General features: G+C 40.4%; 1 protein-coding gene across 4 annotated transcripts; it reads right to left on the bottom strand.

Annotated features, from left to right (window-relative positions):
- Window positions 1-19,343: 19,343 nt before the first annotated feature.
- On the bottom strand, window positions 19,344-65,908 carry SLAIN1 (SLAIN motif family member 1). 4 transcript variants are annotated; one of them, XM_061995854.1, is made up of 7 exons: window positions 63,915-63,959; window positions 62,011-62,150; window positions 34,661-34,810; window positions 32,265-32,603; window positions 24,958-25,122; window positions 22,814-23,114; window positions 19,344-20,346 (listed from the first exon to the last, which is right to left on the bottom strand). In XM_061995854.1, exons 1-7 carry the CDS (start codon window positions 63,938-63,940, stop codon window positions 20,271-20,273), a joined length of 1,197 nt encoding a protein of 398 aa, XP_061851838.1. In that variant the 5' UTR covers window positions 63,941-63,959; the 3' UTR covers window positions 19,344-20,270. The 4 variants fall into 4 exon arrangements, 3 of the variants coding, with proteins under 3 accessions (XP_061851838.1, XP_061851858.1, XP_061851847.1); XR_009818691.1 differs by lacking the exons at window positions 19,344-20,346; window positions 22,814-23,114; window positions 63,915-63,959 and adding exons at window positions 25,931-27,651; window positions 65,379-65,908 and having other exon boundaries at window positions 25,042-25,122; XM_061995874.1 differs by lacking the exons at window positions 19,344-20,346; window positions 22,814-23,114; window positions 63,915-63,959 and adding exons at window positions 27,579-27,651; window positions 65,379-65,908 and having other exon boundaries at window positions 25,074-25,122.
- Between the last annotated feature and the right edge of the window lie 6,181 nt (window positions 65,909-72,089).

Here is a 72,089-nt window from a genome sequence, read left to right as displayed (position 1 = left end):
CCTGAGGCATCCTTTTTTTTTTTTTTTTTTTTCCCATTACAGTAATGAATTTACACACTGGTTTAGCACTTCCACTACAAAATTCATTTTCATAGCTTGGAATGCTGCCAGCACGTGATTAAGTAAACTGATCTCTGCAAAACAAAATTTGAGACTGCTAGAAAAATGCTTTACACTTACTTTTACTGCTGAAAAAGCTGTACACTAGTGTAACATGCATGCCAGAGATGGCTGCATATTTCTTGCACGTTGGTTTTTGATTTACATAAGAGGCTCACAGGTAGATCCCTTGTGATTGATGTGAATGCAGCTTTTCCAGAAGGCAGAGTACTTGGCACAAGAGTGAAAGTCATGAGACATGCATGAGATTTGGACATTACCATCTGTATCTCTGACCTCTTTTGTAAAATGGCAAGAACTGCTACTGTTCTCCTTTGAATGGCTGCTAAAAACCTTAACTAATCACTGTTGATAAAGGACACTGAGGTTGTCTCACAGCAAGAGTATTTGGTTGTCTGGGTGTTATGATTTAGCAAGGAGCTGTTTTTGCTTGGTAACGGGGAGTGGGTTGCAGTTGAAGACCCGTTAAAGACTCTTCCGGCCCCCCCCAATCTCCTGGGTTCAGACCCACCTCCAGCCCGGCTGGGCCAATCTGGCACCTCTGTGATCACTATTTAGGGATGGGAATTTGAAGTGCTGGCAGGAGGTGTAAGAGTGATACAAGATGGAGGCGACCACGCGGACCCTTCAGCCAGAGAAGGAGGAAGGAAGGAGAAGCAGTAGACCGGAGACCCTTCTGCAAGCCATGACGAGAATGCAGCTGTGCCCCTACAACCTATGGAGACCCATGGCAGGACCGAGAGTTACCAGCAGCTCCATGTGAGTGAGCCCGGACGGGCGAGGGACTGTGTGGGGAGACGGCCATGGCCCAGGCCGTGTTGGAGAGCCTGCACGTGGCAGAGCAGCCCCACACGAGAGGCAGAGAGGAGCTGCAGCCTTTGGAATAAGTGCGCGTCGGAGCAGCCCGTGCAGGGCTGCCATGCGTGTGAGTTACCCCACAGACTTGCAGGGAGGACTGGTGAGGAGCCCACCTGTCCTGAGGAGGGACAGACGGCAGAAGCTATCAGGAACAGACTGACTGAAACCCCCACTGCCTGCCCCCCCGAACCGTTCAGTGGGAGAGGAGTTAAAAACATCGGGATCAGGACTCTGAGCCTGGGAAGAGGGGAGGAGTGGGGAGAAGGTGGTCTTAAAGGGCTGGTCGGACCATCATTGTACCACTCTGTGTTGTATTATGTTGGTTATGCTTTGGGGTTTTATGGTTATGCTTTAGTTGGTGTTGCATTAAATTATTTTCTGTTTTCTTCCCCAAACCGAGTGGCCTGGTCTGTTTTGTCCTGAACCTTAAGCGGCAATTAAGCTCTCCCTGCCCTTTGGCAATCCTCAGGTCTTTGGTACTTCAGGCTATTCGGGGTCTTTTCTTCCCTGATGGACCTAAACCACCACACTAGGACAGAAAAAAAAAAAAAAAAGAAAAAGAAGTACCTTAATGCAGAATCTCAATTCCATCTTAGAAAGTGAAATTTTGTTTTAGGACTACTAAAACACTCCAAACACGGTCCTCTGAGCACCTGCCTCACTGAAGCCTGCTGAACTAACTGTGTGTGTCTCAGTGAAAGACAGTCCTCAGTTTGAAGAAGTAGCATTTTTTTAAACATTTGAGATCTGGAAGTTAACACACGAGCTCTTTGGCTCTTCAGATTCAGAACAATCCATCCAGAGATTGCAATTAAGTGCTTCTTAATTAAATATGCATTGTGATTAATGTTGGGCACTTATTTTCATGCTTTCCTGAATAGGAGCAATATCAGAGCTTTCTTAGTTAGTTATTATGGAAAGAATGAGATAGACAGGGCTGTTTCTGAGGCTTCAAAACAGAACTTCATGTCCTCTGCATGTAGTAAAACAATATCTATTCTATGTTAATTTCACAGAGTACAAGCTGTCTAAACTATTTTTGCAACTGTATTTTCACATCATTCATTTCCCTGGTACCTGGAGTGATTAAAGAGTCTTGCTCATCTACAGCAAAAGCAATAATGTTTCTGCCAATATGTAAGAATGAAAGCTGAAACAGCATTCAAAACACATCTTGAATAAATGTTCAAAAGGATATCCTAAGGGTAGTTTCCCATGTTACTGGCAAATCTAGTGTGTGCGTGTGTCTGATAAAATGGTTCGAACTATGGAAGTTTAATACTGCAAAGAATGTTTGATGATGTTAGGACATGCCATATGACAAACTCAGAGCAACTCACAATGCTCCTAGTCTACGAGTTCATGCCACTGAGAAAATGTAATCAAATGTATCAAGCTGGACACCCATTTTCTTCATCTTTCTAGTGACTGGCATTTACAGTCAATTTGCAGACTTTTGCCTCCTACTTTTAAGCCTGAGGATTTTATCTTTTCTTTATTACCAACAGGAGTTATAAAACTCCCTGAATTGTTTCTCCTAAAAGATCAAGATGACGGGCAATGACTTTTACATTACTGAAGTGAGAAACAGGCATGTATTTTCACCAGTAAGGAGGGCTATTAGCAAAAAAAAAAAGCAGAGAAGAATTTTTATATCTTGCTCTCTCTTGAGCACTTCAAATCCTGACTATATGACTTCTCGTAAATTCATCTAAACACAGGTGTCAATGGTGAGGTAAGAGGGTAAACTTGTAGTAAATGGGAAATATTTTAATCATAAGGGAGTCTTAAACCAAAGCAAATGAACCCAGTCAAATGAACTAGAGTAGTATTTCCACTTTAAATAAGTTTAAACCGATACTGAATACTATCAGAAGAACTGGAGGATTCTGCTCAGCAGACATGCTCTTGCACAACCACCTCTGTAATTGTCACTCCAGTGATGATGTGTGGTATATAAAGTCCTGTCTAGAAGAGACTGAGCTGCTTTTGAAAGGAAGCCAGACACCAGAGGCTCTAGGATAGTGGGCAAGGTAGGTACAGTTTCTATTTAATCCTAGTAGGAAGTCCCCAGAAATTGAGGAATGATTTTGCATAGCATAACATTTAAAGTTGCAACATTCATTCCATATTCTTCTACTTGTGAAACTTATACTTTTCAGAAACAGAGAGTCTCCTGAATTCCTAACAGTACCTGCTGCTGTTCATGTCAGAACCATGGAGAATAAAATGAAAACCTTTTCAGTTCCCCTATTCTTTCATCTGTTGAAACATTTAACCGGTATTTTACTGACACACTTCTCTGTTCAGAAGAGAGGATTGGGATCATGCTAAATGACAAATCAGTGATGAGCAATAGCTCAATTACATTAAGCCTGACTGGATCCAGAGGCGACTCTGCATCATTTCAGGTAGTAAAATGCCCCCTGATTTCTTCCATGACACAGAAACTGCAGACATTTGTTTGTTTGTTTGTTTTCTGGAAATTCTTCAAAACCACTGCACTCTGAAAGCATCTGAAAACTGAGCACAATCGTTTTAAAGAAGTAATCCATAAAACAGTTGCAAAATATTTGTGGATTAATGTATTTGTCCTTGGTTATTACACTCTAGTTTTTCATCTGTAGAGAAATAGAAAGGAACATGTTCATTTGGCATATGGCTTTTAGATGCAGAAACAAAGCACTGAGGCAATTAATATTAGGGTTTAAGACTGCTAATTTTCCCCTCCCTGGTCTTCCCTCTACTAGCCACATTTTGAAAGAATAATTACAACTCTTGTAAGCTATGTCCAGGAAAAAAAAAGACAGAAACCACAAGTTCTGTCTGCTGATTTTATTAACATCTGTGCTGAGTACATCTAACAGCTGCAGCTGCTTCAGGAAAGTAGCAATCTGAAAGGCTATTACAACAGATCCTTTTCAGATCCTCCTGCAGAACACGATCCTTTCTATGATAATATACACAGCCTGCATCTACATCTTGTACACATCTTGTACCAACATTTGTCATGACTGCTTCATAGCAGCATATTTGGTGATCTCTCCAAGCGTATATTCTTAGTAATAGAGCCAATAAAAGGAACTGTAGGCATTTAAACTACACAGCAATTGCTGTATTTAAGAATCATTTAATCTACAGCATGGAAATAGTGCCAGGAGATAACCAATCAAACAAAACCAAATCAATACAGTGTTTCTCTTAACCATGCGTATTCAAGGTTATGCAGCAACATATGTTCTCTCTCTGGCCTGAAGTTTGTGGTAGGTCTCTTTGCTTTCATAGGATAGGGTGAGGGAACCTTGTGGCAGTGGCACTCCTTCAGGACACAGAATCATAGAATCATAGAATGGTAGGGGTTGGAAGGGACCATCTATTCCAACCCCCCCTGCAGAAGCAGGTTCACCTAGATCAGGTCACATAGGAACATGTCCAGGCAGGTCTTGAAGACCTCCAAGGAAGGAGACTCCACAACCCCTCTGGGCAGCCTGTGCCACTGCTCCCTCACCCTCACAGTGAAATAGTTTTTTCTTATGTTTAAATGGAACTTTTTGTGTTCCAGCTTCATCCCATTACCCCTTGTCCTGTTACTATCTACTAGAGAAAAGAGGGATGTCCCAACCTCCTGACATCCATCCTTTAGATATTTATAAATGTTAATAAGATCTCCCCTCAGTCTCCTCTTCTCCAGACTAAACAGCCCCAGTTCCCACAGCCTTTCCTCGTATGAAAGATGTTCCATCTCTTGGTGGCCCTGCGCTGGACTCTCTCCAGCACTTCCCTGTCCCTCTTGAGCTGAGGAGCCCAGAACTGGACATAGGACTCCAGATGAGGCCTCACCAGGGCAGAGTAGAGGGGGAGAAGAACCTCCCTCGACCTGCTGGTCACACTCTTCTTGATGCATCCCAGGATGCCATTGGCCTTCTTGGCCACGAGGGCACATGAGTCGTGACATCCTAGAAACCAGGTCTACTGCTTCTTCAGGATACAACCATCAATAACTATATAAAGGGTTCTTCTCTTGGAGAGTGATAGTCCTGGCCAGCTCTTACAAGGCACATCTTTACAGCTAAACAAGAGAGCGAGGAATTTAAGTTAAGCAGCAAGCCCACCAGTCACTCATGGTATTTGAATGTTCATCCACACCCTGGTACCCTTTTGGACTGCTTCGCGATAAATTTCGTTCCAGAGGGAACTACCCCTCACCTGTGTAGCTGCGAGCCAATTTCTGTTATTTGGATTTCAGGTCAGGTATTGGCTCATGGCCCTTTTTAATTAGCAGCATAAACGTAGCTTCAAAGAACATATGTGGGTGTCAAACCTGATTAGAGGATTTGTGGTTGTGAAACCCAAGTGAGCAGAGTAATCCCTGTTGCAGATTTAATTCAAGTGCCTACAGTCTAGAAAAGGGAAGGATTTAGCTAGCATTTTTTTTTGCTGGTTAGCCCTAGTGGGAGCACTCCTCTGAGGAATTTCTGTCTCCTTCAGCGATTAGGACACTTCCTGATTTAACTCAAGAGGTTGGACTACCTCCTAGAGGGGCACGAATGTCCAAGGCACTGTACAGGCACCCATCTCAGCTATCAGATCTGCTCATATGCTCCTTCATGAAGAGTTTTTCTTTTATGGCAGTCTCAGCTGATGCAAATTTAGACAAAGAACAGAAGCTTCCTGGTTGGAAGCGCTTAGAAGTGGTTAGGAGCCAGGCAGGACAGAAACTCTTATACTACGGAAAAAAAGCACATCGCAAGATTTTAAAAGATCAAATAACAGCATCATATTCCTTTTTCTTTGCTGTTTTTCAGGTCATTGTAAACACTATGGCTCTTGCTGTCTCTCTCCCCTTTTAAAGGGTCAACTCCAGCTCAGGGACGACCACCATCATGTGTTTGCTGACTCTCACAGTCCTTGTTCTCAGAGCTAATACTTAAAATTACCAGAGACATTTCCCTTTGAAATACATGCAGTCAAAACCATATCTGGACTGCTCTACAGAAGTACACATACTCTATTGTATGTGTACTTGTATATATTATGTATATACTTGTATATATTGTTTTGTTTGGTATGATGTTGTTTTTTTCCTTGTTTTTCAGACTCTTAAGTTCTTCAAGGAATTGACTTCTTCTTGATTTGATCCAGTTGTACCTCCTTACAACTGCCATGTGCACAGCAGCTGAACAACAGGCCTGATTCTGCATTAACACTGCACTGAAGATAATGGCAATTTTGTTTACAGTCACTGGAAGACCACACACAAAAATAGTAGCTTTTGGTTTGTGATGGAAAGTGTGTGTATAAACAATATATATACCATCAGAACATTTAAGTGTCCCAGTCCACATGCTCTGGCTTACTATTACACTTGTGAACCACGTTAATATAAGGTAGTATAATAATAAATACAGATGGACCACAATTGCCTCAATTTCCTATCATCCTCTCTACTTCCCTCAGTCTTGACAGCTGGCTTAGCAGCTGGCACATGTAAGAGTGGACACTAAAGGACACTAAGTTTTTTTCTCTTTAAGCCAAAAATTTCCTGCTACCTGAATTCTGGTCATACCTATTATCATATGGTCTCTGGAATATCCCAAGAAAGTCCACTGTCCTTCAGGTTGAGAATCAGCATTTGTGAGATAAGGATGAGATATACAGTACCATTTATAGCCCTTTTAAGGTCTCTGGAGATCTTTAAAGATAGCTCTCTCTTTAAAGCTCAAAGGAAGCAGCATAGGGCCAATAAAATGGCTCATAGCTTTTCTATTAGATTATAAAATAACAAAATGAAAAAGCTAAGCCAGCCAGAAATATGGCTTGTGAGGTAAAAATTGTATCAAGTTCCTGCCCCATCTATACTGGTTCTCACTGTTCAGGGAATAGTGATAGGAAAAAGTTTGGCTTCTCTCTCTATACAAAACTACTTTGAAAGCTATGAGATATGGAACATCAAAAGGGCATTTCTTCTCAGAAACATGCACTTATCCCAACAACACCAAACCATTAAATGCCTGGAAAGTGAGAGAACAAACATGGGGACTTCCCTGAACACCCTTTCTTGTGCTGAGATTTGAAGCTAGTGAAGAACATGTAGACTGTTGGTGCACAAGACAGATTAATATCTGCTATGGAAACCTTCTTGTCTTCAAACAAGTACTATTCCCATCAATTAGCATTATCTCTGATTCTCTTTCTCCCCTTTTCTTCCACTTGTTTTTGTCCTGTTTTGTTTAATGACAAGTAACCTTCATCAGACTATAGAATAAAGAATAAACCAAGCAGTATATCATTATTTCCTTACAGACACATAAACTTGCTGCAGAGCCTTTCCTCGTTAACTAAATGCATCGATAACACAAAATAATCTCATCTCCACAGTATGCAACTGTACAGGAATGTGTTTTCAACTTTGAACTAGAAAGTTTCATTATTCCACTGCTTTTCTTCATTGCTAAATAGTTACCCATGGCCAACAGCATCAGAAATTATTATTTGCTTCACTGTAGTTCCTGTAAAACCTAAAGAATAACTCCATTATGCTAAGCTCTATTGAATATGTGGTAAATTCACTAAAGTAAGTACTGCCTAAACAGAGACTCAATCAGGAAAGAACACAAAGATGATCAGACCTATATAAAATGTCTGGAGAAGACAACCTCAGTTGCCGATTTCCAATTTACTGTCCTGACTGTTTGGTCCTCTCTCAGAACCAGTTCTGCAGTTGTCTTGCAGCTGGAAAACATTCTTGCAACAAGGTGCACAAACAGAGCTCAGGCAATGCCCTCACTCAGACTGACAGCTGCTTCAGACAAGACGTTTTGATTTTATGGCATAAAGCCCAACTTCCTTCCAGCCCACAGGCACAACCACAGCACAAACATTTAATCTTGTTACACAAGTGTGGGCATGTCAGGCAGGTCCTATAGTAGTACTGAGGTTTTTAGAAAATGTGTTCTTTTTTGCTGCTTTGTGATTTTGTCAGCAGGCTAACACATGCCATGAGACAGTTTTTTCCTGTATCTTTTTTCTCCCAGAGAAAAGGGCGGGTGGGAGGGGGGAAAGGGTATTTCACAACAAACTTATCTGTTCTATGGAACTAAGGCAAAGTTTCAAAATGGAGGGCAAAACTGCAGTTTACTGCTTTACAAGGGATTAAAGGAATATAGAGGAGACGTATTTTATAAGTTCTCTTCAAGGAGATGGCCTGCTTTTATGTAAACTGCCTTTCATCTTATCATATATTGTTCAAAGTGAGGATACAAAGTAGACAGGATATTGAGTGAGGCTGCAAAATGATGCAGAAGGAAACAAAGCTCTTTTCAGCAGTTTATGTTCCAAAACACTGCTGAAACGCTCCAAGATTTCCACATCTCCATTTCTTTCTTGGAAGTAGTTTTGTGCTTATGCAAACACAACGAGCATCTGTGATTTATATTCTGAAGGAAGACATGAGTTTCTTATGCAAACTGTTGGTTTAGTCTCTATGGAGGCGGTAAGCCTACTCTTGGGAACACTGCTAAGATGTACCATGATGGAATCCTCCATTACGTAAATGCCCCTTGGGTGTAGTTTTTGCTGCGCTACATCATATGGTTAACTGGGACTTCTATGAATACCTGAAGGTTTTTTAAAATGAATATTGGCATTTACATTAAATTCTGTACAAATCAATTGGGTGCCTGGGAAAACTATCATTCCGATTGTCTGGAATAGCTTGTCAAATAAATAGTACTTTTCTTCCTGTTTCCTTTGGATCATCGACAATGTGGAGTCTCCTTCCTTGGAGGTCTTCAAGACCCGCCTGGACATGTTGCTATGTGACCTGATCTAGGTGAATCTGCTTCTGCAGGGGGGTTGGACTAGATGATCTCTAAAGGTCCCTTCCAACCCTACCATTCTGATTCTATGATTATGTTTAACAGAATGTTCTATGCACAGAGTTTGGAATATCACAAAAGTGTAGAATATCCATGTCCAGAGAATTTTATTTCAAGCTATTTTCACTCAATGCCATGGTAAAAACTGCTTTCTGAAAAAGACTTTGAGTTACTGTCCTGTGAGAATACAGTAACAAAACCTCAGTTTAAATGGGACTTCAGTAAGAGAACATCAGGAAGATAAAATTTGCCCAGTGTCTAATTTCAGAAGTGCTAAAAGTCTTACCATTTGAGCTGGATGCAATGGGAGCTGCAAGCACTCAGTGCTTCAGAAAAACATGCTCATATTATAAGACTGTGCTTAATTACATTTGGCTCTTCATCAAAGAGCATCTCTCTGGAGTTCACTTAACAGATAACAAAGTCACAGATTTGTTATCAGTTATCAGATACCAGGCTGATAGTACTGAAGGCAGATGCACAACCTACCCAACCACAAATCTCCATCTGCATGAGGCTATAGCTAAAGTAATAAGAGACCTTGAGAAGCAAGATAAGCTCCAATAACACTCAGCACAGCTTCTGGATCAGACTTCACTTACATCAATCTGATTAGGGCATACCTAAAAAGAGATGAGCCCATCTGCACCCACCCAAGTAGCTGCATCTGTAAACTAAGAGAAATCGGACCCATTTTACAACATCAGTGCTACTTGACTTTGATAAAAAAATCAGATGCTAAAACTAATTCATTTTTGGAGGCAGAAGCAGATTACTTAATGTGAATTCTGATCCAGTGAATAGTAAGCCATTGATACAGCAAGACTATTTTGTCTGATGCTTTTTTCCTTCTCTCCTATATAGAAAAATCCTCCCCGTTGTATATGTACACATAATCAGAGTTGCACAATTCTGTGTGGTCAGTGGCTACTTAGAAAAACATGGATTCAATCAAAACACATTTTTATGTTTTTCTTTGGCTTAAAAAAAAAATCTTCTCTTCTGAACTGATTTTTCTTCTGAGTTTTTGAGCTTTTACTTCAATTATTTCCATTTGAAAGGAACTGAACAGGATATGAGTAAGCATTATGTAAAGAAAACGGATTATATCCTGATACTGGCATTGGAATACCTTAAGTTTTAGAAACAGTGTCTCCTAAAGAGGTCAGTAGTCACTAAACATTTTGCTAAAAAGGAATTCAACACGGTTTTATTGGTTCATTGAAATTTATAATCAGAGTGTTAAAAGTACTTATCAATGGTATTAAAAAACTGAAGCAGTTGTAATCTCCTGTAGAAAGGGTTGAAAAGCAGTGCCATAGAAACACATCAGTATCTTCTTTATTTTCTATTATTAAGAAGAAAAAAAAAAGGTTCCAAACAGTCCAGTTTAGGTGAACTGTAGTTGACATGCACATCATGCTTTTCTGCTGCTTCTACTATTGAAAAATTCAGTCTTGGAAACACATAATATACCTTCTTTAGCAACATCTGTGTGCAGACTGTAAAGTATGAAGGTTGGCTGGATTGCTAGAGTTTGGGAATTTGGCTGCAGGCTCATTCTTTCTATAGGTCTGGCCACAAGGACAAAGGGATAAGATTTTATTTTTCTAAGGAGCCAATAGGAATCTCAGAGACAAGAAGTGAAGCAAATAGCAACAAAGAAGAAACATTATTTTCATTTGTTAACAAATACTGTTTTCATTCTTTTAACTAAAACATTGATCACAATAGAAAAATATAATTCTCAATGCATGAGCACAGGGAAAGAGCTCTACATAGCTGAAAGATCGTGTCTGAAAGGCAAAACCATCATCCTTTGGCTGTGCTCATAGAACAAAACAAGCACATTTGAGTATCACCAGCTACTTGGACTCTGTGTCAGTGGTCAGCTGAAGTGTTCCACCATAGCAAGGAAAGGATGGGGTCACTCACTGGTACCTCCTCTGTGCTCCTGGGAAGCACAAAGCTGCTGCAGAGCAGAGGATCCACACTGCAGCTCCAGACTGCATGGCCAAATCTGCTCTGTGTGTAGAAGCCACAAGGGGCTTCTTTCTACCTAGCCACAAGAGCAAATTACATGTCTCCATCGGTTTCAGAGGTCCAACCCTTCTGTATTAAGAGGGCTGAATTCAGTCATGCACCTCCAAAAAGCTAAGAAGAGAGTGATGGCAGTGGCCGAGTTGCCTTTGTTCTGTGTTTGTCACATTCTTCTTCAAGTAAGAGTCATTTTATAGTCTGTGAATGTTATATATTTTCCATCTACCTGTAGTTTCATCCAGTTTTGATAACTGCTCTGGGAACTGTGCCCCTCTTTTGTTAGATACAAACCTTCTCTCTACCTTGGAAAAGTCGAGATGGATTTGTGAGTAGAAGAATGGAGCTTTTAATGTAGTTTTCTACAGAAAGTTTTAAGTTCAACCACCACTCACTGCACAAACTTATCATGATAATGAAGAGTGTGGCCAGCAGGTAGAGGGAGGTTCTTCTCCCCCTCTACTCTGCCCTGGTGAGGCCTCATCTGGAGTCCTGTGTCCAGTTCTGGGCTCCTCAGCTCAAGAGGGACAGAGAACTTCTGGAGACAGTCCAGCACAGGGCTATGTTCTGGTTTAGCAAGGAGCAGCTTTTGGCTTAGTAACAGGGGGAGCGGGTTGCAGTGAAGACCCGGTAAAGAGTTTGTGGACCCTCCCCCGGCTCCTGGGTTCAGACCCACCTCCGGCCCGGGTGGGCCAATCTGGCGCCTCTGCCATCACTATTTAGGGGACGGGAATTTGGAATGCGGGTCAGGAGGTGTAAGAGGGATACAAGATGGAGGCGACCACGCGGACCCTTCAGCCAGAGGAGGAAGGAAGGAGGAGCAGTAGACCGGAGACCCTTCTGCAAGCCGTGGCGAGAATGCAAGCTGTGCCCCTGAAACCTGTGGAGATCCATGGCAGGACTGAGAGCCACCAGCAGCTCCATGTGAGTGAGCCCGGACGGGCGAGGGACTGTGTGGGGAGACGGCCATGGCCCAGGCCGTGTTGGAGAGCCTGCACGCCGCAGAGCAGCCCCACACGAGAGGCAGAGAGGAGCTGCAGCCTTTGGAATGGGTGCGCGTCGGAGCAGCCCGTGCAGGGCTGCCATGCGTGTGAGTTACCCCACGGACTCGCAGGGAGGACTGGTGTGGAGTTCACCTGTCCTGAGGAGGGACAAACGGCAGAAGCTATTGGGAGCAGACTGACTGAGACCTCCACTGCCTGCCCCCGCAAACCGTTCAGGGGGGTGCAAGGTAAAAACACCGGGATCAGGGCTCTGAGCCCGGGAAGAGGGGAGGTGTGGCAAGAAGGTGTTCTTAAAAAGGCTGGTTGGACTCTTCATTGATGTATTACTCTGGGTTGTTTCGTTTTGGTTATGTTTTGGGTTTTTTGGGGGTATGTTTTAGTTGATGTTGCATTAAATTATTTTCTGTTTTCTTCCCCAAACCGAGTAGCCTGGTCTGTTTTGTCCTGAACCTTAAGCGGCAATTAAGCCCTCCCTGCCCTTGAGCAATTCTCAGCCTCTTCAGTACTTGAGGCTAATCGTGGTCTTTGTTCCCTGATGGGCCTAAACCACAACAGGCTACCAAGATGATCAGGGGACTGGAACATCTTTCATATGAGGAAAAGCTGCGGGAACTGGGGCTGTTTAGTCTGGAGGAGACTGAGGGATGATCTTATTAACATTTATAAATATCCAAGGGTGAGTGTCAGGAGGTTCCGACATCCCTCTTTTCTCTAATAGATAGTAACAGGACAAGGGGTAATAGGATCAAGCTGGAACACAAAAAATTCCATTTCCATATAAGAAAAAACTATTTCACTGTGAAGGTGATGGAGCAGTGGCACAGGCTGCCCAGAGGGGTTGTGGAGTCTCCTTCCTTGGAGGTCTTCAAGACCCGCCTGGACATGTTCCTATGCGACCTGATCTAGGTGGACCTGCTTCTGCAGGGGGGTTGGACTAGATGATCTCTGAAGGTCCCTTCCAACCCTACCATTCTATAATTCAGTAAGTGCAATCTTTATGATTATATTTCACATGAATCAGTGGGAAAAAAGATGGCCAGTTGCTTTTATATGTACCTATGCCTGCTATCATCTCATACTCTGATCAAGGTAATGAACCAATTAAGAAATGTGTTTAACACTTCCTTAAAAAAATCAAAGAATGCACCATTCACTTTTCCAGAGCTAGGTTAGGATTTTGTTTCTCACTGTACCTATCAACCTCAGAAAAAAATATTATCTTCTCAACTATCTCATTCCTTTGTAGTCATAAACTTCACTGCACTAGCCCAACTTCTTTTACTGAAGAATAAAAGCTGCTAAAGTCAGGGTCACACTCAAAAACGTACTCAGTGTAAGTAATATAATGCTCACAGTGCAAGATGAGTGAGTCACAATTGTGTGCCTCTACAAGAATAGTTGAGGGCAGATTTTCCCTGGTAAAGTTCCACAGGGTTCAGTATTTGGGCCTATTTTATTTAACATCTTTATCAATGATCTGGATGAGGGGATCAAGTGCATCCTCAGTGCTGACACCAAGCTGGATGGGTGAGTATGTAGACTTGCTTGAGGACAGGAAGGTGCTTCAGAGGGATCCAGATAGGCTGGAGCAATGGACTGAGGCCAACTGCACAAGGTTCAACACAACCAAGTGCTGGGTGCTGCCCCTGGGCACAACCCCATGTAACACTACAGGTCTGGAAAGCTGTCTGGTGGAAATAGACCTGGGGGTGTTGGTTGACAGTTGGTGTGCCCAGATGGTCAAGAAGGCCAGTAGCATCCTAGCTTGTATCAGAAATTGTGTGGCCAGCAGGGCCAAGGAAGTGATTGTCCCCCAGTACTTGGCCCTAGTGGGGCCACACCTTGAATACTGTGTTCATTTCTGGGCCCCTCACTACAAAGACATGGAGGTGCCGGAGCATGTTCTGAGATGAGGAATGAAGCTGGTGAAGGGTCTGGAGAACTAGTCTTATGAGGAGCAGCTGAAGGAGCTGGAGATGTTTAGTCTGAAGGAGGCTGAGGGGAGACCTTATAACTCTACAACTATCCGAAAGGACCTGTAGCAAGGCAGTGTTTGGTCACTTCTCAGTAATGAGTGATAGGACAAGAGGAAATGGCCTCAAATTGCAACAGTGGAGTTTTAGATTGAACATTAGGAAAAACATTTTCACTGAGAGGGTTATCAGATACTAGAACATGCTGGCCAGTGAGGTGGTGGAGTCACCATCCCCAGATATTTAAAAGCTGCATAGACGTGATGCTGAACGACATGGTTTAGTGATAGGCTTGGCAAGTGTTAAGTTAGTGGTTGGAGTCAATGATCTTAAAGGTCTTTTCCAAAATGACTCTGAGAAAAAAATTTAAATGTGGCTTAAATCTGACACAGAAACCATACAGTCACCTTCAGCTAATGTTATGCTGAAAATAGCCTGTTCTGCCTCTTACTATGTCCAGATTATTAAAATCTCCCATGTAGCATGGAATACATGCAAAGAAATTGGCACTTACTTACATATGCTCTTAAACAGACTGGGGAGCCACATAGGCTAATTATGACCAAAAAATACCAGGATCTGCACAAATATATCATAATGACATGTCAAACATGCAGAGCTACTCTTAAGAAAATGGCAGCTACAACAGGTTTCATAGCAAGACTTCTAAACTTCTGACATTCCATGTCTCCTCTTTCCCCTTATGAGCTCAGGATGTATAAAGTACACTACCACAATGAGTGCTGCACTGCTACATCAAGTGCTTGATATTGCAGTCATGAATATGCCTCAAGGATTATGCCAAAACAAGCATTTAGGCAATTCCTTTTGGTTAAAAGCTTTGTAATGCCAAAACCACCTAAATGCTTGTCTTATATAAAAAAAAAAGAAGTTTCAGGAGTGAACTTATCTAATCTCTCATTTCCTTCCATGAGATGTCTTGCAAAAAGTGGTGTTGAACTGAACATGCAGAAAAATAATCCCTGAGGTCTCTTAGGTCAAAGCCAGCCTCTTGAATTGCACTTGGAACTAAGGGGCAGTCTGGTCAGATGAGAGTGTGAAAGTGTGAGCCTGCTGAGAGGTTGCTGTCTCTGGCATTACCACCCTGTCACACCTATTAGCATCTTTTCATGCCTTAAACTTCTCTTCCATTGTTATTAATTCAGATTAACTATAACTGCTTACCTTGCCAGGTAATAACTGAAAGTCCCAGTAATGGAGACACAAGATGCACCAAGGACCTGGGCCCTGGTGAGTGAGCAGAATAACTCAGTGGGTGCAGGTAGTGGGGAAGCTGCAGGAGTGGCTTCTGGGAGAAGCTGCCAGAAGCTTCCTCCATGTCCAGTAGTGCAAATGCCAGCCAGCTTCAGGACAGACCCGCTGCTGGCCAAGGCCAAGCTCATCAGTGATGGTGGTTACACCTCTGGAATAACATGTTTAAGAAGGAGGAAAAGGTCAGGGAAGGAGGAGGAGGACGGGCTCCAAGCACCACCGCAGAGATTCCCCTGCAGCCCATGGTGCAGCTCATGGTGAGGCAGGCCCCACTTCTGCAGCCACAGAGGTCCATGGTGGAGGAGATATGGATGCCAGAGCAGGTGGATGCCCAAAGGAGGCTGTGATCCTATGACAGATCCAAGCTGGAGTAATCTGCTCCTGAAGGGCTGCACTCCATGGAAGGAACTCATGCTGGAGGAATCCATGAAGACCTGCAGCCCATGGAAAGGACCTATGTTGGAGAAGTTCACAGAGGACTGTCTCCTGTAGGAGGGATCACACGCTGAAGCAGGGAAAGAGTGTGAGGAGTTATACCCCTTGAGGACCAAGGAGCAGCAAAGACAAAGTGTGATGAACTGACTATAACCCCCATTCCCCATTTCCCTGAGCCACTGCAGGGGTGGAAGTAGAGAAAACTAGGAGTGAAGTTGAGCCTAGGAAGAAGGGAAGAAAAGTGGTTGAAGATTTGGTTTTGATTCTTATTATCCTACTCTGAGTTAGTAATGAAGTAAACTCGTTTCCCCAAGTTGAGTCTGTTATGCCCATAACACTAACTGGTGAGTGATCTCCCTTGTCCTTATCTCAACACACAAACCTTTTGTTAAATTTCCTTTCAGGATGGGGTGGTTGAAGAGCTTTGGTGGGCACCTGGCATCCAGACAGGGTTAACCCACCTTCATGGGATCTGGAGGTGGATGGTCAGGGACCATTTCAGCCACAAGAGTACATGTAGCCACTGACAGAGGTCACAACTAAGGTGGAATCAGGGGATTGCAAAAGTTGGAAGTGTAGAGAAAAAGATGGCTAAGCAGATGAGCTGCAGGGGGTATTGCAAATGAAATCACCTGGGAAAAAGAAAATAAAACCAGACCAACCACATCAGTGACAGAGAAAGTCATTTAGGCTTAGTCTCTTCTTTTTTATCCAGAATTTCTGAATTGGTAAGTCATCCTGGAGGACTAAACACCACAAAATAGTGTTCATTATTCACCTGTTATTGTTAATTATGAAGCCTTAGCCATCATTCATATAGCATGCTTAAATAGCGTTTTCCATAATAACGTGCTAATTTTTAGTCTTTGTGTTAGGATACAGGTATTGTAATGTCAGGCCTGAGATCCTGGGCTTCATGCTGCACAAACACAACAGCAACTCCTGTCTCCCACAACTTGTGATTTTGGTGCAGCAAAAAACACTAGTCAGAGAACAAAAAGGTGATAAGGAAGCATTTGTTAATGGGCTCAAGGTCCCATTAGAAGACACTGGCAGTTTAACTGTGCTTTTGCTTTTAGTGGTACTGCTCCAAACAAAAAGTCTTTAAGGAAGGCTTTGAGGGTGAATAAAAAATCAAGTCCTTATGTTTATGGGGGACTCCCCCCACAGTGAAAGACAACATGGAAGGGAGCTAGGAGGTGCTTTGCTTGCAAAAGGCATAGCACAGGCTGCAGGATATGGAAAAGAGAACAACTACCTTATAACTTTTAAACTCTCTTCAACAAAGAGGAAGAAATGAGTAGCAATGCACAAGAAGCAGTAAAAGCACTGACAATGATCAAAGCAAGACAGGAAAATGATCTTACTGTTTTAGTTTGGACAGATCTCACATGCTGAAGACACTACAAGGCCAAATATGACTTTAGGTGAGGAGATCACGCATGAATGCACTATGTTTAGGGATGAAAAAAAGAAATGTAGATCTTCAATTTATTATGCAAAGTATGCAGGACTTTGACAAACACAATATTAAGTTCTAGAAAAGTCAAAGACGCTGCTCAAGTTATAGGGTTGAATGACTAGAAAATTATTAAAGGTTTTCATTCCCAGTGACAGAAAAGAGAAGGGAAAAAACATTAGAGAAAAAGGTTGAGTCATGACTCAGCTGCTCAAGAGCTGAGCCCCAGACTACAGTTTGGACAGGAGGTAAGTCATTTTAGAGAGACAGCAACAAGGAGATTTGGGAGTGGGATTTGCATTCATGGAGCAAAAGAGAAGGGCAAAACAGGGGAAGGGGCAAAGAGAAAATTCTCAAATGTTCCCTTATACTTAAAATGAAACTTTGGCTGTGAAAAATAAGTCTAATCCTTTATTTTTAAAGATAACTGCATGGCCTTGCTGTTTCCCATTGCCCTGGAGGAGATTCTGCCTCTCCCAAAACTGAGTGTGACAAAAGTGGTTTTGTGTTGCATATTTCACACGTTTTGCTCCCAGTGAGACTGTGGTGAGATGTGTGACACTCTGGGCACAGTGCAGTAGTATCTGGTTCATTGATTCTGGTTCGTTCTCAGGGGAAAGAGCCAGCTCCCTAAACTACAGGCAAACAGCAGCAGTAGTACAGATCATGCTTGAAATGAGTGATTCTGTTCATTCTTTGAGTGCAGAAAAGAGAGCAAGCTGCTCACACCTTGGGTTTCCTCCTAAAGTTTGATGGCATTCAGTGTGACAGATACCTAACAACAACTCTTCAAACAGCAAAGCTATAAGGTTACCAAATCCTGCCATGAAAGAAGAATGTATTGCTAGGGAACAGGACAATTAAAAGTGAAAAAACAACTGTATCTTCTCAAAGAGTTCATTAATCCAAAATGCTTGGCTTTCCAGTTCATGACATGCTTGTAGTGTTAAATTTAAAAATGCAAATCACACAGTTGGGCACCTTCTTTTAGCAGGCTGTCACCATATATAAACAACACTGGGGACAAACACATGCACTGGGTTCAAACCAAGAGCCTGAAAAACTGAAGCGCTTTTAGTTACTAAAAAGAAAATGTTTGCAGAGTACTTACTGCCCTCCAGTGTGCAACTCAGTATTACCTCCAACAGCTGCAACCCATTTCAAAAACAGAGTTATGCAGAGCTGAGGTCCCCCAGATAATAGAGGAACAGGGATAAAATCCTGGCACTAAGGGAGTGGAGAGATCGTGCAGACCAGGGCTGGTATGGTCGGCAGTGTGCAGATGCTAATCATTGCCACTGGTCTCCAGCCATCTTTTGTGAAAAAGATTGCTTTGGTTCCCTAGCACCAGAAGAGCTTATTAATTTGGAAGGTTCTGCAGCCTTCCTTGTTGTTAAGTAAATATAAAAACTACCCCCTAAGCTGCTCTGCACTATCACTATCAGCCTGTAAGCAAGATAACCCATTCAAGACAAAAGAGACTGTCTACAAATAACTACTTTAACCAGCAGCAATGTCTTCCAGTTAAAGTTTCTTATGAACAAAATGAGTTTGGCACACTCCCACTGAAATACCCACCTGTGCAGAGGCAACTTCCTTGTTGGAATATTTCTTGATACCTGCTTCAACAGTTGGGTTGGGTTTTTTTAAACATTTTTTAACTGGATTAGAAGTAAAGTATGAAAACGGAAGTGTTTGGTTGATCTATGTTAAACAATGTTCTGTTCCACAGGGATACTACTGCATTACTATACAGTTACTTCTCAGTGTAATGAAGATTTTACTCACCACTAAAATCTTCTCCTGTCTTTTTATTTTAGCTTGCTCTTTTAAGAAAAGCAGGTCCTGAGCATATCCAGAGCAAGACCGAGAGCAAATTCGGAGCCATGGTGAAAGACTCACTTGGTACACAATCTCTGTTTCTCATTGCACGTCACATCTGCAAATGTGGAATCTGAACATTGATAAAAAAATCTTAAGATGATAATAAGACTGATTTACAAATAAAACATTTGTCTCTATGCATATTATGGCTTCGTAACACCAAAAAATCTTTTAAGTCAGAATTTTTCAGATGAACTTAGTTAATATTTGCAAAAATACACCATAATCTTTACAAATGTTAAGTAATAAAAGCTTCAGGAACTACGTAGATGCCAGTTACTACATTCTGACAAGGTCTGCACTGCACACTCAAGAACAGCATTATTGCTGAAATAGATTCTTTATTTCGGAAACATTCCAAAACAGCAGTATACACAGTCGTAATCAAATATTAAGTCATATGCCATTATAAGAAAGCATCGATTAGTGCAATTGGATTTTGTAAAAGATCTATCAAAAAGATTTATTTGCATTAAAACTCATTTTCCATAAGCAACTGTTAATAAAACATTACAGTTTTATTCTTTGTAATAAAGTACTGATAATCAACTGTAGTTTTAGAGATCACCGTATAAGTGCAACGTGACTTTTGCTGCCATTTTAAATACAAAACACTATGACAATAAATTAACAATTGAATAAGTGGTGAAAGACCAACAAAACCACGCTGTCCCAGCTGGATGGCAAATTCCAGTGAATGCTACTTTTTTGGAGGGGGGGTGTATGTGTGTGTGTGCGCTTCTGCAACATAAACAAACTGCTTTGTATTGCCAAGGGTATGATTCCGTAAGGTATGTTCCTAGCGCTAAAAAAAGTACGTTACCCCAAAAATATTATTTATGGCACAGAAAAGTTAAATTATCTCTCATTGTTGTTCAAGGTTCAGGCAAGTTAAAATGAACGTTAAGGATACAAAATAAAACGGACTGGGAACACTAGAAAAGAAATTCAAGCACGTACGTAATTCGCGCCAAATTCAGAATAAATTGCATGATGCCTTCACACCAAATACATTATCTTAGGATTTCAGTATGGCAAAGCTGCCCAGAAGCATTACCTTCTAGTTCTTTCCAAAGAAATATTCTGGTACTTTGCACATATATAGTACTTTAACACTGCCATTGTTGGTCTGATAACAATGCAGCTGTCCAGGTAACTGATCAAGTGCAATTTTTAGTATTTGATAAGCCGTTCATTTTTTAAAAATGACATGGCATTATGGATGGTTACATATTAAAATCCTGGGGGGAAATAATACTGTATGACCCTCCTTTCCCAAATCAGTGTTACCCAGCCAGCTGGGTAAGGAAATCTGCACTTTTTTCTTTCCATCGTTGATGGGCATCCTTCATCAATAGCAGCCATCTCTCCAGTTCCCATCCCGCATCGTGCTGAGTGATGAAAGTGGCTTTGGAGGCTGAAGAAAACTGCATTAACCAAATGACAAAAAAAATAAAAAGCAAAGGAAGTCATATTGCATGTGAAAGACCAAGGTAAGAAACATTTACTTTTGCAGTAACACAGGCTCTGTGGCTTGCTAAGAGATTTCATTCTGGCATACTTCTGGCTCCAAGCTACTGTGAATGTAAAGATCTATAGTGAAGTTAAGGCCCCTTCAAATGAGATCCCATTACTGTTACTGGTCTTAGCAGGTTAAAAGGTTTATAAAAAAGGAATTTGGTGAATAACTGTCACTATGCACGAGACCTCTCCAAATAGGAAGACTTGTTTTTTCAGGGCAATAAAAACTTGTTTTTGTCACTATGGATGGTAGACATCCCACAGGAAACATTCTCCAAAAAGCTGTTGTGCTCAGCATGCTCATGAGAAAAACAGCACTAAAGAATTTTGGCATTTGATTAGTTGAAGAACTCTATCAAGTCCTGCTCAAGACCCTCTTACCAAGACATGTGACAACATGTTCCCATCCTACAGCTGAAGCCAGAGAGCCATCGGTCCCAGTACCACCACTTCTGCAGGGAACTCTACAGCCTCTGGTCCCCCAGCCTCACACTTGGGCTGTATCTCTCATGAATCAATGAAGATTTATTACAAAATTATTGTAGACCATCTTCCAAACTCTCCAGGTACTACCTAAGGTAACTGCTTCAAATAAGATTTTTAAAAACAGGAAAAAACCCATCTGGCTCAATCTGACTGCAAACTCACTGCTGACAAGGCAGATTACCTCTAATTTTCCACGAGCACATTTCAGTTACACCTAAACTTACAGAATTGGCTGAAAATAAAGTGTCTCAATTCCGTGAAACTGTAAAACCAGTTCTCAAGCCTTGTTTTCACACTTCTGACTCTGATGGCTGAATTCCTTCCAAGAAGATTCCACATGAACTCAAAATGCCATTATTTTCCACTGCATTAATGAAATGAGGATCTGAAAGATCTGTAGGTTGAGCTCCAACCTGTCCTTGCTTTTACAATCCTACAAACTTGTGCAAAGATCATCTTCAAGCAACAGATGACACTGCTAAGGTACATATGAAGGTAAGGAGGCAGGAGCCCTGGCTTTCTGGACTATAAATAGCCTTGTTACTGATTTGAATCAGCTTCTAATAAAAACAGTGTTGAGAGTACAGTGTCTTACTTTCCCACTGAAACATCTTAATTTTGTTTTTCTTTAATACTGGCTGCTGTATTGAAGTTACAAAATAGCAAGGGACTGGTCTTCATGACCCAGAAAGTCTCTCTCACATGTTGCTATGAAAGATTTAAGAGCTCTGCAGAAGAACATGGAAGTGGAGGAAAGGAAAAAGAAACAAAGAAAGAAAATCCTCTGCTATAAAGAAGTCTAACAGAGAGTTCCAGCAGAGAGCAAAGAAGGTTATAATAGAAATCTCATGGTACAGACTTCATCAAAGAAGAAACCTTGCGGCTCTTTATCAAAGTTTCACCACAGTTGGTCAAAATCAAAAATGTTGTCTGTCACTTCAGTGCAATCCCTGAGTAACTCAATCAACCAAAGAAAGAATGTGAGCAATTGAACTTATTCTGGATCTAGCCAGTATCCAGTGAAAAGTATAAAAATTGTGAGAGCTAAACAGTGACAGTTCATCCAGCTAAAAAACAGGTGGTCACGCAGCAGGCCCTCACAAGAGGAGGGAATCATATCACGGAGAGAAATAGTTGGAAGTGACACAAGTTGATGAAAGTTTCTCTTTGAGAAGCTTAATCAACTATTAATCACAGAACACAGAGTTAAAAGTTTAACTCACAGCTGTGATTAAGTGATTAAAGCATAGAACATAGTCTCTTTCTTCAAGCTTATTTTTTTGCTTGCTCTAAAAAAGCCCATAATTTTGAGATTAAATTGTCTTGGAAAAATGCATTTGCTTAACAGTACAGCTCACTGCAAGCATGTGATAGTCCAGGATTCCCTGTTTGCCTGTATCTCCCAGTTGAAACTGAAAAAATGCTGGTTCAGCCAAAGTCAGTACTATCCAGGATATTTCCTTCCTCACAATTTTGTAACATCACAAGTCAAATTCTTTTATAATAGGGATGCAACTCTTTCTATTTGAGTACTCTAAGATTTGCCCATCCTGTGACATTGCAATAGCAGTTGGCACAGGTCTGGAAGAAGGCAAGCCACACAAGTTAATGATATGACGTTTCCATTGGTTTTGATCTCTTATTGATGGCTGTCAATCCATTCTACCCTAGATGTGATTGCATTCTATCAGTTATCAGTGTTTACTAGGAACTAGCAGCAAGCATTGGCCATCACTCCTTGGAAGGAAGTCTTCACTCATTCAGTGACTCAGCACTGGTAGAAACTCTTCTGTTTTATAGCCCAGTTTCATATTCAGGAGAAAAAACCCAACCCACAATCTAAGCCAACGACATCCGCATAGGGAAGGAGGTTTGTTTAACTCTTACCTTCGAACTGGCTGTGCAATTTTACTTCTGGGGATGCCACTTCCATTGATGGTCAGCGATGGTCTTGGAAGAGCACTGCGCCCTACAATCCCTTGACTGGCAGTCTTGTTTGGCATTGGGATCCCAGTGTTGGAATATAAGTTGTTGGACATGGGGCTACTGCTGCTGCTGCTGCTGCTGCTACTACTACCACCTTGTACAGTTGGGCTTACGTAGGCCGTAGCTTTGAGAGGCTGTCTGACAGACACTGGAAAGTGTCCCATGCTGTGAACTCTGTGTTGAAGCTGTCCTGGTGATGGAACTGTAAAGAGTGTTAGAAAAGGAAGTAACAAGGTCAGTACGCAACAGACGAGGCCAAGTAGTAACACTTCTAGAGAGATCTCAATAGGAACAAATACATCATCATACCATTTACTTGCTAATTATAAACTGCTGAAAAAAAACCCCTTGGATCCAATACTGTGTCCAGTAACACACTGAATTACAATACCTTCTTGAGCCCCCTTTTGAACAAACATCTCATCCTATATTCATCCTTTCTTCTCCCTGAAAGAGGTTTGATTAGCCACTACATGCACACTAATTACACCTATGCACTTACAGCTTTAAATGGGAGAAATTGCTGAAGGTGAAAATTCATTAGTTAAATCATTTAGATTTCTCTAAGATTGCTTGCAATAACCATGTCTTCTTTAAGGAACATCAAATCAAAGCATTGTAAAACATCACAAAAGTCTTAAACTTCATGTATAAAACCAGTAAAAAGTCTATAAAAAGTCTGGAACGTAACAGCGTATACCAAGGCCAGTATTATGTAAACTACCATTTTAAAACAATTCTGTGGGTTTCAGAAGGTTTCTATATAGATTTTCTACACAATCCTGCCCTCTGGTGTACATCAGACACGCACCTGCTTCAGAGTTCAAGACATACCAAAACCAAACTGCCAAAAGCCCAAAGCACATAAACTAGTATACTGCATACAGGCCAATCCCTTTTCAAGGCTTTGAAAAAAGGTATCTTAAGATCATTTAAAGACACAGAAGAAAATATAGATGTGTGATTCAACTAAACAATATTTACAACATATTGCTGTAGAACTCTTACTGTAACATAGCTAGTTAAATATCCCAGCACAGACACTTACTAGAAATGTTTTTCAAAAAGTGATTTCAAAAAAATCCCATTTGATACATACATACAATAAACACAAAGAGGAACATATCTTTGTGTATATATATATAATATATATATATGTTTTAACAGTAAATAAAATTAAACTCTCAATGCACTACCAGGCAAATTCAAGAGGGAATCTGAACAACTACTTCCATTCTCTTATTCAAACAGGACTAAAGTAAAACAAAACAAATCCAGCAGTTATGTATATTTTCCAGAAAAGATGCAATTTAATAGTTTTGAAGATACTTGTAAATTGGATACTCAAATTGGAAAGGAAACTCCCAGAGGAAAAGGCTTTGCCAACTTCTCCCTTCAAAATCTCACAGGACATGGGAAGCATAAACCAAATCCTTTTTCCATTAACTCTGAGTACCTCAACCCAAAAAGATGGGTTTGGATTTTGAGCTATCTTGTTCACATTCTACATTAATAATTCAACATCCACTAGATCAACACTCCCTTCATCCCCCTTCATGAAGTCACCTAAATTAAACTAATTACACAGTCTGTCTAATTCCTCCACTGAAAAAAAATATATTTGAGGCTATAATCCTCTGTTTACATTTCTCCAAAGTGGCTCAAATTCAGCAGGAGAGAGGTCACGTTATTTTAAGAGTGTTTATAGAGTGTACTGCAAACCTGCATTGTATAAATTACCAAGAAAAGCAGTTTTCAACTATAGTGTCTAAACTAAAAATGTAAGCTTATATGAACTAGTTGCATTATTTGGGCTTCTACAGTACTGCTACTAATGATTACTGTCATTTTACAGCTGGCACAAAAGAAATGGGCAAAGAAGAAAAAGCAAGCAGGTGATAAAACTCTCAATACTGCTTAATAAGACTGGCAGAATCTACTTTCCAAAACAGAAACTTCTAAAATCCCAAACTATATTAAGATGTGGTGCAGAATTAACACAACTATCAGTTCCTTGCATGCAGATAAAGACGATCGGTACTTACTACACGATTGCATCCTTGAAATCCCATTACTCGCTCCATGCAAATTGGAGTCAAAGCTCTGACTGTTCCTCACAGTGACTGGAGAACTAGCAAAGCCAGCGTTACTGTTAATGGTGGGGGTACTTGGCATCCGAGCAAGGTTAGGCATGCTTCTTCGAAGTTTATCTGAAGCAAAAAAAGACAACATCCACGGTCACATCAGAATTTCCAAGACACAAGCAGTCTCTGAATCATTTCTGTAGAAAACCATGAAAACAAGTTGCTTTAACACAAAAGAAAGGTTTTACTTTGCAGGAGGAATATGAATACATTATTGCCAGCCTACTAATTGAACCCTTCTGACTATTTTAACAGCACGATTACACACAAATGATTTTAAACATGTGAACTGGCAGCACATTCTTGGAATCACAAGGATTTAAACACTGAAGCATCATATTAAGGATGAGTTTCCCATAAATGTGTAAAGTAGGTCAGACGAATCATGCCCTAAATCTGCCTGTTTCTGTGCAGCAAATACAAAGCAAGGCTGCAATGACAAACTTAGACATGGATATCTACGTTGTGGATGTCTAAAGACAGGTGAGACAAACCCATCCTAAGTGACTAAAGTCTTGCTTTCAGGTGCTAATGACATGCTAAAAATTCTGTTCAGTACCCAACCTTATTACAATGTTAAGTATCTGCAGGTGGCCATGTTACTGGGATTGGACTAGATGATCTTTCAAGGCCCCTTCCAACCCTTAAGAATCTGTGATTCAGTTGATTGGAGCCCTCAGTTGAGCCCTCAGGATTTTCAAATCTGATGTTTCTCTCTCCAGCCCCACTTGTGGTGCCTGATTTGGTGGGCATTTTTAAAACAGGCCTGTAGAGCTGTTCACCACTGTGGGGAAATAACAAGTCATTCCTTAATCTGTCATTGCCACCACTAATGCTGGTCTCTTGGCCAGGTTCTGGAGCTCAAGTGCTGTACCCTGACGAGGCGGCCATCTTTCTTCTGGTACCATGGTCAGCATGGAGGCCACCAGCTCCTGCCCCTACTGTAGGTTCCAGTGCCTGTCAGATGTCTGTCTCCAGTTCCCACACCGCAATAGAAAGCAGGGGTATGCTTGTCTTCTACAAGGCAGCCATGACTGCTCTCTCCAATGGCAACCAGGCTGTTTTGGATTTATGCATGGGAATGACACATCACAGATGGCTTGGAACTGCTCTTTTGGGTCAACTTTACACAGGCCAAGTTCAGTTCACAGAAATAATGAATTCACTCGCAAATCAGTTTATCAGTCCACATACATACATAACCAATCTAACACCATCATGAGCTCCTCTAATCCTTAAAGCTGCTAACAATTGATAAGTAATAAGAAGTGACAGGACAGTTCTATCCATACAGGGTACTAGTAGTCACTAACAGTAACTTCAATATGTGATGCCCACTCCATAAACTCCAGCAAACTGAGTCTCAGAAAGGCTACAACTCCAGATGTTTTGTTTATGACTGGTCCTCATGATAAGAACTGGTACAGAATCCTGAAAACAGTAAAAAATATTCTTGTAACAGGTCCACGTCCAGCATTTCTACCATCCTCATGTCTCAAGTCCCAATTATTAGTGCCTACCTGCCCTTGACAGTATCTCATGCACACATATCCTGTAATGATGAGACTTTTCTCTCTCCATCTCAACTAAGGCTGACTCTCAGTTACCACAGAAAACCATTACTGTCTAGGAAATAAATATTCATGTCAAATCCATTACATTTTCATAATTTTGAAATCAAACAGTAGGTATGGGAGGTAAGCTAGACAAGATTCCAGTGCAGGAAAAGGAAATGCGAGGTTTGAGTTCCTGGAAGTGAGAGTACAGCCAAATCCTAATAAAGAACCAGTTTTAAGAGTAAGCCTTCATCAAAGATTCAGAGTTGTGTTCTCATCAGTTGTGACTCACTGTGACACTGTCAGTGGTACAGCAGTGAATGTTAGCAAAGGTATTGCCACCATAGTTCAGTTCAGTATTAATAACTCAATGATAATATCACCCTCCCAAAACTGTCCTGGGGATGCACACGGTGCTATCCTTACAGCTACTATAGCTCCCTATTTCTGAAATAGTCTCGATTCTGCTAACTGGAAGGGGAACTGTCTTCCAGTGATGCAAGCCTTGGCCAAGAGTGGCAGAAAAATCATGATTAGGAGATGTCTGTAGCTACTGCTAATTTTGGAGTCCTAATCTACTCTTCGAAATCCCAGCTTCTGAAATCCTAGGTCAACATTACAGCACTTGGCAAAAAAGGTTTGAGCAGCAGGATGGTGGTAGGGAAGATTGCACTATGTAAACCAGCTTCTCTAATCCTATCCACATATCATGCTGTATAAGCAGAATTCCTTGGATTCTGCACACTCTTCCACTCAGGGACTGCATCAGCCACCACAGGCATGATCTGTGCCTTGTCCAGTGGATGCTGCTATATTAGCAGGAAAAACAGGCACAGAAGTAGCTTGGATATCCTCATGTCATGGGTGGCCAAATCTTTTGCCTCCTGTTCATCGGTCCCTTTTCATTCCAGCAGTCTGCTCTGCTGCTGATTCATTCGGTCCTTGGGCAGCAGATTCCTGCTGCACCTGCAAATTCTCATCCATCAAGCATCTGGGTTACTTCTTTGGTGAGTCCTTGTGTCTGCTGAGACAAATGGCCCTGAAAAGCAATGAAAATGGCAGGTCAGTTCCATGTTTGGGGAAAACCCAGAAATGTTCATCTTCGTGACATTTTGCAGCTTTCATCTCCTTGGATGATGCATCCTCTTTCATCTCTGTCTTGAAGTTTGCTCAGTCATCTGTTCCTTTCCTAAGAACAGTGGAAAGAGTCCTACAGAAGTTTTGTTTGTAAATGAAACGCTGGCTCTTGTGAGCTTGCTATTTGGAAACAGAGGAAGTTATGTGATTTTAATGTCATTTGAGGCTACTGAGATGTGGAGAGACATGTGGTTGCTAGAAATATATAAGAACACAAAAGTATTTTTCCATGCCATTAGTAGAAAATCTTCCCTTTCTAGAGCTCTTTGGTCTCCTGTGACTGATGAGAAAATTATCAGAGAGGAGGAGTGAGGGGGTAGAGCTGAGATATACTCTCAGGTGAGAAGTGCTTTGCCCAAATAGTTCTGTTTATGATGAATGCTGGGATTTGATGCAGTTTCTGCTACCTCTTCTGTATTAATCTGGCTCAGTGGCAAATCTACAAAATCATCAGTTGTTTACAGTTCATTCAGTCAGGAAGACAAGGATAACAGCACCAACTAGGAACTCTGAAGGACCTGCACCTTTTCTATGGAATTCACAGTTATTGTGACCTACTAACTGAGTCTCAACTATAACCTAGGCTAAAACAACTATGATGGAGCCACAGTAGGATGGAGCCATATAAAGCCTTACAGAGGTATCTTCATCTTTCTCAGTCTTCTTTGAGATGTACTACTACAGATGTAGTATTATCGAGATGCTTGAAAGTACAAAGTACAAGCATAGGTCATTTAAGGGAGCTGACAACCAGCTCCTGGTTATTGACAACTTCTCAAAACAATCCATGCATATACACATGTGCTTGTCACTTGATGAGTGTACTCTAGGTGGTATATGTTGCTCGTCTCACATATCTGTAGCAGAATGATACGCCAAAAATCACCTACTGCATGTTCACACTTTTCCCTCTACGTGGCATCCACACTGAATTGCCTGTTGCCCACAGCACAGGAAAAACTGAGACCTGTCAAATACAGAGTTCTCTGTCCTCAACTGGAAACATGCACCCCACAGCAGAGATCATAATGACGACTGGTGCAAAACAGGTCAAAAAGCAGGCAAAAGCATCACTTATTTTATCAAGCATTCCACAAAATTACAGTAAAGACAGCTGTTTGCCTCTTTACCCAGCTGCCTCAGTTACTACTAGCTTTTTTCCAGGAAGTTCATCCTGACTCTGTTTCCTCTCTGAAGTCAGCCTCATATCAGTGGCACAGCTTCTTTCTGGCAGGACACTAGAACAGGCAGCACTTGCCTTCTGTCTTCTGCTCCTAGCACTGCTGTTGGCTACCTGCATTCCACTGCTGCTTGTATTTTTTTCTCCTTCCCTGACCTAATACTGTCACCGACTGAAGATTGATGTCCATGTAGCACACAAACGGATCTTGGCCTCACAGCAATGCTGCCCCAGAAGACGTGCGCTCGTGGTGGGCTGCCAGACTGGGAGTTCTTGTAGCAGTTCTTGATAAGCATCATCTTTTCTCTGCCCAAATGCCTCATGCAGTGAGGCTCTCCTTGCAAGGAGGGCTTAAGTTGGCTCTACAGTGAAGTGACTTAAAACACACATATTCATTCACTGTTACTCTCTGCAACAAAACGACTCATAAGCCTTGCCAAAAGTGCACTACTGTTAAGGAATATGGTAAACTGAATCAGAATTATTAGTCTCTCAGAGCAAACTGTATCATTGTTTAAGCTATGTTAGCAGTTTCCTACATGTATTTAAACCCTTTATACAAACTCTACAAATCCAGCCCTGTCTTATGTGTATTGTAGGCGCAAATAAGTTATGGAAAAAGAAGAAGTAAAGGATCTGTGTTTTTTCAGTTTTAAATATTATGTTCTGTATTATGCAGATATTCAGAGTTTGTTCTGAACTTCTTAAGCTTGTAGACTGCATTACAATTACTTTCTTACATTATAATTAATTACCTGAGGAGGATAAATTAATGCCTTGATCTCTGAACATCTAAGTTTAATATCTGAACTACATCTGTTAGGTTTACAACATTTGTGACACCCTAAACACACTAGGGTCTAGTTAAAAGTCTGTGGAATCATCAGTTGATACAAAAGTGTGTAAAAGAACCAATACAGATTAAGAATTAAAAGTGATTGTCTCAGTTAAGTGAGAGACACCATTTTTCATGATTGTCATTACCTACATTTTTCTAACGTTGAACACTTTATTCAGAATTACTACCTCATCTCACCCTGGCTTCAAGGGTCTATATCTCCTGCCACAGATAGTTAACTGCAAATTAAAGCTACGTCCATTTTCTTTCCTCAACTTCTCCCCACTGATCACTCACTACTCTTGATATAATTTCAAAAATGACAAAGTAAGATATTTTTTCCCCTTTCTTTAATGAAGTTGACAGCAACCTCCTACAGGGAATTCTCTTTTCCTTACTGAACAAGGGAGATTATGAGCAGAAAAACATTCTGTAAATCTGTAAGAATAAACATTTTCCCACCTTGCAAAATACACAAATCAAAGTACATACAAAAAGTACCTCAGCTACTGTGCCACACCAAAGAAGCTTCAACGCAAGCAGGTAGAGCAGCATCTCTCACATCATTTGTTTCTAAAGGCAAAAAATTTTACTTTTCTTTGAACACATAGACTAGTTTTGAGGAAACACTGTGTCAAGGCTAAATACTGCTTTTTCATCCCAGACCAAGTCCTTCCACCTCCCATACTCCTCTTTCTCATTTGTCATGGTAAACTGTAACAGCGTGGAACACACTGTTCATCATAATGAGGTTCAGACAAATTCTTAGTGTAGCAGTCTACCTCCATTTCAATGTGTAGGAGAGTCCTTGAAAGACAATAAAACTGTTGCCAACATGATGAGAAGATGCCAACGAAAAGGTGCTGTCGTAATACCATGGAGATATACTCAATTCAGCAAGCACTTGACTCCTTGTCTGCCAACAGAACACAGCCAAGTAAGATGCCTCACCATCAGTATTTGCCACTTATGTGGATCAGTACTGTATGAGTCAGAGGCTGAAGGTACAGCAGTTGAAGAGATAATTCCTCTCTAAAGATAGTGATACTGGCTATTATAGGACTGTCTGTCATCCCAGCAAACAGGTAACTGATGCCATATGTGTCTTTCTGAGTTACACCAAATACATTATCCAACATCTCAAAGTTCTTAAAAAAAAAATGCAGCCACATAGTAAAATTGGTAGTCTTTTATATGCTTTCTAGTTAATGAACTCAGAATCTAGTATTTTTAGTGTCCTCTAAGTACCTTCTGAGGTTTCCATATGGGAAATATGGAACATGAAAAAAATAACTGGAAAAGCATTTGAGGACTGTATAAAATGATTGCAGTGCTACATCCTGCCCTTTTTCTTGAATTGAAATTACTTGATAACCCTCCCTTCTGTCTCCCCAAGGCTTCTTCAAGCCCAGCAGTGCTGTCCCATTCTTGTACCTCATCAGCAAGAAAAACAACACTGAAATTAATACGGCACATATGCTTTACCAACAAACACACACCTCGCCCTACCCTCTGTTAGCATCAGCCTTCTTTATATACTACCACTTGTCAATTATACTTCCATGGCACGTCTGTCTTTGAATGCAAATGCTTTTGGCACCAACCCGTCACATCTTATTTGTCAGGAAAGAAACATGCATACCTGTAGTGCTCTATAAATAGAAACTTTGTGTTGTTTTGAACAACACATCTATTTTCTTGCCCAAGAGTGAGCTGTAACCTGTAACGTTACAAACAAGACCCTGACTGAAAACTGACTGGTTTGTATTAGCTTGGGGAAAAGACTGAAGGAATAAGAAAGTAAGATGCAGCAGAAGGAAGGAAATTGTGATCATAATAAGAAATGAAAGCAAGGTAACAGCAGCAATGGAGGGAAACTTATGTCCTGAGTAAGCATTGAGAGACAAATCTTCCAGAGACTCTGGAATATATTTCAAATGCAGTGTAAAAAAACAGCAATGGCCCAGGAATGGCATTATCTCTCACTACTTTAACAATTTTGTCCTACCAAATCTGGTACAAAAGCAGTGTTGACCCCTGCAATAAGTAGTCAACGCTAGCTGCATTAACAATAAAGTCAGGAATAACAAAGGGAACGGAAATATGAAAACTCTTCCTTTTGTGTTTTACTGTATCCACAATGGACAAGCATAGGCCAAGGTCAAAATCTTAATCAGTCCTTCTAACCACCAGCCTGCTAAGGGATGCTCTTTCCTTTTAATTCTTTCTTCCTTTGCGGTCATCCTTGCAATGCTTCAGAACAGATTAAAGTAACAACTCTCATAACCAGGTCACAGATTACATTTTGTAGCAATTTACGTCACAATAATACACCTCAGTAATTTGCACAGGCTTAAATTGCTTGCCACAATTCATGGACTGATCTATGTGTCACACACTAAACACACTTCCTTCTATTGACACAACTGGACCTTTAAAACAGCCCTGGCACTTTGCACAGAGAAAAGGTCACTTCTTAGCAAAGCATGTAACCCACCTCCATTAATCCTATTTGGCTGCTGCTCTGGAGTTTGGGCTTGAGGAGAATAGTAGGGTTGCTGATAAGTATTTGAAGGGAAGTGCGGGGAGGTAGGGCTCCTCCTGCAGTCCCGGATACTGGAGAAAGTCTGTGAGTGAGGAATCCCTCTCTGGAAGGGGGAGCAGCGAGTCAGTCGTGGCTGTGGAGGCGGGAGGTGGTCAAACTCTTCCTCGTCCTCAAGGCTGTAACGATCGTATTCCTGGTCACCACACGTCCCTTTCTTTCCCGCGTGCAGAGAGACACTTGAACTGTGTCTTGACGCAGATGCTGAAGTTGAAGCATAATCTTGCCTGAGGCCTGTAAATTCCAAGAAGAGAATGACTCAGCTTCTGTTAAGTGATTAACTCTTAACATGCACTTCAATCCTGAAAACTAAACAGGTAAGTAGACATAATTTTACAGCAAGAACTGGATTCACAATATCACTAGTCTGAAGATCTGACGTAACATTCATCTGATCTCTTCAGTCTCTACCTTTCACGCATCTAAGCCTGAAGTATTTCCCTCAACATCCCCTTCTATTAAAAACTTAAAAAAATAATACAGGTATCTCCAAAATGCAGTACTCGTAAGACGTTTTAGATACTTCTCTTAACTAAGATGAACTGCCTTCAGGAGGCACCTGTTTCTCTGCCAACAGAAAGACTACATAGAATCATAGAATGGTAGGGCTGGAAGGAACCTTTAGAGATCACCTAAGTCCAATCCCTCTGCAGAAGCAGGTCAGCCTAGATCAGGTCACATAGGAATATGTCCAGGTGGGTCTTGAAGACCTCCAAGGAAGGAGACTCCACAAGTATTAAGTTTTTAACTTTTAAACATCCTCAGAGTAATTAACACTATTGATTTTGCAAGTTATTGCAATTAAACTTTTATATTCATGCAATGAAAATATTGACAAGGACACTTCCTCAACATGGAACCCATATAAATATTCTGTCTCTCCAAGCTCCCTGAAGCAGAATTAGTTCCAATAGTTCACAGACAAGGTGTAGTGGTAAAACAGCAGTGCTTTAGACAGGTACTCATCCTACCACTTCCTTCTCAGAGGTCAGCTTTAGAAAATCATACCACTTTTAGCACATTTGCTCCAGGTCAAGAAGGAATCATCCATACCCCTTTGTACATTCCCCCTTTTCCCAGCTGTACGGTAGCCAGGGAAAAAAGGGGTTTACATCAAATTTCCAGGAGACAAGTAACTTCAATAGCTGTGGGTAACAACTTCCCTAGACTTACAAAAAGTCCCCAGCTTTGACAGATTTCTTTCCTTCAAAATGGAAACTTCTTAATATGCTTTCCTCCCTGCCTTGAGTGGGAATTTCTATTTGTGGCTGTGAAAAGAGTGTGCCTGTATGCATGTATAATATTACCATTTTTCAAAGGACTAAGTGGACAAATAATCATCATGTGCTCAAACATCTGCACCAGCTGCTACTACAAGGAGGAGATATAACTGCTAAAATTGACACAGATTAACAGGGAAACAGGACTTTTCCTTCCAGTTTGCCAATGACCTGATTCCTTAAAGAGCTAAGGACCTAAAGTATATTTTTAAACCTCACTCTGAAGGAGATAAGCATAGCTATCATTAAGTACTGTAATTCTTTGTATCTTTATTTTTATTTTATTTAATGTCTTATTACGTGGCATTTTCCTTAAATCATCATCTCTTAATTTCTCTTGATTTTCATCTCATTATTTCCTCCCTGATGCTTCACTTGGCACTAACAACAAGCGAGAACGATACTGCACATACTGGCTGAGTGACTTAAGTCAAGTGCCCTTTATATACGAATAAAGATATTTTCCAAAAATTACTATCAAGCCAAACCATAATCTAAGTCAAACATGCTTTTGAGTTTAGATTTGCGCATAAACACAAGTCTCAAAGCACGATATTAAATTTAAATGCTCTCATTCAGGATTTAAAGGGGAATTAATTTCAGAATTCACTTGATAATTCAGTAAAATCAAAGTAGAGGCAAAGAAATCCATGAGAGATGCTTATTTTTACATTTCTCATGAAAGATATGCATAAGAAAAACACTTTAGCATTTTCCCTCCACAGAAACAAAACTATTTTTAGTAATGACTTTCTAAACCTTCTAAATCTAAATGTACTCAAAAGTGTTTGGAGCTACCAGTTAGGACTTAGAAAAATATAAGCATCAACTTTTGAAAGATCCAGTACCGTTAACCTGAGTCCAGAAACATGTGCACCTTCTCCATGCAGGTGAAGAGTTTTTCCACTTGGCACTCAAGAGGAGGCACTGTTTGACCAGACTGGAGAAGTTTGCGCTGTTATGTGAGATTTTCCTCAGAGTATCTTGAAAACATGACGAAAAAACACTTACTCTCCTCCTGTAGACGAGCCATGATCTGAACATCGGTGAGGTCCTGCAGCTTATATCCCATGGAGATGGAATCATCCTCCAGCTCCGAGGTGCTCAGTTCACTGTCTATTGATGACTGTGGGCTCAAAGGGGAACTCCTAGAAATGTAACCTATGAAAAACATAACGTTTAGTCTGTGAATTCATCTGGTCATCTTTCACTCATGACTACCTGTCATGTATGTTACAGTAGCTTTATGTATTTTCTGTACAACAGATAAAATGTTCTTTTAGAAGTGTAGTGCAATCTACTAAAAATTAGCAAAGGGCTTCGATACTTGTGAGAAGTACTAAGTGTAATAACAGATCATTAATTCCTCTCCTTGTTCCCAAAATAGTGCCACATAGCCCAGACCATTGTGTAGACTATTCACAGCTCACATTAGTTAACATAGTCTGAACACAATCTGCTTTTGAATCCTTATGAGACTGTGCTTCTTCCTACTCTGTTCTGAGAAGCAAGTATCTATGTGTCACCAGCTTCTGCTCAGTACTCAGACTCTGTATCAGAACCATTTACCTAAATTTTGCTGTTTGGGGATTAAAGAAACATTTTGATACTCATCAGATAAACTGATGACAACAACAATTAAGACTGAATATAATATAGCAGAAGAGAAAGGCTTGCCTCCTTCATAGAGCTACCTTTTGGAAAAGGCTCTTGATTCTACTTTTCCCCTGCGTGAGAGTAAAATATGTATCAAGCTGCAACCACTTGCATGATCTAGTCGTTGCCAACTTCAAAAAAAACCCCTTCAAATAAAACAGTAAATCACTTTCTAACATCCTCTAACATCCTCTGTACCATGAGAGGCCTCACAGACTGCTAGGCCTGAACTGCTGTGACAAGGGCTATGCTTGTTTGTTTGCATCCTCTAGCACTTCTCAAACCAGCCATCTAAAATTCATCTTAAACTCATCTGTCCTCTAAGAAGACCTCCAATAGCAGGGCATTACTTTGCTTTTGAAGGATTTTAAGGGGTAAATGTGTTTGTTTTTTTTTTAAATTAGCAAGTTACAGAGACCCTTGCAGTTTTGTAGAGGTAGTAACAGTGGTGTTCTTTTGGAGTAGCAGCGGGAAGCTAGGTAAGACACCCGAGGGTATCTCAAATGGCACGAGAGGCCTTCATTTAAGGATTAAACTAAACTTCATTGAATAGGGGAGCTTGGACATCTTGCTCATGCAGACATCTACACCAGGTGTTCTGTCTGAAGCTGTATCTCACCTGCAGTACCCATATCCCTAACAGGGCTTCCTGCACTGATACCACATACTGTAAAGAGAACTGCATGCAAGTCAGTGTGACATTGGTGCTAAATTCCTGAGACCACACCTGCTTCCATCAGCAATAAATGTTAATGCCCCTTCCCCAGCAGATTACTTTCTCCACCACTACTGCAGCTTAAGAGAAGTCACAGATATAAATTCACTCCTGATACTTGTAGCGAAGAAGAAAAAATGAAACTCTTTGCAATTTACAGCCCATAAAAAGTTTGGATTTTTTTTTCTAAAACTCCTGTGTCCCCTGAAAATCCATGACAAATATATAAAAGAAATATTGGATAGTAGCACCACAACAGCTCCAAAAGGGACATGATTCTGTCATTTTTAATACAGAGAAATTCTCTCTGCCATTTCATTACACAGCTGCACATAAGTTTCAGTAGTCATAAGGAAGAGCCATAGTGGGGCAGAAATGGGCAGTAAAGGACAGGCAAAGCTAGGGACTGTTTAGGCTGATACAGTTGCAACTATGCTCTCAGGTGAATCTTTGTTGAGAAACAAGGTTTGTTTATCTGCATCGCTATCCTATATCATGCTGTGTAACCCAGGAGGTAACTCCCACTCCTAGTTCATTGTCAAATATAAGGTAATTTAAAAAAAAATCCCCCACTGAGGTGAGTCTGCATACAACCATCCAAATGGTGCACGGCTGTTAAATACTAGCAAGATTAGATTCAATTAAGCAATTCTGTAAGCACTGCAAATCAATGAAAAGATAAGCATTACCTGTCCGTTCAGGTGTTAGTATTGCTTTACTGGAGGTTTTAGAGAAGCTGGGACTATTAAAGCCATTGGTATATGGGGTGAGTCTTGCAACAGGACTATAGGGAAAAGCCAAGGAGACAGGTGTAGAGAAGAGGTTCCGCCATCGGCTAGCTGTTACAGATGCAAGGGAGGAAGGGGAAAAAAGAGATTTCTAGTTATATACTGAATAGTGCTGTTAGAAAGAAAAAAAAAAAAAAATCACCTCATCTTAATCTGTTAATTACATATTTTTCACTTGTGGCAAAAGCAAAACAGTCGCCAAGTTCGTCGGCAAAACAGAGGATCAGCACAGCCTTCTATGTGTAAAAGTGTGCTGTATACACCATTTTGGTATATCTTCATCACATATATCTCTAGGCACCAACACAGAAAGCAATGGAAGTGAAAATCACTACAGTTAATACACAAATACAGATGAAATTTGCAGTGCTCTTCAATGAACTGTTTGTGGCAATCAATCATCACACAATTGAATTAGCAGTGAAATTACCAGTTACAGGAGTTGAGAGACACAGAAGTAAAAGACGCTTAACCATGAAGTGCTAAAAACAACTGTAATCCCATAGCAAGGTTTTAAGCCACCATATTTTCCCTTCTCTTTTTACAGCAACAAATTCCTGATTACATAAGCAGGAAAGGGTTTTTTCATTGTTTTTTGTTTGGCATCTGTTTTTCCAGGTATTGTTTACAAGAAGTTTGCAAGGCGTCTGGTCTGCTTGGTTACATCACAAAGAACTCAGAGTAGGTAAAAAAAGCTAAAGGCTTATTTATGTTTTCTTAGCACAGTCAGTAAAATATAAATGCAATCATCCTTACATTTGCCTATTTTTAACATAATTTCAAAAGTTAAAATTAACAATATCCATACACTCTTCAGAAAATAAAGAAATGTCCATTTCAGAGAAACCATTCAAATACAAGCAAAGTTTGTACAGATGAAAATCAGATGACAGTATTGCTTGTTTATTGGTGATAGAATCTATTTCGTCCTGACAGATGTCATGTACAGTGACACAAAGGGAGAGCTAGGAATACACCTATGCCTCGCTTAGAAATCAATGGCATAACCTCAGTGCTTAGCCATTTGTGACGTCAGATGCTACAAACTGGTTTTCAAAAGCAGAAAGGCCCAAAATCCATCAAATGCTATTCTTCATCACATGGTTAATTAATACCACAAACCTGTCGTGTTATTTAGACCTGCTGATCTGGTCATTTTAAACACTCAAAGACATTCAAACATTATCCAGGCCATCTCAACTTTAAAATCTCATTGTCATCAAAATGATTTACCAAGACCCACAAAGAATTATTGCCATTCCCTCCTTTTTGATGGTTGTAGTTCCTTCAATCTTAAAGAAATCTAGAGGTCTGAGATCTTAAGTAGGAGCAGCATCAGCCATCACTTCTAGGAAATTGCTCGATGTCAAATTGCACAACACTGCTATTCACATCAGGGTAATTTGTCCTTACCAATCACTAACATCATCCGTTTAAAAGTCAAGCATGCAAAAGTATTCCAGAACAGACAGGAGAGTAAATGCAGATGGACACAACTATCTAAACTAGTAATTAATACATATTAGTGGGAATGAGATTAATACAAAGAGTTAATAACTACAAATTGATTTGAGGCATTCACCGAGAGAAATGCCTGTGAGAGTAGATCTCAACACCATGTCCATCATTAATGTTTGTCATTTCCAATAGAAACCATCAGTAAGGAGCAAGGGATGATAGTTTCTTGTGATTTTATTTTTCTGCCTAAGACAAGGTCTTGTTTTGTAGCAGCCTGATCATTTGCCAGACCAATTAGCTGTCAGCGTGTTCTCACCCCCAGATGTGGTCAAGCGTACAGCACAAATAAACATCATTCATTACCCTCTACAATAACTGCTGTGAGCTATCCCACTAAGCACAAAGCAGTAGTTATCATGACTATGAAAGCAAGAACCCACACAAAGAATATAATTGGTATTTATGGCAAACCAGGTTTCAAACTCCTCTTTCAAATAGCATGTGTTCTCAAGGAAAGATGGATGAAGATGCCAAGAAGCTCTATCTACACTGATTTCTCTATATACTGAATCTCTACATACACCAATGTAAAATATCCCCAATTCCAGAACTTTTTGCCACCGTGCCTAAAATAAAACTTCATAGTGTTTAAGCATCAGCAATTGAATGACATTTTTTAGGCACGTGATTAACTCCACTGTTTAGGACCAATAGGTCTCAAATGGAAATATCAGAAGACATATTGAATACTTCTACAGCATTAACAAAGGCAGTAAAATTAAGACTTAATGAAGTCTCAAGCTAATGTCAAAACCATAAAAAGCCATGTGGGAAGCAAGTGCTTCTGACACCTTGGTAAATATGTAAGTTAATGTAAAATTTGTAATAACTCCAAATTGTGCAATGGATAGTTATTTTAGGATGGTTATTTTTCTCCAAGCTGATTCTGTGAGTGTCTGTGTTAGCGCAATAAAACACTATTATGGGATGGATAACACAAATGTTGTTAAGACCTTTATTTTAAATTTTTAAATCCCAGCTCTTAAGCTCTGAATTTTACAGTATTTGTAGCTGCTTCTTAAAGTCCCAACTCAGGTTGCCAAGCAATAAAATAAGAAACTCAAGTACACTTTAAAAACAAAGGAACTTTGTTTTTAAACAAAGTTTATCAGCAGGAGAACTATAGCAGAAAAATCCTTTTTATTTACTGTTAGTCAAGATTTAAACACATTAACAATTTGACTTCTTGAACCATGAAACTGTTAGAACTAATATTCTGTAACACAATAAGCACAAATTGTCCCCGTCAAAGTCTACACTTAGATTGAAACGGCCCACCTTTTTTTCCTCAGTTTTGATCAATTCTTAATAACCAGACTGCTGATAACATACTGTCTTATGCAACGTCTAGTATTTTAAACAAGAACTTGTCAAAATAAATACATAAGCAATCAAACAAATCTCTTCCTTTAAAAATCAAAATCACCAACAAATGAGCCTATTCACAACTTTAAAATATTTACTAACACAATTAAATTTTTAAAAATTAAGACTTTATTTTTACCACATCCCTGGAGACAAAAAAAAAAGCTAAAATAGATGAGAACAGTAACTGACAGAAAAATATCAGCAACTAGATAAACACTAACATTCAATATATTAACTCATGTGAATAATCAGCATTTGAAAAGGATTGATCAAAATTTTTATATCAAAGCCTGAACACGTAAACATCCACAGAATTAAGTGTCTCAAAAGGAACAGAGCACCCTGCAAAACTACAGCATGCTGTACCATATCTAAAGCAATACACAAATTCTAAACATTTATAGAAACATTTTTTTTTTAAAGTGAAGATTAAATTTCCTATTCAAATTAATGGGAATGTTCATAAGCTGGATACTAGGTAAAAAACCGGCATAGATTCTCATTATGTTGTTCTAATTTTGTGGGGTTAAACTGACGTAAACAGAGACAAGTCAAGTACAGGTCCTCTATCTGATGAAGCAGATATGCATAGGATTTTTTTATTGGGTAAGGATATAAGGGTTTCCAAAAAACCAAAAAAGTACATGCACATTTTAAATACCTTCCACTCTCGTAACTCCATTACAAAACTCAGTTTGCCAGAACAGGAACTTACTTTCACTTTACAAATTTACAAATATCTAAAGGGTGAGTGTCCGGAGATTGGGACATCCCTTTTTTCTATAGCAGCTAGTAACAGGACAAGGGGTCATGGGATGAAGCTGGAACACAAAAAGTTCCACTTAAACATGAGAAAAAACTATTTCACTGTGAGGGTAATGGAGCAGTGGCACAGGCTGCCTAGAGAGGTTGTGAGTCTCCTTCCTTGGAGATCTTCAAGATCCTCCTGGACTTGTTCCTATGTGACCTGATCTAGGTGAACCTGCTTCTGCAGGGGGGTTGGACTAGATGATCTTTGAAGGTCCCTTCCAACCCCTACCGTTCTATGATTCTATGATTTAAGCAACACAAATAAAAAGTATTTCACTGCTATAAAGACAGAAAGCAATAAAGTAATAAATAATTGTGTTGCATTGCTGATTAAATATACTAAATTATATGAGGCAATATCTAGCTTGTTTATCTACCCAATTAGCTTAAGGTTTATATAAACCTTCAGGCTAGAGTCAAAAATTCTTTTTAAGATGAAGTTAAAAGTAAATTAAATTGCACATACGCAAACATTTGCATATGGGTACCAATTACAAAGCTGGGACAAAACTCCTCTTTTGAGACAACATTAGAGGAATATTTACAATACTGTTAATCCAGCAAGTTCTGAACACGCAGCATTTTTCTGCCAATGTACTTTCTTTAGAGCAGGAAACCAAACCATTTCCCTGGTGCATTCCACATACACACGGTTGCACAGTACCCATGCTTAAAATCAGTATCTCAGGAGTAAAATGCACAGTCTTGTATGGGAAACAGAAGTATCTTGTTAAATGCTGCAGAAATTCAATAGTGCTAGAAAGAAATTCAAACCCCCATCCTCAAGCGTATTTAAGAATATCTAAACCAGCTAAGAAGTATCAGCTCAGTGAGGCATATCTAGTATCTTCCTCCCAAAGATACGTATTTCACTTCTACTTCCAGTCTCTGTAAAACAGCAATTCAGAGTCTGAAAATTACTTCTGAGGTCAGAGGTACATATGGGAACAGGTAAGTGCCAAACATGCTTGAAAAGACAGGCAGAGGAAGAGGAGATGAAGGTAGTAGTTCATAATACCATAACGGCTGGAAACAAGCTTTAAGATCATTGAGTCCAATCACCAACCTCACACTGCCATGTCCATCACTAAACTATATCCCTCAGCACCTCATCTATATGTCTTTTCAATACCTCCAGAGATGGTGACTCCACCACTTCCATGGGCAGCCCCTTCCAGTGTTTAATAACCCTCTCAGTAAAAAACTTCTTCCTAATATCCCATCTAAACCTCCCCTGGCACAACCTGAGCCAATTTCTTCATGTCCTGTCATTCATTACTTGAGAGAAGAGATTGACTCCCACCTCACTAGAACTCTCTTTCAGGTAGTTGTAGAGAGCCATCATATCTGCTCTCAGACTCCTCTTCTTAAGGCTAAACATACCCGTCTCCCTCAGATGCTTCTCATACTCATTCTCCAGACCCTTTACCAGCTTTGTTGCCTTTCTCTGGACATGCTCCAGCACCTCAGTGTCCTTCTTGTAGTGAGGGGCCCAGAACTGAACATAGTACTCAAGCTGAGGCCTCACCAGCATCATAGACAGGGGGACAATCACTTCCTTGGTCCTGCTGGTCACGCTATTTCTGATGCAAACTTCAAAAAGTTTGTTTCCCAATTCATTCACATAAAGTAAGTCCATTTAAAAAAAATACAAGAAAAGGATTGACTATTAGTGTATAATGAGAAAGTAGTTCAGTTGGTATGTATTGCTACATAACCATTTGGTACAGAGAGATACAACAATTCCTATACCTCAAGAGCTGCCCCCGCATAAATAGCATAGTCGTCTTTTAAAGGTACAATTAGCAAGCCTAACTAAATTGCAGTAGTTTCTAGGACTTTCCACTAGCATAGCAAAGCAACGCAATCAGCAGTGATGTTTGGTTGCTGCAATTGGTGACAAAAAAATGTAAATATAAGTACTATGCAGGAATGGTACACTTTATCTACATACTCCAGTTGTGTCAATTATTACCTATTGGTGTGAGCAGGGAAGGTTTATATATTTTTCAAGACAGATGCACAACTGTGACAGATGTCACAACAAGTGAATGGCTGACCTAAAAATTGTCTTTGCACACATTACATATCGGAAATAAACAACCACACTGCCTTCCATCTCCAGTGTGCTGAAGGGCAGAGACTCTAGCCACCATCCTCTGATCCAACTTTATCATAAAAATTATTTTATGACATCAAAGAATTTGAAGGACTAGAAAGGATGAGCTGCCTCCCACAAAACTCCTACAAAAAAAGGATACTGTGCTGTAGCTCTCTCTTCTTAGGAGGTTGGGGTTTTGTTGCTTTTGTTTTTTAACATGCCTCTTTGTTTTAAAGGCAAACTTTTTATCAAACAAGCTACACAAACAGATAAGCACAGAGGCTTTGTGAAAAACTGAACTGTCTCAGCATTCATTTTTCCTTCTGCATGCACAGTCCGAATGCAAATTTTCTGAGCAGAGGTAACAGTAAAACAGTTTCCCGTTTTTGAGAAACTGACTAAATATTATGGTGAAGTATTAGCTCTAGGCATGACCTAGGCCCAAATGTCTGTTTCCTTGACAGGTCCCATACTCAGCAAGTACTATTTTATATAACTGCCAGTCTGATGCATTTTCATTTTCTTTGGTAAGTTCTTAACCAGAATCCATGACCATACAAACTCTCACATTTCAGCTAGTTTGAAAGATACACCTTTCTGTGCAGGAAACTCATTTCTGTATATTATTATGTAAGGTAACCTGGAACAAAATATATGGCCCTAGACTCTTCTGCCAAACTATTACTGTTTCATTCATTAAGGAGTGCCTTTACCTCACTTAATTTTAGGAGCCTTCAAATAAAGAATTAAGACCCTTCCAAAACAAGGAATTCTTACTGAAAGGCACTATGAATTAAGAAATTTACATGGGAAGGGTACATAAATTTACAGAAGAGAAATCCATCAGAAATTAATAACTCACATCTAAACCAGAGTTCACATCTACTTCAGTCAGTCTTCTGAACTGGAAATACAGCTGGGACGGTGTCAGAGCACGCATGTATGCTGTTTCCCCATGTTCTCACTCTCTCCCACTATCAATTTATGGCGCTTTTAGATGCTGGATTCTGTGTTGCAGACACAGTGAAGGAACTCTTACATACAGACATTTGATGGCTGACCTAGTCCCCACATGACACAATATACTCCAAGAGAAAAGATGGGGCACGATTCATAGGATGGTTGGAAGGGACCCTTTGAGATCTAGTCCACTCCCCTGCAGAAGCAGGTTCACCTAGATCAGGACACATAGGAATATGTCCAGGCAGGTTTTAAAGACCTCCAAGGAAGGAGACTTCAGAACCCCTCTGGGCAGAGGGGATTTATCTCACCTCGACTTAAAAAGGCCATGAGCTGTGCCTGTTTGTCTGTGCTGCCTACAAAGGCAGCCCATTGTGACTGGCTCTGATACAGATATCTGCATATATTCAAACAAAACTCACTCTGATAGCATTCATTGCAGAGAACAATAAACAGACCTTAAAATCACATTTCTAAGACTGCATTCAGTTTTCCCTGTTTCTAGGCATTTTGAAAAGACAACTCTTTTGCAACACTAGAGCATTCCAATGCCTACATCCATCCTACTGAAATAGCTGATACCCAGTTAAGGTTGTTGAACACCTTTCTCAGCAGCAGTTCCAGCTGAAAGAAGAATCCTTGCCACCTTCCTATAGGGTAATGGTCTACCCCAATCCTCCCCATGCCATCCTCTCAGCTCTAATGGCACATTTTACCAGTAAGTACAACCACCCGTGCAAGACTTCATGCTAAATCACATCAATTATCTGATCTGTACTAAAAAGACCTTCTTGTTAATTTATTTTTTCTAATCAAGGAAGAGTTTCTCAATCCCCTTTACCAGGAAGATGGAGACCAGCTGTACGGGGGCATTTAAAAAGGAGAAATTGAAAAGCAGAAAATAGCATCAGGAAAGTGTGGCTGCTGAAGCCAATGTTATATCCAAAAGAAACACTTGTCAGGAAACAGCCTCCTGATGTGTGTAAAGGCAGGTGAGATGAACTTTGTCTCCATACTCCAAAAATAGCAAAACTCACTAAATTTTGACCTCAAAAATGTCTTTTTGTGGCCCTCAGGTCCAAAGCATCTCTCAGGTCTGAGAAACAATGTGCCTATACTGTGAGGACAACTCTTCCCCTTCTGCTGCTTGCAGATCCTTGAAAACCGTTGTCTGCTGTACAACTCACACCATTTCAATCCAGTTGGCATACGCTCTGCAGAGCAGCATAGCATATTATGTCTACATCTGAAGAAGCCAAGGGGATATTTGCAGCAGCAAAGGAGTATGCAGCTGCAGGAGAGACCTCTGCAGCCTCTGTAATTCAACACTTACAGCATCCTAATCGGAGATGCTAGCCCAGGATGCAGTTCTCTCACAGTAAAGCACTGGTAACCAGCAGTTTGATATCTACTGCACTAAATTATCAAGGCCACAGTTCTGTGGAGCACAGCATTATGACTAATAGAAGAAGAACCTAAATCCGTTTTCTTTTATTCGAAACTGACATACTGTCATCATCTCTGAGAGAAGTGTCTTTAACTGTAATGGGAGCATTAACATCTGCTCATGGAAGGGGAAGAAGGTGCAGTCTTGGCAACTCCACCTAAAATCAGGTTATTTGTAGGGTTTATATTTTACACTTGGCCCAGGGCAAAGCTTAGAGTGCAGCTATAGAGTGCTGACCAGACTATATACAGTCAACATTTCCTAATTCTTTACAAAATGTGTCATTGTTCCAATGATTTTCAGGTCTGCTCTAAAGAAACAAAGTCTAAAGACTAAAGCCAGATCCATCATCTAATCAAGCTATTCCATGAAAATGCTAATTAAACTGCCTTATAAAGGAGAAGAGGTGAAATTCCTTGTGCCCTGTAAGCAGCACTTGCTGTCCCAGTACCCAGTCACAAGGATGGGTCATTCCACTTTGTGATAGTTACCAAAGATGCCATTTTGAGAGACTCTGCAAACCATTTACAGAAAAGATCTGAGGACCTCCAGCTATACAACTGTTGCCAGGCATGTCCCCTGGGGTATGTTGAGCTGTTCTAATTTACCACTCTCACGAGACAAGATTCTGTATCAATGGAAGACAGAAACTTAGTATTACATAGAAGCTTAATAATGCATGTTGGGGTGAGGGCTTTGCTTGTAATATGGGCTCATGATATGTGCACTTAAGCAAGCACTTCATCACCCTAAAAAGTATCTGGTGGTAAAGTTGCCTTAGAGAAATCTGGCCTGCCACTTCTTCAGACATGGTTATCTATTATTCAGGAGCAGGCTTTCAAGCTACTAATCCATCTGGTACACATACTGGGTATCTAACTTCTATTACACATCCTTCTCTTTCCCAGCCTCTTCCTCCTCCCATCCCTTGGGGCTATCCAAACACATGGAGTTTACCTCAGCTTCCAAGGGTAAGGAGAAGCAGTTCTATGTCCCCTGTTCACAGAGGGTCTTCATCCATCCTAGTAGAAGTCATGTAGGTGCAGTGACAATCTTTTTCAGTTGTAGTAAAAGCTGGTAGAAGTAAATCTATTTTGGATTCTGACTGGAATCTGACAAGTCAGATTATTCCTTGAACTAGTACTTATGATAATGATGCTTTCCTTAGGTAGCCCTCTTACAGTTCTAAGATACGTTTCCCCAAACCACTCTACTTCACACATTCTAGAACAAACATAGGTATGAACCAGCGACTTCTGTCAAAGCAGGTCATGGGTTCACATCTTTTCACATTCTTGATGAACAAAATTAAGCTGCATTCAGGTCTCTGGGACAGATGTGACCTTCCACACACTTGTACAAAGGCAAGAAGATCACGTCTACCTCTGTAAACATGCGTCAGAAGAATCCCATAGCATCTAGGCAAGCTTTGCCTCAAGCACAATATCTGACTACGGGGAATCAAGCTTGAAAGTTTTAAACAGTTGGTATTCATCACTGTCAGCCAAAGCAAGAGTGTAAACTTACTGTATTTTCAGTCATGTGGAAATCAACAAACACTGAATCTCACCCTATCATATTTTTAGCCTCAGATATACAGCAGAAAACCCTTCTCAAAGTTATTTGGCTATCACCCCAAAAAGCTTAAAATTTGTAAGCAAAATACCTTAAAGAACTAATGTAAGGACAACACACAAGCCATGAGAAAGTAGGTTAAAGAATTCCAGCTATTTCAATAGGGTTTGGATCAATGTGGTCTTTTTCATACCACATTTCTTCTAATATACCTTTTCTATTACTTCTATCTAGTATATGACATGTAATTACAAAATATTATTTTTAAATACTATATATTTAGTCACCTCCCCTCCTACCACAAGACTAGATACACTTCACTTGCTTCTTGTCTCAGGTTAATTTACAGTGGTGGAAGGCCTGAGCTCAACAGAATTAATTCCATTTTACCACAGCAAAAGCAAATGATGGAAATTAATTTTGTTTGGTGACTCAAAATTCTTACAGAAACTATGGTATGGAAGCCAGTCTGAATTTTAGCCACACAGGAGGGGAGAGGTAAAGGAAGAATGTTTCCCAAAATGCAGCATGTCCACTGTTTTAATAATCCCTGTAGTTTGTGTTCACCTCAACTAGTTTTCAGTGTTCAAATTTGACCTCCAGCCCTACCTAACCAACTATGCTTCTCTCTGTCCCTCCCTGTCACTGGAGAAAGGCAGATGTCATGCTTTAGAGATGTCTCTGTTTTTCAACTAGTCCCTGATTTCAAGCCTGATGTCTAAGAATGCTTAAATCAAGTACCATGAACCTTACCTTGAAAGTACTTAGAACATGTTTAACATACAGAAACAGAGCTGTATATGGTAAGCTAGAGAAGCTGATATTTCAAAGGTGAAATACAAGGAGTATCACAACATTAATTCAAGTTGCATCTAAGTGATAGCTATGCTGATGCATATTAACCATGCAGCACTGCACATGTGAATGGATTTGAGCTAGGCTGTTTGGCATGCCTCTGCGTGTAGATAGGTTGCATACATTGGTAAGATCAACTGTTAGGATATACCTATGTTTGACAACAGAGCAAGGAGGGGTGAGATCTTCTGTATGCCTATACATACACAAGTATACTCTTCTAGGCTACACAGAACATGAAAAATTTATCTTGTCAGCAAGTTGCTTTCCATATAGCAAAAAAAGTAAAGGGCTCATGTATTTTCTTAACTTTAGTCTGAGAAGGAAGTCTGTTTTAAAAAGCAGTTATCCTAATAGTGGGGGGTTTTGTGCAGAAATAAATTCCCCTAATCTCTTGCAACTGCACGTTAGATATCTCCAGTTCAATCAGTTAAAAGCAGTTTTAAACCTGCAATAACAGCAGTGCATCTTTTGGAAATGCTGTTTTCATCCCTTAGAGAACAGCTGCTTTGTGATTTCTGGAATCTTTGTGTCTTTGTACAGGTAGGTCTAAGATTGTCAGTGCTACCCTATTTATCTTCCTATGCATTCAGGACGGGAGCTGTCATTGCAATCACAGCAGTCCCACAAAATCTACTAGACAGGCTCCATTTCTGCAGCTTTGGTCTCAGGATTTGAATAAAAGATGGGAGACGACAGTAGTAAAAGTGACATTCCAGAAAAAAGGTACAATAAAATCTTCTAAACTAAACCTCTTTTCACATATATAATAATTAGGGCAAACATTTAACCACAGTGTAAACAAATTTATTTAAAGAAAAAACCAAACATGTTGAAAGGATTAGAGAATAAACCAGATTTTTTAATATAGATTTCACAAAATTAAGGAAGATGTACCTGTGCCCTTTCACTCTAAGTCCACATTTAGGTGATTCCTCAAGGATAAGGTGTAAGGCTCCTCATCCCTTCTCTGCTTGACTTAAACAACAGATATTAGTTCAAATCCCCTTGCAGATCAGAGCTCAGCTACTACACAAGGCACTCATACTCTTCTACTGAAGATGTCCTTTTCCTCTAGTCTATTCATTGGACTAGAAGTAAAATGAAAAACAACTATTATCTAGTGGTTAGTGCACTGATTAGAGAAGACAGCCAAGGTTTTCCCCCAGTTAATAAAAGAGAACGTTATTTCCATGTGCTACATAGAATCATAGAATGATAGGGTTGGAAGGGACCTTAAAGATCATCTAGTCCAGTTCTTTTATGGAGACATGTACTATACTGCTAACCAGATACACTAGCAACAATTTGAATCTAAGACCTAAATTTTTGCTGGGAAAAACAGGTGGTTGAGGGAAAAATATACCTAACTACCCTTCCTAAATCTAAAATTTCTGATAGCATGCACAATTCTTTTTCTCCTCTGTACATTGCCATCTGCAAGGGAGGCAAGCTTAAAGAGTAAGCAATCCATTCCATATATAACAGTCTCATAGAAGGATAGTTTCCCATCCTTCTCCTAACAGTATAATAGTTACATACCTGGCAGAATTTAAATATATGTGTATGTGGGGATATAACTCTTTTGATCATTTATCGGAACACACAAAAAAAGACAAAATTATTCCAATATTAAACCTAAAATGTATTTTTTCTAGCCTTACTGGTTAGTCCTGAACTTCCCCTGCATCCAAGAAAGACCTATAAATGCATTATAGCTCACCCTATGACTATATCTACTTGCCATCTTTATTCATAGGTTAAACCTCTGGCCAGGTGGGTTTTGCAAGACAGCTTCCCTGTCTACAGTTTTGACACCCTATTCCAAGATGCCACATTCCTTTTTCTTTGTACAAGTACACCTGCTGCCTATATTAAATAAGACTGGAAAAGCTAACTTAGGCTCAAATCGAGGTCAAAAGCAGCACTTACCCTCCAGGACCCCTGCGGCTTTTAGATAAATATAGCAAGTGTCACGGTTAACTGCTTATTATGACAAAGTGTTAACACTATTACCCAAAGCAGAGAAAAGATATAAAACCCTTCAAAAATAAAAGATACTGTAAAACAGGGTTTTCATATTTGTAAAACAGCAAACATGGGGGAAAAAATCATGAAAGTTTAGGATTAAGAAAAGTTCTGACAGAAATTTAAGTGACTGCTAGATATAATAAAGTTTTCAGAATACATATCCTCATGTAGAATTAAGGCTTAACACCAACTGAGAGTCAAATTAAGAAGTAGTAAACAAATAGATACTTCTAAAAACACAAAATGACATATATGCCACAGACATCATTATTATTATTATTACTGTCATGTGCGTCAGGGCTTCTGCAATGACAATTTTTAGCCAAAGCAGACTAGTCTTTTCAAACTCCCTAGAGACAGATTGATTTCTCCTGGCACTAACTCAGAGCACATTCCTTAATTTAACCTGCCCTGGGGTGATTTCAGACATCTCGAGAGAGAGACTCTCTGGGTAAACTTCACCTTGCAAGTACCTCCCAAAGGTACCTACACTACAGCAAAAACTGTAGAAGCATGTTACAAAGACACAATCCTTTCTCCTCGCAATCAAGTAACGTAGGTGATAAGACGACAGAGAAGTACATTATCAAACAAGAATGCAGTAGAACAGGGAAAGCATGAAAACTGCAGAAGAGACAACAGTTAAAGCACACAAGGTGCAGAAGCACCACCAATACAATTAGTACACTGCTGCAACATCCTTCTGCCAACATCTTACTTTTCAGGCACTACCTACATCTTAATTTTCCAGGCACTCTACAGTTATCTTTTGAGCATTTCCACCATCAGAACCTGTCATATCCACAGTAAGCAGAAATGAACTCTGACAACAAAGTTTGAGCTGTTTCTTCAAGCTTTTCAGTAAAAAAATACTTTATTTCTTCCAAGTAATTAGCTCAGATTTATCAGCACCCACACAGGCCCAAAATACCAAAATCTTTTTTGGACCAAGTCCAACACACCAAGAACACATGTGACTACTTAGTAAGTTTTAATTTATAAATAAAGATCCATTTGTGATTACAGTGAAGTGTTTCACACAGTTTGAAAAGACCAAGAAACAATCACAAGGCAGTTGTAATGTTGGCTATATAACTACAACTCATGAAGCAGAAATGGTAAAAAAGAAAACTGGTGACATCATGGAGGAATAGGCTGAAACAATGATTCCCTCCATCACTCAATCCTACCCCATTTCATGCTGGCCTACAAATCACACTGTCCCCTGTCTTTCCTATGGTTTGGGAAGGAGGAACAAGGACATTGAGAAGGTTTGCTAGTGTTTCACAGAGGTACTTGAGGGACATGGTGGCCTTCTAGGAAGAGGGACCTTTAAGGTGCTAGGATGCTGAGTCCAGTCCTCTTTATGTGGCAACAGCACAATAGATTATTAAATTGCTACCACCCACACACTATAGACCACAAAATCCTTCCCTGCATCTCTAGTAGACTATCATGGTTTAGGCCCACCTAGGGACAAAAGACCATGATTAAACTGAAGTACCCCAGACTTCAGAACTCCAGAAGGACAGGGAAGGGCTTAATTGCTGCTTACAGTCCCGGACAAAACAGACAAGGCTACTCAGCTTGGGGAAGAAAACTAAACTTAATTTAATATGCCTCAAACTAAAACATAACAAACAAACATGCAATGGAAAAATAATACAGAGAAAGGCAAATGACAAAAGTGCAACCAGCTCTTTAAGATGACCCTTCCAGGGTTCACAGCCCAGAGCTCAGTGTCATTACCTCCTCCTCCCATAAGCAGTGCAGGGGCAGGGAATGGGGGGTGCAGTCAGTACTCTCCTGATGTATGTTGCCTCTTATTGGACTCCTGAGAAGTGCTCCTCGCCAGTCCTCCCTTGCACCAGCTCGGGGTCTCCCACACACCAGGCAGCCCTGCACAGGCCACTCTGATGGGACGCTGCAATACCAGTTCATCTTCTCTGGGCTGGGGTCTAAACTGCTTGCTCCCTCTGATCTGGAGTCTCCAGCTCTCACTCCCTCTAGCACAGGGTCTCTACTTCTCGTTGCGGGCTGCAAGGATGTTTCTGGTCCAGCATTGCTCCTTCTGTCTTTTCCTGGCTGCAGACTCTGCATGGTTGCCTCCATCTTGCCCTTCCCTTCCATCTCCTTCCCATGCATTTCAAATTCCCATCCTTAAATAGTGATGGCAGAGACACCAGATTGGCCTGGCTGGGCTGGAGGTAGCTCCAAACCTCAGAGCCAGGGGAAAGTCTAAGAACTCTACCAGGTCTGCACTGCACTCCCCCTATTACCAAGCAAATGCAGCTCCTCATAAAACCATGACATAGAATTAGGGCATATTATAAAGAAAAAAAAAATCACAAACATTATCAGTGCCAAATAACTCTAAAATAATGTTAATAATACTAATGTTAATAACAATAAAAGAGTTATGCTACCGGTCAGATGCAAATTCTCAAGATTTAATACTCAATCCTACTCTTTTACTAAGGCTAAATTGTGGTAGTACATTGAGCCCAATGAAATTGAAATTACATTATATGAGCCATTGCTGAAGGAAAAAACAAATTACAGTCCTCTAGCCCTTAATATCTTACTTTCATTTCTGACACAAATCTTTACATGGCTTTCAAATGACTTTAAAAGAAGTGGCAAGCAGTTAATGCTACTTAAAGTCTGTTCACAGGCTACAAATATGCAAGTGCAAGTTATCTTGTATGACTTCTTGTGTGCTGCTAACTTTCCAATGACATACTACTATCAATAAAAAGCACATAATGAATTTCTTTATATGTAAACAGCAATTCCAAATGGTAAAGACAAAATAATTTAAATAAATACTGCTGCATGATGCATGAAAAACCTTGGGAGGCACACACCAATATGCTAATAATTGAAAAGCTATGGCCTGAAGCCACATCCAGAATTAATTAGAATATTAAAATCACATATTAAAATCATCCCATAACACCTGACTTATTTAACAGACTAATGCAATTTCATTACCAATAAAAATAGTGTTTATTAAAAAATGTAAGTCATGAGCACATATATCCCCAAGAACAAAAAGAAATACACCTGCCCTCATACGATTGTTTCCAGCACATATCACCATCCCACAGACATTTCCTCTGAGTGTCTACAATGTCTGCAAGTAACTTTTGTGCCTAAGCTCTGATTACAGTCAAGGGAGATCCACAGATAAGTTCAGTCACCTACACGTAGGTGCCTTGTGCCATTTAGACATCTGCTCAGGGCATTTCAAAGGCACCAGTGTTGTATGTGTGGACACACAAACTTAGGCCTGTCTTTCTACCGGCTATAATGGGTATTCAAACACTACCTGTGTGAAAATCTGCCAGGAGATGGCTTGTCCTCCTTAGCTGGGAGTGAAGGTAACTGGAAGCAATATGAGGACAGACCAGACATGAGATGTTGCTGACCATAACAAGAAACAGACTGAGAAACTGCCAAAAGTGACTGGCAGTGAGCACAGGATGGCCTGCCTGGTCTCACAGGGAGTGAGGAGAGTTGCATGAGAAAAGCTCAACAGCTGAAAGGAAGCACCAGGGACCTGTGGAGCACTGTCCTGCTCTGCAGTGTCTTGGTAACCCCATCTGCAACATCATATAAAGTAGAGATGACATAAGCACCAGTACCAGAAATATCTAATCTGGGTGTAGCAAAACTGGGACCAATGGAAAAAAGGAATTAGGGACAGGTTGCTTATTCAGGATGACACAAGGCCAAAGAAAGTGAGGTACCACAATAAATTGGTAATGAACAAGAACAAGAAATGAGAGAAGGGGAATGAGTTAGGGAGCCATGTGCAAACACAATGCTGGTCAAGCCACAGGTGTGAGCCAGTCCTGTATCTATCAGTCTCTTTCTACTTCTTATTCAACGCTTCTATTTTTTTTGCACAAAGGGTGTTTTCTATGCCACTTGAGTGTGCAAGCACATAAGTACAGGGGAGTGTGTGTGAGAGATACCAGCAGACTTCCAGTGAGCTAGCTGGCCTAGTCCTTCCAGTGTCAAGCCTGTAGTCCAGTGGTTGCTCAGCAGTGGGTTCCCAGACCAAAAAGTAGGGGTCTGTGGGCCAGCAGTAGAAAGACCATAAGTCTGGGGAGGTACAGAGACCAATGTGGCTGTGCATGTACAAGTGTGTGAGATCTGCTAGCAGGATTCACTCTTGTCTGGATATGGGAACAGGGAAGTGCATCTAGTAGACCAGACAGGAGGAATCTCCTGGGCTTGAAACTCCAATAACTTCAGCTCTGGAGAAACAGACCAGTGTGCTCCCTTGTGTCTTGATTTGGCCACTCTAAACATATTCCATACGCTCAGATAGCTTCATTTAAACCCCTACAGCCTAGAGCACCTTTCAGCACACCTTTTCAGCACACCTTTCACCCTACCTTTTCAGCACAAAACAGCAGGGGCAGGATTCAGCTGCCTAGAACCAGAATGCAATGATATTCAAAGGGCTCCAGATGTCCCAGTTAAGTGAGGCTGTTCTACATGTCCCATTTCATACCCACCTGCCCCATCTAGATATCTCAAGGACCCAAGAGCATGTCAAATAATGTTTAGTGCTCTTGTTAAATGAATTGCAGCCAAAGTGATTGTGCTGGTATATTAGGTACACCCAACACATGCCTAAAAGTAGGTGGAATAAATCTGGGCCAAATCATGTTCTACAAATTCACATAACAAATGCCTGAGACTCAATGAGAAGGTACTTACACTACATAAACAGGTCCATGTCTGGCTCTGGTATCTGAGACCTCAAAAAGTCTTTCCAGGGGAGATTCAACCACACATATTTTCTTCTGTGATTCAGATACAACACAAAGCACTGTCTCATGGATTAGTTAACACATACTTACACCAACTATTTCACCAGTGTATGGACTGTGGAACAAAATTTTTGTGCCCATCGAAGAAAGATTCAAATCAGCTATTAGGTGGAAACATCAAAAAAAAAAAATAGTGTCCTGTGTGTCTCCATTCTGAAGAATGAACTTAGGTATCTAAATGAATGATTATGAGAAAGGTCTGAAGTGCTTAGACTAAAGAAACAAAGAAGTCATCTCTCAATGAAAAGCATCAGAGCTATTTTTGCAAAACGCAGAGGCTGTTCAAGGCTTGTTAAAAGTATGAGAGAATATTGCCATCTAACTCCTAACGTTAAGTACTCTGATTTTTTTTCTAATTAGTGGAGAAAAACTATTATTTCCAGACTCAGTTCAGACAACTGCTTAAGAATGGAGTAAGACAGGTTGGATGAAATGCTCTTTGGCCTCTTCAGTCAGAGAGTTAGTTTTTCCTAGGTATCTAACTTAAATGATTAAGATTAGGTGAAATTATTCCAAACCTTCAGTAACATAAAGAGCCTGCAATCACAAATTCTTACCATACTTCTGTCCTCAACAGCTGACCTCAAAACTAAATGTGAAAACTTATTTGTTCCTGGCCGTGTGCAAATGACCCTCTGCACTAGTGGGGAACACAAGCATTGAGTATGTCCAACCATCAGTCATCATCTTTCAAGAAAAAAAGCTATCCCAAAATGATGTTATCACATACAAATTTCTCCTGTGTTACAAAGTGGGTCCAATCTCAGCACAGCCAGTTCTGTAGACCTGGTTTACACTGTTCAAGTGTAAACACTGTTCGGTGGTCCAGACTCACTACTGAATCCAATCCAGTATCTCTTTTGTCTTGGCTTATGTGACTTGATTTTGGTAACACAATACATTTTAAAAATCTATAAAATAAACCAATGATATAAATACTGTCTAAGCTATCAGCTCAATCTCACTTTAAAAATCAATTCTTACCCCATTTCACTGTCCATAACATCTCATAGTCAAGTACTTCAATAAAAACAAAATATAAAAGATGTTAAAGTACATTTTGTGGCTTGTTTTCTTATGATTCTTTAAAATTGGTAAAAATGTAATCTCTAAACTGCTGCAAATGCTTTTTGAAACATAAGTAACCTAGATTTCAGCTTTTTTTCTGGCAAAACCAATTTTTTTGTCCTGCAGGCATAGCTATACTACTTTTCTCCCTCAGACTTCTCAGAAGTGTGACGTTTTAATGACATATTCCATTACAATGTTTCATCAAGGCACATTCAGAGACTTTAAGAATGACTTAGTGATCCCAAGAAAAGTAAGTATTCCAAAATAAAAGAGTTACTGAAATTATAAGTTTTACAAATGTATATCCCATTCTAGAAGTAAAATTAAGAAAATAATACTTTTGAGGAGGCTCATTAAAGAAAAATTACATAAAATGCTCAGGAATGCTTTTTATGAAATCCCATGTCCCTATTATTATGCTAATTTATCTCCAGTCTTGCAACATAAAAAAAGATCAAGCAATTTGTAAACGCCTACACCTCATGGGTATTCAGATTAGAGCTTACTGACTACATTGCATGATTGCTAGGTAAAAGCAAATTACTGACATAAATGTTGTATTTCCAAAAAATATTAAGAGATATGCTGGATGTGGAACACTTGTTAAAACAGGTGCAGATAATCAATTTCTAACATATTAAAATGTAATGTCAGCTGCCAAGAAAAAAAACTTGACATAATTTCAAGACTGTGGACTATATACCAGAAGTAACCATCCAGTAAATACTTAGGGGTCATGGCATAAAACAGTTTGAACAAGAGCTTCCCAAAACATACAACACTATGAAGACAAGAACTAAAGCGCTCCCTGAAAGTGAAAATATAGAAATAAATGACGTTTTAGTAAAGAAGCAGCACTACCTCTATATACCACATGGAGGAGGACTATATACATTCTGAGACGTTACTCACAGCTCTTCCGCCAACATCAAAAGCAGGCAGTGAAAGAACAGTCAACATGTAAGACAACAGATATAATAATAACTTGAAGACAAGCAAACAACAAGGGAGACACATGGACTATGAGGAGCAAAACCAAAATGACAGCTTCCACAACAGCTCAGTTTGAAAAGAATCCCTTTTCCGTAGAAAAGCTATCACCAGAGGACAGGTTTTCAAGTGCTTTAAAAGTGGTTTATTTAAAAAAATAGGTTATTAAAAAAATATATATATCCAGGAAAGTAATTGCATACTTTGGAAACAAAACTAGTAATTACTAGTTTGCTGAGTAACACTAACTCTGCCTGTATTTTTAGTGTAACTGTCAAGGCTGATGCTACTACTATTTGCTTTTAGAAACACACTGCATTCCAGACTTTGAGCCTATATTGCAAGCCTAAGTTATTCCTAAGATGCCTGAAATACATACAATTTGACACTGTTCCTAGCTGTTTAATCACTCATGATAAATTGATAATCCCAGCTCAGTAGCTAGCACAGATTAATAGAATATTTACATTCTAAAATGGGACAGGTATCTTCTCAACTGAGGTAAGACCCACCACCACCTCTCAACCAACCTCTACATAGACTTCAGAATTCAGCATCTTCTTTTAACTACCGACAATCAATTCTAAGAAAATACTTCATTATGAGCTGCACAACAACCAATCCCCAAATATGAAAGTCTTTCATAGTATGTCTATTATAATTTAACAAAAAGTATAATTGATATCCAAGAACTATATTAAAAAGGCAAGAGCTGTAACTGCAAGTGAAGTGTCTGTTCATCTATGCATTTGTTGCTATAAGGGTTTTCAACCAACACTTCTATCTTGAAATGTACTTGAAGAGTAGAAGTACTCCAGTGGTAGAGAGAAATATTCTGTTTGAAATGCAAGTAGAATATCAAACCAGAGTTTTTTCCCAATTGAAATATACAAATCATCCTCAGCAGCTGGGTTAGAAAATCCAGTGATATCAGCATTTGCAAAACCTCTAAGAACTGCTTGGAATTACGCAGCTGTTATAAAAAGTTACATCAAGTAAATGAAATCTAATAGGCAATAACTCCTGTACATGTGTATGTGCAGTCCCAGCACTGAGCTTTTACTGCAGTAGCAGACAGCTATGCACTCTGTCCTCTGAGATGTCGCATTCCGCAAAGCATACTCAGATGCTCATAGGAGCTATAGTTGCTCATCATGTTTTACTATCAGAAACATACACAACAAGGAATCAAATCAGTCATGCTACTTCTTTCATTCCTTCTAGAGCTTTAGACGTTATGATGGAAACATCAATCCAATCATCTACAAGCTTCAGCATATTATCATTTGCTACCCAAAAAGCATTTTACATAAATAAACTTATAGCTATTTTAGAATAACAACAAAAAAAATCCCACATTGCACTGAGTGCAGCATTGGATCCAGCCTGAGCATATGAATTAAAAGCTTTTGTCCACTTTCAGTATTTTGTTTGCTTCTCTCATTAATAGACTACAAGGTAAAAGTTCCCTCTGACAGTAATTCTTAACAGCTGATGAAATGCATTTTGTACCTTAAAGGCTCCAAACTAGATGACTTTCCAATGAACCCTTGCAAAGTGGATGAGAATTAGGAGAATAGGACAGAACATCATCTCTTTCTGTGTAAGCAAGATGTTGCACACCCAGGTCAAGTGTTCTGCCTGGGGCCCTACCAGCTGTTAGAAACTTTGGTTTTTAATAGGTAAAAGAATACAGTACTGTCAAATTAAATAATTTAGCTTGGTTTGGACCTTTTATCCTTAGTTTTTCTTCTGAGTTGGTTATATGTTTAGACATCAAACTTAACAGGTGACACTAGGATCCAGCACAATAAAGGATAAAATTTCACTGATAAGGTTCTTGGATTTTGTGACATTACAAGCAATTCACGAGGAACTACAATGCATCTCTTGCACAACATACCTTATCATCCACACATGACATAACAGCATTCATCCTGAAGCACATTATTCATTTCAAGAAATGAAGTAGAGTTTAATCTTAATTCTGTAAGTCACTGCAACCAACTGCAAAACCTAGACTTCTGTTGCCTCTGTTTCTAAATATATGAAACAGCATTTCTGAATAAGAACCTAAGTTAAACTCTCAATCTAGCCAAAACTTCATATTCTCCAAGAAAGAGGAGTTCTCTGCCTGGAAGGCTGAATTGGATGAGAGATGCTTTGAAGCCCTACATAAAAGCTGAGCTCTTACAGACTGACTCCTGGCTAAGCCTCTTAACTCCTCGGTTTATCCACCCGCCTCTTCCAAGGCACTTTACAGAGGTGAAGCTATAAAAGCTATCTTCAGACAGGGTGTCAATCAACACCATCTCATCAGTTTCAGAGGAATTACACCCATTTGCACCACCTAGGAAGTTGACACATCACATTTCTCCGCTTGTTGGGCTTAATACTGACAGATTTCAACGTCTCCAAGCAGTACTAAATAAACACAGAAGAAACTCCACACTATTAAGACTGTAACATGGTCCTGTTGATTTGAATGAATCTGAAGAAATAAAATAGACAGCAGGATGAAAAAACAAAGAGAGAGGGAACTGACCCAACAGTAGATAGAGAACTGCTGTAAGCAAAACAAACTAGAAAGGTTTCAAACAAATTAATTAAAGACTAAAATAGAGGAACTGATATAGATCAGGCTAGAGAGGGGGAAAAAAACCCACCAAACCACAACCATACACTATCTCAACACACTGCTCACTGAAAACGGGGAAAAAAACTAAACAAAGGTCTCAACCTTCACCCTTCTTAAAGTTAGCATACTTAATCCACAGAAACAGGGCTCGTAACAAGCCTACTTCGTTATAAACTAGACATAAACCTTACCTACTTTGTTGTAGACCAGAGGAACACTGAGAAGCTTGTCCAAGTTCTGAAAGTGCTTCACATCAGAACCACCTACTGTAGACTATCCTCTTTAAAGATTTATGCCAAGATGAAATCTTACTTCCACTATGAAATACTTAAAACAAGACATTTTCACCAGAAAAGAAACAGGCTGGTGAGCACAAGGTAAAAAGTTAACCAGCTTTATCCAAGCGACTCCATCCTGAAAGACCAAGTGGTCATGACCTAGGAATGCTTTGGTAGGAGTCTCTCACAGAACCTTTATTCCTGTTGAGAGCTGTCCTAATGCCAGGATATTTCAGACAACAAGCAAATACTTTTACAAAAATCAGAGTGTAATATAATGAAAACAAATTACAGGAGCAGGAACAAACAAGCAGAGATTTTAGAAGTCGTAAGAAGAGAATGGGAGTTAGTCAAAAGTCAGAGGAACAACCTGGCAGAATTTTACTTCTTTTGGCTCACAGGTCTCCTCTCCATAGTGTACACATATTCAGATATGGTGACTTTGCAGACAAAAAAAATACCCTAATTTTCACTGCTTTTTATTTCTATGTGCATTACAGTGTCTATGACAATATATGTCACATGATGTACGACATATTCTATGACAATTTAAACTGGATTAATTTTTGGCTAATGCACCATGGACCAAACTACTAAGTGAATTCCACCTGTAAGTAACTTCAGAAATCAAAGATTGGTACATTATAAACGTTTTTTTTCACTGCACACTTAATTATCAAGTACATCAGTGTAGTTACCATCGACTACTGCCAAACAGAAGACACCCAACAAGACTTCAAAATATCCCTTTAACATGTAAATCTCTTCAAGGCATATGACTAAAAGGGGAAAACACTGTTCAGCTCACAAACATAAACTCTGAAACTTCAGTACCAGAAAAGAATACCATTCCTACTAAGTGACTTTTAAACTTAGGTTAAAATTATTTATATATATATATATTTACTGATAAAGTACACTGCTAAACAAAAAACAGGAAGGTCAGATTACAGAAGTTTGAGGTACTTTAGAACACAACTATTAGATACTACAGTCTGACACTTGGTTTCAAAACTGAAGACAGAAATATTGTGAAACTGACTTCTACAAAGTTAGGATAAGAAATACATTTGCTTGTTGTTATGTATTATTTGTAACAGTATAGGTGTTAAAAAGATGATCTTCAGAAATATGAGAGTTAATCAAGTCTAAACTGAATTAAGTGAAACAACTTCAGCATAGAACTGCTGCAGTAGAAACACCAGTCCATTCCCTCTTTGAACATACTGCTCCCATACTGTGTTTCACACATGCACGTAGTTTCTCAGAAACTTTTTACAGAGTTCATGAAATTTGTGCATCCATCACTATGAGTAGAACATATGTATCAAGGCAACTCATTGTCAACATAATCTTACATGACAGGTATTACTCACTGTGACTTCTGGACAGACAGAGATTGAACCGATAACCAGAGTGATTTAAACTTGAAACAATAAATTTGCCTTTTGAATTACTTATTAAATTTAAATAATACCTTTTAAGGGAAAAACAAATTACACTCCCTGGCTTATTTCCACACGTACATTACAGACTTGATTTGGTTGCCCATACCTAGAAGCCTTGACCCATTCAAAAGGCTCTTGGAAGGCCAAGACGTCATCTAAGGAACGGCAGGTTGGGTACAGGACCTATGGAAGGTCTGTACACACCCTGAATGGAAGCTAGAGGTCAGTCAGAGTGACTGAGGCCATCTCAAATGGACCTACATGCTGTGTGAGACAACCTAAATGGAGCTTCTGTCACTTCAGGGAACTGAGTATAACTGAATATTGCTAGGACAATAATCATTGTAGGATCTTTTACAGTGAGTGCAGAGACAGATGCCTTCAGAGACTGATTCATTTAAATACCTGACTTTGGATAAGACTAATCCACAGCTACCCATATACTACAAAGCATACAGGAACATGCTCCATCTCTCCTAATGATAGCTTACACAACTATATGCTCATATTGCCACAAGCTTGACTTCATTTTCCTGTTGTCTTCCTGTATTATTAGTTGCTTCTTTCCTAATGAGTTATAAACCTTAAGATAATAAGCCTATCTTAATCACTTTCTTCAACAACACATATTTCAATCTTAAAAAAGGAAAAATATTGCTGGCTGATATTTATTTTGAACAAAATTCAGCACACTCAGATATAATTCTACAAGTTCACTGGCTCCAAACAGCCACCAGATTGATCCTGGTACTTGAGACTACCGAGAGCCCAACAAGGCAGTGCTTGCAGTCAAGTTACAGCTCTTCTTGGTGTGTCCTACACTCAGCAAAGTCCTGATAGTGCAAATATGACTTTAAAAAAATTATAGCACTCTGATAATTTTGACTTTACAAAAGGCCAAAAGCACTGGTTTTAAAAATCTCAATAGATACACCAATAGTAAAGTTAGCATCAAAGTTTTCTTGCCAAGAGGTCCACTATTTTAAGCAATGGATTAAAATTCTTTTAAAGTTTTAACAATATGAGTTACACAGGGCAAGAACATGGTAACAACAGAAGAGAACACTTCAAAAAAACCCACATGTTCAGAAAAAAATAACTGTCATCATTTCAGTACTAGAGGAAGACTTGTACACGTAGGGAAGAAAAACCTGCCTGCCTGTCACTTGTAAAGCTTGCTAAATAATGAAAAATACAAAACACAAGTGAAATGACAGACCAAAAATGCCAACTTACTAGTAAAGGAATTCAAAGAGTAAGATTACCTTGTTCCAACCTAAAGCATAGGGAACGTTTTGCAGCCTCTATCTCAGGACTTGGATGATCCAGAACACGCCTGCACCACTGCAGAGGACTCAGTGATTTCTCTTGAGGAGTAAGAGTCTTGGTAGGCAAGACGTATAACCTTAACCAAAAACACACACCAACATCAGCAAGATATGCAATACTTATAAGTTTACTTTTCTAATTTTGCTTTCCTGTCGGCTAATAATTTGTAACAGTGTAAAGCCCTCCGGTACGGTATCTAATAACAAAAGACATTCTGAAGTAGAAGAGCTTACACTAGTTTTCTTCTTCTTCCCTCCTCAGAAAACTAGGTGGCAAAACATGAACTCTACAAGTCTGGCACTTTATTTTGAAGTTCCAAGTAGACTTCTCACACAAATTCTCCATTTCATCATTACCACTGTCTGAACTGCAGAACTGCCCAAAGGTCAAACGCATTAGGTGCTATACAGACACCAAAGGTGCTTTCAGTTTTCCCTTTTCTTTTTCTCTTTACTGGAGATTAGATAATTTCAGTACTTGAGTTCACATTCAAATCACAATTTCACCCTTATCTATTTCACTCTTTTGCCTACAGCAATTTGACTTGTCAGAGCAATTATTATATTTTAATTTTCCAAACCAGTGTCCTCTCCCCAATGACCCAAACGTTGTGCAAGTCAGATTTTTAAAGATTAGAAAACATCTGCTGGGAAACAATGGAAATCCAATTTTGACATTTAATTCCAGCAGGAAAAAAAACCAAAACAACCTATGCAAAAACGGTAGTGTATATGTGTTATTCTCAGACAAGAGCAGGCAGCTAATGAGATGATCAAGCACATTAGGAAAACAGGTACCAAAGCAGATTTCACGGGGAAATACTTGAAGCTGGGATCTGCATGACTGCTGTTGCCCTTGCAGATTAGCAGACTGGAGCAGACACCAGTTCACCTGGGAGACCACAAATCTCCCAGGAAGGGAACTATTCTTGGCTGCCAGAGATGGCTTGCACCATCTTGGCCTGACCACTCCTGATCAATGAATGGGGCTGCAGACGGTCAGATGCAGATGCTCAGGCACCACCAAAACACTCCATGGGTTGCACACTGAGGGTGCAAAAGCCAATAATGGTAAACAAAATGAAGGACTGAGCTTCTCAGGGTACCACTAACGGGTAGCAGTCTTTCCCCTTCAGGGTTTTGGCACAACAACTACCCTTGGCACAACGACTACCCAAGTCCCTCGAGAGCAACTGTTCTCCAGTGTCTGCTCAATATTTACTTTCCTGTGAAGTCATTCAGCACTCTCCATCCAGCTCACAAGGAATAAATATCCTCGCTGTGATTGCTATCTCTCTTGGCAGTCCCAGCAGAGATCAAGTATTGGATTTCCCTGAGGAGAGGACTCATCTCCCGTGAATTCCTGTGGTGCCTGACTACACAATTCAAACATGATACTGAGAAAAATGAAAAAAATTTAAAAAAGGGGAAAAGCTTTCAGCTTTCCTGTCAACCTGCAGAAGTGCTTCAAAAGCTAAATATCTCAAATTCTCAGTGATCAGACATTTGCGTAGAAAGCTGAACATCAAAAAAAAGGGTCTGACTTGTCTGCAATGATGTCAAATTCTAGGGGGTTTGTAACCACAGGTAAAAACCAAAACAGCAACAAAAAAAGAGCAAAGGTATTTAAGGACTAAAATTGTTAAAAAAAACCAAGGTTGCTAGTCCTTGGGTTTCTAGATAGCTTTCTTTAAAGACTAACATTACAAAAGATCCCCAAGTGGCTGGCATCATGCAGCTGGCCTTTCGTGGACAACAGAGATTCAGCCCCAACTAAAAACCTTCAACAGCCAAACCAACTCACTCTTAGTGAATTAAATTTGTTAAAAAATTCTCATTACCCAATGGACTCATACGTATGTGACATGAAGGTAAGTTTTGGCCTCCTCAAAACCACTGAGGATTGTTTCCGGGGGACAAATCAAATAGGAAACTCTACTGAGGCACATGAAATAATATTGTCTTTGCACTGCCCTGAAATAGAAACAGGAAAAACATTTTGTTTAACAAGATGGGATCAAAAAAATTTTATATTCTTCAGTGTGAGGAAAAGTCAGGGATTAGGATCAAGGTAAAATTTGATCCAGGTCACAATCAACAACCTCAGAACAGCCCTGTGCAGATTAACAGTACAGACAATGAATCAAGGCTGACAAGAATTCCCATACAGTTTGTTGATGATTCTCAAAAGCGATTTCCAGAAACTGCAACATGGTATTATTTGCACCAAAAAGTACATATTGTTCAAGAAATACTTATGATATTAAATTTTGGATTAAATTTTAAATCCCATCTCTGCAACCAAAAATACTAGTAAATACATGAATCTCAGCTGCATGACACTGTATTTTATTGTCAGATGACGTAACCTTCCATTTGACTTAAAAAATGCATAAAATCTTCATTGAAGCTTTTGCAGATACTTAAAACACTTATTTAAATATAGATAATAGGTTTTATTATTGACACTTTAAAACAACTGAGCACCAACTACATTTGCCATGGTAAAGCAGCCAATGATTTCCATAGTGTTCCACCAGCCTGGCAAACTACGATGCTTGTCTGAGCTGCTGAGGCAAGTTTTGAGGCACGAGGCTTACTTATTTATTTATATCTCTATCCTATAAACTCCCCCTCTGCTGGTTTTTAAATCAGTGTTATCATTGCTCTAGGTCGATTTTATTTTCCACTATATTCTTTCGCTATTCATTTCATTCCTTCGTTCAACTTACTACCACCCTGCCTCGCCTTTCGGAACTACATGGGCTCTTAAGATAACACAACCGACCATTTAGATCAATGTCTAAAAGACAAAAGCCCTCCCAAATCCCTGAAGAGGGGAAGACAACTGGGCAGAGATTTTAGGATGGGGAAACAGCTCTGCTCAGATAAAGGCTTTCCCGCAACAATTCCGCTATTTTTAATTCCTTATGTAAACAGGAGGCTGAAACTAGGCTGAGACCTGACATTAAAGACAGACGATCTTCCTCGAAAGGGAAAACGAGCACAAATAAATCCCCGCCGAGGGCGCGACGTGGGGTGAAGCCTCCACCTGCGCCCCGTCCGGTCACGGCCGCCCCCCGTCGCTGGAGTTAACCGCACTGATGGGACGTTTTGGGGGGAGAAAACAACTACCCAGCGGATTTCAGTTTAAACAGAACGAGATCGGGTGGATGTGACGGCTTACGCTAATCATAGCCTGGCGAGCAGCAGCAGGCGAGCGCTGCGGGAGGCGGCAGGCGCCGATAGCGCGGCCGGGCGCGGAGCAGCGCCGGGGCGGGCGGGCAGGGCCGAGCCGCACGTACCACGTCTCCTCGTCCTGTCCGCAGCAGCCGTCCTCCAGCTCCACCACCGCAACCTCATCCAGCACCGTGGCCGCCGCCCCCGGGCCGCCGCCGACGTCCTGCCCCACACCGCCGGCCGCGGACAGGCCGGCCGAGGGCTTGAAGTAGGCGAGGGGCTCCGGCGGGCCCAGCGCGGCGGGGCAGAGCAGGGTGGGCACCGGGCTGGGCAGACAGGGCGCGGGCCCGCTGCCTGCCGCCGGGGGAGGGCTGGCGGGGCGCAGTCCAGCGGGGCCGGGCGGCGGGGTCAGCAGCAGGTGCGGGCTGGGCGGGCTAGTGGCGATCGCGGCGGCGGCGGCGCGGCTCCGCAGCTGCTCATTCTGCTTCTCCAGCTTCCGCACCAGCTCCTGCAGCTTCTTCACCTCCAGCTCGGCGCTGACTGAGGAGCCGGCGCCGCTCCCTTTCACCTCCGCCATCATCGCCGGCTTCAGCAAGGCTGCCTCCATCCCGCCGGCCCGCCGCCGCCGGCACCTGCTCCGCCGCGCCGCCGGAGGGCAGCGCCCGGCCCCGCAGGCGGCGCGGAGGCGGGAGCGCCGGGGAGCGCTGCTCGCCGCGCTGGGGCCCGGCACGGCACGGCCCTGCGCCGCCCGTCCCCGCTCCGGCGCCGCCCGTCAGCCGCGACGGGGACGCGGGTGGGATCCCCTCCCACTCCGGCAGCCCGAGCACCGCGCACACGCACTCGGCGGGAACAAAGAGCCGCCCGGCTCCCCCGCCATCAGCCCAGCAGAAGGGCGGCGGGGCCGCCTCGGTGGGGATGTACTCGTGAAGCTCCGGGCACGGCGTGGGGATCGCCTCAGCGCCGGGCTTTAAACAAAGGTGCCTTCCCCCCCCCCCGCCACCGCACCTCACCCGCGGGGTGGGTCCGGCCCCGGGCCAGCTCCTCCCGGCAGCCGTGTAATTAGACCCTGGTGCTGTCAGGGTTATAATTATGCAGATCCAAAGTGTGATGGGAATGGGAATCGCAAATAGAGGCTTTGTTGGGCTCGAAAGGAAGGAATTCAGCCAAAAGCAGGCGTTCAGGAGTTTTAAACGTGCTGATTCTGGGAGATTTGATTCCTAGCGAGGAGAGTGATGTGGCGTTGAAGATGTGTTGCTGGTGAAGCAAGAAGACTGAACCAAACATAGCAGGAAGATAACAGAACTACAAAATTGTCTATGTATGGGAGAACCCCAGAGGTGAAAGATACTGTCATACTGAAATTACTTCCTCTAACCCAGTCCAGACACATAGAAGAGTTTGTGATGTTCAAGTCTTTGAGAGTTAGAGAACTTTCAGTGGTGGTAGTGGTTTTACATTGTCCTTCACTGCCCAGCATTGCAAGATACCATTGTGTATGTCCCTTCCTCCCAACTAGCAAGTGAGCAGAGACTCAGCGTTGCCCAAGGCAGCTCAGCCATCACACAGCCTTTGTTGCATTCATTTCCCCTACCTACAACTACAGGAGACAACCTCCCAAGTTACAGACCTAAAATCTCCTAAAGCTCTGATATGAAAGAGGGATGAAATCTCCAGTAAACGTGTAAGTTGCTCAGCCACCTGCTAATGAGAGCTGTCAGTTGTGTTGCTGCTCAAGTCTTGAGCCACAACTGCCTTCACTGTGCTTCCTTGCTGTCTCAGGTTTCTTATGTAAGGAGGAACAGATGCTAAATTGCTCTGTCCCAGGTGTAAATCGATTTTGAAATCATCCATCCTGTCACCAGTTTTCTCTCTTTTGTTTCTAGCCTGGAAGCTGTTCTTCTGCACATGCACGGAACAATGGCATTATTGTTTGTCAGTCTTCTAAGCACTGTTATGGTGCAGGTACTAACAACTGGTACTACAAGAATGGTTGGTAAGGAAGAGAAAGCAGGGCACAAAGCATTGACTTTCAGATAATGTAACTTTTATCAATGAAGAGAATAAGTACAGACCGCAGTGTACTGCATCGCAACCAGATAACAATCCAAAATTTTTGTTTAGTCTCCTCTGTCCTTTTGGAAGAAAGAAGTGGAAAAATATTGAGAGTGCAAAAACTATCTGGCCCTGGTTCTGCCATGCATCATCAGAGTGAGTAATACAGTCCAGTTTTCCCTACTACAGATAGCTGTAAACTTTATTCCCACAAGCAAAATAATTGAGGTTCTACATGTTTAGCTCCAGGCAAGAGGCATATGTCTCACCAGTGATAGTAACCTTAATTCTTAGCAAGGGGTATCCTAATTCAGAAAGATTGTAAAGTGATTAAAAAAGATAACTAGAAGTGTATAGAATGTCAAGTTTAGTAGCCATCAATAATATACTATTAAAAAAACCAAAAAGGAGTTTATGATAATATCGTGACGCAGTGAGGCAAAGGAAGTACTTGAAAGAGATTCAAAATGGAGGAATTACTTTTCCTCTTTGAACCAGGCAAGCAAAGCTTTTTAGTGAGCCAACAGGAAAAAGAAAAAGACAGGATTATCTGATTTTTTTTCAACTGCCAGAACAGGAACATGACAGTATGGTAAGGGTATTGCATCATTAAGAAAAATCTTAACACGGACATCAGTTGGGAGACACATCAGGAGACTCATTTGGAGACACACTAGCGTCATTGCACGGGAGCTTAAGAGTCACCATGGAAATGTTTGTCCTTAGGTATGAATAAAAGCAGTTGCAATTTCAACTGCTGTTTGTGCTGCCTACACAAATGTTGCATGCAGACTTGTTTCAGAACTGAGTCCCTGAGGAGAAAAAGCATGGATAGAAAAGCTTTTCCAGGCAGTTCAGATGAACTGATCACAGACAGGATCAGGCTTAATACGTCTCGTCCCCAAGAAAATGGTCCAGAAGGTTGGATCTTCCTTGAATGAGACTGCTTTGAGCCTAATTTCCATCCAACAGTGTGGGTAGAAACCAGCTTAAACTCATACACGCTTCAACTACCGTGCTCACAGTTTGTGGGAGAGACCCTGTCTTTTGTCCAGATGTTTCCTGGATAGAATCATAGAATCATAGAATGGTAGGGGTTGGAAGAGACCTTTAGAGATCATCTAGTCCAACCCCCCTGCAGAAGCAGGGTCACCTAGATCAGGTCGCATAGGAACATGTCCAGGCGGGTCTTGAAGACCTCCAAGGAAGGAGACTCCACAACCCCTCTGGGCAGCCTGTGCCACTGCTCCTTCACACTCACAGTGAAATAGTTTTTTCTTATGTTTAAGTGGAACTTTTTGTGTTCCAGCTTCATCCCATTACCCCTTGTCCTGTTGCTAGCTACTATAGAAAAAAGGGATGTCCCAATAGAAAAAAGCAATGCTCCAAGGGATAGGTTTACTGTGCTTTTGTTGCTCTATATTACATGTACATGTAATTTCAGTGAGTAGTGCTGGCAGATAAAATGTGTGTTCATAAACACACTTTTTTCATGGTCTTCATGCCAGCATGCTAGGCTTCTGTATAGATGGTTCAAAGATTTAAATAATTAAAATATTTGACCTAATTGTTTGTGGTTTTTAACCAGAAATTATTCTCCTTCTAACATTGATTTTACTAATAAATTGTTAATGAATGCCATTCAGTATCCCAACACTAGCTGATGAATTTGGTCAACCCAGAACTTAATAAGCTCTTTATAAACCACAATGAAGACTTGATGGTCCCGTTTCTTTTTTTAAGGCATTGATAAAATGTGTTTAATGCCAACTCCAAACATCCTAATGTATCCATGAAGCCTGTTATTCCTGGATTTGAGACATTATATGCCCTAAATCAGTAGAGACCTACTATAGGATGTTACCTATATGGTATCCTATAGTAGAAATTTCTGAATTGGTATAGTTACTGCAGAGAACAAAGAAGCAGGAAGCCTACAAATCCCATCTGCTCTTCTCTGATAATAAGCCTGTTGCTTTATGCTGCAATAGCTGCAGGCTGGACCTGCCTTTCACACAAGCCGCTAAAGAATTAATTGCAGTAATCCAGTCTGGGCTACACAAAAGATGTGTTACAATAAGGTCAGAGCACAGGCAGTATATTCCAAGTCTGGTGAGATTATTCTGAAGTGCTGTCCCAGTCTGAAAAATGACTGTGAAGGTTGTTTTATAAAAATAGAGACACTACCATGCTAGCAAAAGTCTATCTAAATCCAATATTCTGTCTTTAACAAAGGCTGATCGTAGCTTTGTAAGGAAAATATCTCAGAAACAAGAAAAATATTGAGGGATTTTCTCCAGCTTTCAAAAGTCCTCGAATTGGGACATCTGGATCGTTTATTTTTGATAGCCACTAATGAGTAGTAATATTACGTTTGCTGAGCCCCATTTTTAAACCATTTAAACATTAGGACTCTACAACACCCTGTGGCAATTAGCGCTGCAATTTAATTATGTATTGTAAGAAAAAACTACTTCCTATTATCTACTTTAAATCTGCTGCCTAGTGGTTTAATTGGGTATCCCTTAGTTCTGTTTTTCTGAGGAAGGCAGAATGATTAATCATTCTCTATTCAGCTTCTCTTTGTCATTCATGACTATATAAAACTCAGTTACTTCTCTTCCAAGCTGACAAGCCTTAATTTATATAGTCTTGCCCCCACAGAAGTCGGGCTGAGCCTCCCATTGTTGCCTGTCTCCCTCCATAATGAAAACTGAATTTTCTAACCCATTTGTTTCCTTTCTATTAGTATTCCATGTTTTTTTATGTTGTGATAGCTTAGGGAAAGTCTATCACCAAAAAAATCTTGCAAATCCAAATATACTCAGTTAAAGAAATCAGCGTAACCAAAAGCATATTGGCTCCTTCATAAGCACTCATATATTCATGAGCATACCTTACTTTAAAAAAACTGTATAGACCCTCCCTCAATAAATTATACATAGCCAGATGCCTCTATATTCTGATATTTATTATAATTTGTACAAATTGGCTTGATGGAAAATCAAACTAACTGAAATGTAGTTCCCCAGAGCAGCTTTCGTGTTTTTTCAAGACTGATGTCCCAGGTGATGCTTCCAATTTGTTTGGCACCAAGCCTGACTTGAATGACGGGGTAAACGTCTGTGAGAGATTCAACGGTGTCACACTTGAGCAGCTGTAGAGTTTTTGCACAAATACTACCTGTTCCTGGCAGTTAGTTATTATTAAATTTAGACATTTGCTCTGAAATAATTGAGCAATTAAACATTTTCCTAGACTTACAGCATGGATTCTTCATGCCCAGTGACTCTTGCAAACATTGTGAGTTCCTAGATAATTGATGTTATTTTTTATAAATATGATTTCCTTTTTTTTTTAAACTACCATGATTCCTTCTGACTTTCCCCTTATTGAATTAGTATTAAATTGTAGTACATTGTAATCATTATTAGCATGGATTTTCTATAGCAAAAATTGCATCATTTTCTGTGATCTCCAGTTGTTTCAGAAAATCAACATTTATATCGAAAGATATTGTCTGTGCATTAAGCTTATGGTCTGCTAGTTTGTACATCCATCTAGAAAGAACTATCTGTAACAAGTCTAATGTAATGGATTGTTATTTTGTTTTGACTCATCAGTTCTGTGCCAAATCACACTGGCTTTCAAATCCTTCCCTTCCCTTCCCTTCCCTTCCCTTCCCTTCCCTTCCCTTCCCTTCCCTTCCCTTCCCTTCCCTTCCCTCCCCTTCCCCTTCCCCTTCCCCTTCCCCTTCCCCTTCCCCTTCCCCTTCCCCTTCCCCTTCCTTACAGGCAAAAATCTGCCTGCATCTTAAAGATCAGGTTGAGTGTTTCTTTCTAAAGGGTATTTATTGAGAAAAAAGATTAATTATACTTCCAAAGAAGCTTGAACATTTGCATTGTTGCCAGTATACAAGTATATTGGAGAATGACATGGTTCACAGAACCTTACTGCTGATGAATAAGAAGAAGACAGAGGGAGAAATGCGGAGCTCAAGGTTGTTAATAAATGAGCTGATAACGTTAAAGTAAAGCTTTTGAAAGAGCAGATAGACTGTCTGATTGTAAAATGCTAAACATCATAGTGACAGAAGTACAGCTTCTCTGCAGGAGCCTAAAAATCCATGAGACGTATTTTGCCAAGAATCGGATTTTGGCTTGCCTTCAGGGAACAGTGGCCATTGACACAGGAAAAATGCCTTTTTTCATGATCATAAAATCATAGAATGGTAGGGGTTGGAAGGGACCTTTAGAGATCATCTAGTCCAACCCCCATGCAGAAGCAGGTCCACCTAGATCAGGTCACATATGACATTTATATACTGGAGGGTTCAAACAATTATGGACATTTTTTTTTCATCTTTAATTTTGTCTGTCTACAGATAGTTGGAGAAGTAAATTCCAGAAAATCTACACAATGATTTTTATAGTTCGAAAAATTTTATTAAGTATAGGCCAACAGACTGCATGCTTAATGATAATATAAAATGGTTTAAAAGTCACCACCTTGTGGTGTGTTGACCTTGGCTGGATACTACGTGCCCACCAAGACTCTTTGTTACTGCCCTCCTCAGCAGGATGAGTCGGGAGAAAAAAACAAGATGAAAAAAACTGTGGCTCAATATAAAGGCACTATAAAAAAAGAAGAGCACATGCAAGGCTGCACATGTAAGCAAAGGAAAATAAAAGATTTATCCTCTGCTCCCCATCAGCAGGCAATGATCAGTCACTTCCCATGAAGTAAGGCTTCAGTGTGCATAGTGGTTGGTCTAGAAGGCAAAT

This window comes from Colius striatus, chromosome 1, assembly GCF_028858725.1.
Source record: "Colius striatus isolate bColStr4 chromosome 1, bColStr4.1.hap1, whole genome shotgun sequence".
NCBI classification, from domain to species: Eukaryota; Metazoa; Chordata; class Aves; order Coliiformes; family Coliidae; genus Colius; species Colius striatus.
Note: the sequence above shows the minus strand (reverse complement) of the source record. Positions and strands in the feature narration are given on the sequence as shown.

Coding starts and splice junctions, on each gene's coding strand:
- SLAIN1 (XM_061995854.1), bottom strand. CDS start 63,940: ATGTCACATACGTATGAGTCCATTGG. Junction 62,151..63,914: donor CATACGTATGAGTCCATTGG/GTAATGAGAATT, acceptor TTTTTGGTTAAG/GTTATACGTCTTGCCTACCA. Junction 20,347..22,813: donor ATTGCACAGCCAGTTCGAAG/GTAAGAGTTAAA, acceptor TGGTTAATGCAG/TTTTCTTCAGCCTCCAAAGC.